The sequence below is a fragment of the Astatotilapia calliptera genome, chromosome 2 (genome assembly GCF_964374335.1).
Source record: "Astatotilapia calliptera chromosome 2, fAstCal68.1, whole genome shotgun sequence".
NCBI lineage: Eukaryota > Metazoa > Chordata > Actinopteri > Cichliformes > Cichlidae > Astatotilapia > Astatotilapia calliptera.
Window position 1 is genome coordinate 11,224,485 of NC_137423.1, and position 72,089 is coordinate 11,296,573.

The window sequence follows — 72,089 nt, forward strand, 5'->3', positions numbered from 1 at the left end:
AGTTTGCTAGCGAGAGACAGAGAGAGGCGTTGAAAGGCTGCTTAATGTTTCGGAGGAAAACACGAACACGATGTACAGTCGAGTCTTAACAGCTTACTTACAGCTGGGCTCGTCAGGCACTCTTTTTGGCTTTAGTGGTTATTATTATATTTACATGCTTCCAGCTCCCGTTTCTGCTCCGTGACAGCTCGTACTTTTCCTTTTTCTCCCTCCCTCGCTCACAGACACATAACGGGTATGGCAGTCCATTCTCCCTGCAGCACAGACTACACTGCCCATGAGGCTACATTGTTTAGGGCGATGCCTGTAACACTCTGCTATTGCCTTCATATTAAATAATTTTTGTATAATAATTTTTAGAGGCTCTTATTGCGTGTTTTGTTTGGGTTTCCACCGGCGTGGAATTACCAAAAATAGAGAGACCATAGCCTAACATATGAAATAGGAAAATACCGCCATGTAATCCATTTATTTCAACAAACTAACTGTATTCTCAATATCACCTATTGAACAGTAACTGTAACGGATACATTTACTCATATTTTGTATTTTAAATACGTAACGCCAGTGCATGTATTATGCTACTGCCCAACACTGCCTGTTGAGATCCTGAGATCCGCTCCTAGAACACCGGCCTCCAACTCCTGAAGAGACGCGGGTGTCCCTAAATCTAGAAAATATTAGCTTCAGGCTAGCTTGCTACGACGAATAGGCTAATACCAGCATTTTACCACAACTTCACCAGATGTAGCTAAAAAAACTAAACTAATGTCCAGTCCAGTGGGACAGCAAGAAAAGATGACAAAAAATGATTACTTACTTGCGGTTTGGAGGTTCAAGCTGAAATTGAAGCAGCCATTGAAAGACGGGAAGATATATATATATATATATATATATATATATATATATAAGCTTAGCTTCAGTGGTAATTCTCATAGGTGCTGCTTCACATTCAGCTGTTCACTACTCCAGTGTGAGCTGGAGGCCACCACCTGATGAAGCCAACAGAATCACATCATCTGCAAAAAGCTGAGATGAAACCACCAAAGTGGAAGCCTCATTTTAGCTTGTTTTTTGATGCTCTGGGAGCAGACACCATCACTAAGCGGGTGAGGTTTTGGGGTGATGGAGAGAGGAGAGAAGATGCAGATAGGTGTGTAAGGCAGCAACTCTGCCTCCTGATCTCAACTCTGGATAGTCACATTTTGGGTGCTTTAATGAATTTGGCCAGATTTCTATGACAGCTGTTCCATCTAAAGTGGGACAGATGGTTTCTCTCATTCTGGTTCCTTGGTGTCCTCATCTCTGCTGACATCTCCTGGACAGAGAACATCTCAGCGGTCGTAAAAGATCATCGGCTGCCCTCTCCCCCCCGATGGACATTTATTCCTCCCGCTGCCTCAGCAGAGCAGCAAACATCATCAATAACAGTTCCCACCCTGGTTTCAACATGTTCAGCCTGCTTCCCTCAGGGAAGCGCTACAGGTGCATCAGCACAAAACCCCACAGACCCAAAAACAGTTTCTTCCCAAAGGCCATAACCACCCTGAACTCACACATGCACCGATAACACAGACCCCCCACCCAGTTTTTCCCATTTTCTCTATGAACCACCACTGTGCAATACCAAATTCTATGTGCAACAACCCAACTGTACATACATAACACTATTTATTACATATTAACTTTTTTACACTGGTTTGTATATTTGTACATTTTATATATTTTTCTCTGTTAATACTGTTCATATGTATGACACTCCCACGGATTAATTGCGATTCAGTAATCTGAAAAAAATAACGCAAAAAATAATAATAACACATTTAATCACTCTTTGCATTCCAAGCAAAGGGGAACTTTTGTCAATACAGCGATCACACTGATGCACACATCAGTGTTACAAAAATGGAAGAATCAGAAGAAAGCACGATGCTAGGTTTGATTGGAGGCAAATTTCATTTCAAAAGACTACCTGACAGAAGCCTTGATAAAAGCGTGGTTTTGTGCAAACTGTACAAAAAGGAGTTTGCATACCACCGAAGCACTTCAACCTTACGGTACCATCTAAATGCAAAACATGTTGCAGCGAGCACAGAAACTGTGGGAGCTGTTAGTGCTAGCAGTCACAGTTTGAGTATCAAAAAAAGGTGTCAGCAGCCCAATCTTGATGGCACGACTGACTTTAGGACCAAAATTAGTAAATCAACATCGGGCAAACTCACAAATTCTCTGGCCAAATGGATTGCTCTGGACTGTAGACCACTATCAGTGGTAGAAGATGGGGGTTAGAAAATGTACTACAGTTAGCGTCAGGTGATCCAACTTTCCTACTGCTGTGCCAAAAGACTATTTCAAGTAAAATTCAACAGCTTTATGACACCGAAAAGAAAGCAAAATTAGATGCATTACAGAAAGCAGACTTTGTGGCTCTTACTGGCAATCATTGGACTCAATTAGTAATTCTAATTACATGGGAGTCACTGCACATATTGTTGATGTCACTGATGGGACATGGAATCTACAGTCCTGACTGTGCAGAAGACAAACACCAGAAACTATGGCGAAAACTGCTCTGACCAGTTTCTCTCTGTGGCAGTGGAATGGAGAATTCAACATAAGGTCACCACAATTGGAACAGACAGTGCACGAACCATGGTGGCTGCAGTAAGACACCTCCCATTTCAACACATGCCTTGTGTTTCTCACATCTTGTAAAGAACCATCACTGTCACTGTTGCTGATAGTGTTTAGTGATGGATTAGCAAAATGTCACAAGATAGTGGGTCAGTTTAAACACAGCCCTGCTAATATGGAGGAACTACACCAGGAGCAAACAAGACTGGGCCAACAGAGCTACTCATACAGGATGTTTCCACACCTTGGAATTCAACGCTGCATATGGTTTCTTTTCTACTGAAGAAGTTTTTGCTGCTTTAGACAAACAAAGGCACAAGCTAGTCATTTTAACTCCATCAGAGCTGATAAAACTCCAAAAGGTGGCGATCGTCCTTCAGCCATGCAGGTACATAAAACAATTTTTTAACTTATTGTTCCTGTTTCTTCAAAAAGCTCTACAGTTGATAGTTATTGTATAGATTAATAATTCCTTTCTTGAACTGTCTACTACAGGTTTGTGACTGAGCTTCTTGGAGGTGAGACATACGTCTCATGTTCAGTGGTTTTACCTGCTTTCTGCCACCTGCATGACACCATGGAGGTGATGACTCAAACTACATGGTGAAATTTAAGACTGTCTTCACAAAGGACCTATCCCAATGTACACTCAACCATCAGTGTTTCAAGATAGATACTGTGCTTGACCCACGCTTTAAGGATATAAAGTGTCTTTTAAGGGGAGAGCAAGAAGAGTTTTGGACCAGCTTTGAGGCCCTGCTGCAGGAACAGTGTAAAGATGCCACCACAAAGGAGCCAGCAAAGACAAAGAGCCTCCTCCTCTCTTCATTGTCTTCAGACTCTGATTCAGACGAGGAAGCCCTGTGTAACAGGGCCCTGAGTTTGTACAGAACAGAATCCACCAACAGCGAGAAAGACTGTCCGCTGCAGTGGTGGTCCAATCGAGCAGGGACCCACCCACAGTTGTCTGTCCTGCAGACATCACATGTCACATAGTAACAAAAAAGAGAGCTGCCTTGAGCTCTGAAAATGTGAACAGGCTAGTTTGTCTAAGTAACTGGCTGAAAGAGAAGGCCAGTTTCTGCCTTATATTTTTAAGAGGAAAAACTGATGTCGAAATTTTTATTATTGTTATTTTATTTAATGTATTAGGAGTTTTAATGTACAGTATTTACTCAGATAAAGGTGGTTTATGTTGAGTATTTTGTAATAATCAATATTTTTAAACTGAGTTAGCATTTATTGACACCAGCTGTTAATGACTGAAATATTTAGTTATCTATGTTGGCTAGAATATAGGTTAAAATTGAAGAGAAGTTCTGTTTTGCTTTGTTGCTTTATATATACTATAACGTGAACTGTCACACTGGCAGGCTACACAAAATTGTACTAAGGGGCATCAGAACCTGAGGGGGGCCCGGGCCACTTTGACATTTTTGTAAACTCAAGTTTCTCAGTCTAAAAATATTATTATTTCAGATAATTAATCTACCTGAAGCTGATTTTATCAGCTGGATGTTAAATTCTCTGTACCCACCTGTCCTGTTGATGAAGAGCAAGTTCATTCAAATGCTGTTTTGGCAACACTCACCACTTCTGTAAGAATGATATGCGTTTTTGAAGTACAAGACAAACTGTGAAATGTTTTCAATTTATTTTTTTTTCTGACTATGTAGCACAGACAACAAAACTGGAACTGACAGAAAAGCATAGTGACAATATCTGTGTATAGACTGCCTGTGTTCCCAAGCACTTTAATTACAGAGAAGCATAGACAGTAGAAATGCATAATCTGTAACAAAAAATGTAGCAATATTTTCTAATTAACTACATATATTATTTAATCCAGTGTGAAATCCTGGGCTACAATCTTGATTGTTCAAGAAATATTAAATCCGATAACAAGTTTAAACAGAGGAGTTGGCCGTCCGACTGGGGTCTGGAATGTGGGGCCTCCTCGGGACGGTCTGCTTCTCTCCACCCCAGGGAAGAGGGTAACACTGCCTGGGTCTGGGTGCAGTTTCCCCCTCCAGGAGCAAGGGTACCTAGACCTGGGGTATAGAGTACGCTTGGGGAGTGTGATTGTGGGTACAGTGTCTATTTATGTCTGTCTCCATGTTGGGTGAGGGCGGAAAAAAAAGTAAAGAAATTCAGGATAAGAACTGTAAGTGCATGGAGCTTCAAGGGTGGCTCCACAGGTATGAGCAACAGGCCTTCTGTTGAGCCCAGTTTCAGCATTAAAGCACACCAAAATTTTGTCAACACAGATGACAGAAGATCCAGTGCAGAAGCGCAGGATTTTTTCAGCTTTTGTTTCATCAGCGTTTTTGACATAACGCTGAAGATGGTTAAAGGTTGTCTGTTCTGCCTGAGACAGCATCAATTTTGCTGTTTTAAATAGCTGCACTACTCTTTTGCCTGTGGCCTTCTTTGTCTCAAACAGAGACAACAAATTTTCCTTGCCAGACAGTTTCAGCTGCAGACGTGCCATGGGTGTGGAGAAGCAATCCATTATATACTTTGGCTCTTGGAGAATGGCCTTATGAACCATTGTTTCAATGGCAGGCTGCATGTTGTTCGTCGGTGGTAGGAAGTGGGACCCCATCCATGCTTGCCATCCTGCCTCACAAAAGTCTGGCCTCAGTTCATTTTCACCTTCACACCTTCCAAAAATTGCTCCCAAAATGCAGTGTAAACCTCCCTTGACACCCCAGCATCATCAACAGGATTTTCATTTACAAAGTTCATCTTTAAAGTCACCTTCATTATGTTACTGTCCATAAATACAGCCAAAAGATCATCAACAACCTTCATCCTGCAAATTCACACATGTCGGGGGTTCTGTGGATTTCCTGAATTTGATGGGGAAAGTTGGTTGCTTGACTCTAAAGGCAAACAAGACAAGACCAAACACGCATATTCCATAAGAAATGTAAATGAATTATATAGATTCCAAAATATCAATGTTCTGAATATGTTTGAAATTTATTGTCTAATTTTAGTTGTCTCTCTGTTCCCAAACCATGGTTGCACTGACAATTTATATATAACATTACCATTTTGGCCTGATGAAGTTCCTCCTACGCCTCACAGATGGACAGCACTGCCTTATCCACCTGCAGACATAAAACATTAGAGAAATGCTATTAATGAAATCGAGTTTCTAGTTTTATTCTAGGAAGCCACACTACCGCACATTTATAAATATATTATTTATTTGTACTCTGCAGCAGGAAGGAATTCATGCTAATGCTTCAGCAAAAGATAGGGTTCGGTCAGTGTTGTGTTGGTAGATTCAAAGTATCTTTAGTTATTTTGGTTATAGATTTAGTATTATTTAAGCCTAGCCAACAATTGGTAATTAAACAGTTTGCAAATGTATTAGAAAGAGAGTTCTTAATCACTGTTCATGATCACTGTCAAAAGCTACTTTGTCAGTTTCTTTCTTATTAATTTACTGTTGCTGTAGTAGTATTAGTATAGTAGTAGTAGTAGATATTTATATACCACGTTACTAAAAACTATTTCGTGAAGTAAGGTATAAGTAAGATAAGTTCCACCAAGTAATTTGTGCCATGGCGTCCATGTTACCATGGTAACGGCACAGCCAGATAACAATATGAAATTTTAAAACATACGTGCCCTTCACGAGTTATGTTTAGTTAACCTGAACATATTTATAAGAGTTAACATTAAAGGCTTGCATATACAACTTCTGTTTTTCAACAAGTCGCTCACCTTCTCAACCCCGGTGTTTTATGCTATCTTGTTCTTTCATTTACTGAATTTTATACGTACTTTGTCTTGTTGCATGTGTATGATGTCCTCTTGTGGGACCTCTCTTGACCGCAGGAAATGTTCTAAATCCTCCTCCATGTCTGCTCTGTACCGGACCGCACCCTTCAACAGAACCACTATCAAAAAGTAGCGGGGTCTTTTGCGAGCGCTCGCAAAACTTTTGCGAAATCTCGCAAAAGTTCATCTTATTTTCTTCTTTTCACGTGTCCCTTGCGGGGCTCCGTAGGGTTGTATTGCACTGGGGGGGGGGGGGGGGGGGGGGGAATTATTTAAGTGACAGGAAACAATTTGCAAACCTGGGTGACTTTTTCTCATCATACTTAGACATTGCACATGTTGCTCCACAAGGCTCTGTACCGGGTCCAGAATTATTTATTATTTATTTAAATGATATTTGTAAGGCTGATATGTTAAAATTAGTATTTGCAGACGACACAAATATTTTTTGTTCTGGGGGTAATCTAAAGGAGCTGCTTGATAAAATTACATCAGAAATGTGCAAAATTAAAAAATGGTTTGACAGGAACACACTATCACTAAATCTAAGTAAAACTAAAATCGTCTTATTTGGGAATTCCCAAAGAAACGCACAAGTGCATATTCATATAGATGTTGTGGAAATTGAAAGAGTTCTTGAACACAAGTTATTTGGTGTGATAATAGATGATAAAATACACTGGGAGTCTCATATAAATCATATACATAACAAAATTTCAAGAAGTATTTCAATTTCGAGTAAAGTAAGACACATTCTGGACCACAAATTGGGGCTTCATATTGTCATGGTCCTGGGTCATTTTGACCCAGCGTTCTTAGTTTTCTCGTGTTTTTGTATTTTGTTCTTTATTTATTCCATGGTTCCTAGGTTGTTCAGTTTAGTTTATAAGATTTCCCCTCGCGATTTTACCCCGTGTCCCCCTCCACGTATCTGTGAGTCCCCATGCCTCGTTTCTCCTCCTTGTGTTTTATTCCATGTTTTCCCCAGCCTGTTATGTCTGCGCCTCTGTGTACTTCCTGTTTTACTTTGACAGTCTCCCATCAGTATGCATCATGCTGTGTTTGCTCCTGCCCTGTCTCGTTAGGATTATCTGTGTCAGCTGTGTGTTCCCAAGTCCCTCGTTATCCTTCTGTGTATTTATGTCCGCGTCTCCCTCCATTCCGTGTCGCGTCCTCCCTCATGGCGGTGTTTCCTCGTGTTTCAGTTAATCATTTCTCAGTTTAGTTTAGTTCTCTGTTTTCCCTGTACTTCTGCAATAAAGCAGTGCTTTTGAGTTTATTCCTCGTGTCTCCGTGAGTTTGCATTTGGGTCCTCACCTGCCTCTGTTACGCAGCCGAATCATGACACATATTGAAAAAAAAAAGGGCCATAAGGATAATCCATAAAACTGGTTACAGAGATCATACAGATCCACTATTCTTTAAATCAAAAATACTAAAATTCACAGGTTCATTTTCTCACTGCACAAATTATCAAATCAAATCAATTTTATTTGGATAGCACTTTTAAAGACAACAACTGTTGACTAAAGTGCTGTACAATAGAATAATCAGATAAAATTTAAAAGGAAAGTAAAATCAAGGATAAGAAAATAATAAGAATAAAAATAATGACAGACTCATACCGACTTAAAAGCCAAGGAGTAAAAATGGGTCTTTAGATGAGTTTTAAAAGTATCCAGTGTTGGAGAGGTCCTGATATATAAAGGCAGTTTATTCCACAGTTTCAGAGCAGCCACAGCAAAAGCCACATCTCCTCTGTGTTTTAATCTAGACTTAGGGACAACTAGAAGCATTTGGTCTGCAGACCTCAAAGATTTCGCCGGAGTATACTGATTTAGAAGATCAGAGAGATATATAGGAGCTAGTCCATGCAATTTTTTAAAAACAAGTGTCAAGATTTTAAAATCAATTTGAAAACCAACTGGCAGCCGGTGTAGCGAGGCAAGTATAGGGGATATGTGCTCTCACTTGCGCATGCAAGTCACAAGCCTTCCTGCAGCATTTTGAACCAGCTGTAGTCGACCAATTGATGACGAAGTTACACCAGAGTAGAGGCTGTTGCAGAAGTCGAGGCGAGATGCAATAATGTCATAGATTGCTTTCTCAAAGTCTCTGAAACAGAGAAATGGCTTCACCTTTGCAAGTAGGCGGAGGTGAAAGAAGCTGGTCTTGATCACATTATTTTTCTGTTTATCGAATGTTAAATTACTATAAAAAATCACACCTAAATTTCTCGCAAATGATTTTTTATAATTTTCTAAGGCGCCAAGGTCGTAATGGTCACTAGGGCCGAAGACAATGATCTCAGTTTTCTGTTTATTTAGATTGAGAAAACTTAAAGCCAAGACAATCGAACAGTTGCTTCAGAGGGTTCATAGATTTGCATTTCAGTGGGAGATAGATCTGTGAATCATCTGCATAAGAGTGAAAGGAGACACCATATTTTTTAAAAATAGGGCCCATAGGAAGCATGTAAATTGAGAAGAGAACCGGGCCAAGAATAGATCCCTGTGGAACCCCACCAAAGAGCGAGGTCCTTGGGGATCGATTAGATAGGTAAGATTTAAACCAACAAATCCAGTGCAGTCTCTTTAATATCAGCATATTGTTCCAGCTGTGAGATAAGAATGCTATGATCCACTGTATCAAAACCAACACTGAGATCTAGTAATATTAAAATGGCGGAATCTCCCGAGTCAGTAAAAGTTAAAAGGTCACTGGAAACTTTTAAAAGAGCAGTTTCAGTGCTATGATGTGTTTTAAAACCAGACTGGAATACTTCACCGATGCTGTGATTATATTTATAATGCCAAATAAAATACGAGGTTTGTGATGATTATTGGACACAATCTTAGAAAAATACTTATGTATAAAGCAAAAAACAACCCACTTCCTGACAATATTCTTAAATTGTTCTCTAAAAGGGAACAGGGATACAATTTGAGGGGGGAATTAAATTTAAAACATCCCTGTATCTGTACAACACTAAAATGTTTTTGCATCTCTTTGTGGAGTGAAGCTGTCGAATAGACTAAGTAAAGAAATTAAGCAATGAGTCAGTTTAAAAAGCGGTACAAAGGTACAGGGAGGAGGTGGGGCTCTGACTGGGTGTTCTCGTCTAATATTTTCATAATGGTGATGTGTGTTTATGTGTGTGCAGGTGCACGGGCATGTTTGTATGGGTATATATATCTGTAGGTTGTGTATCCTTGACATGTTACTGGGGTTATCAAATATAAGTGTATATGTGTATGTATGTAAAATATAGGTAACATGTAATGTAATTGTAATGAGGTATTTCTGATGGACGGCATAAACAGGAAGACACATTGTAGACTATTGATTACTAGGTGGGGAAAAGCGGTGGATTAAATAAGCTTATACACTGTAAAAACTGTGACTAGAGGTTACTTAAAAAAGTTATGGCAACAAAGTGACACTTGAAATAATTAAGTAGATTTTAATTTCAAAAGATTTATGTAAAATGTAGAGAAAATGTTAATTAAATTCAAATAGAAAACAAAAGTAGATATTAATAGAATTAAACTGTAAATATGTGTTGGATTTAGGGTCAAAATCTCAAACTGAAGGTTGAAATTGCCCAACTTTACCAAAAAAAATAATTGATATGAAATAAGTCTCTGAGAAAAATTACTTTGAATTTACTATCTGGCAAATGTTTAGTAAAAACTTCCTAAAATATCCATTACAAAGAAATGAAATCTTCTTGTTTTTTCAGTAAAACTCAAATTGGATTCAATAATTTTCCAAATAAACCTTAAAAATAATGACTGAATAATAAGAGAAAATGAAATGAATTTAACTTATTTTCTGAGTAAAATGAATCAATTTCACAAAGAAAACATCAACACAGTAATTTGTTTTATTGTGGAAAATAAAACACAGTAATTTATAATATAACATTTTTCTGCTCGTATACACTGAATTCTCATCAACAATCTCCTGATCTCCTAAATACATTCCTCTGCTGTAAATTTGTTTTAGTGTCATAAACAGTTTATCACACAGCTTTGTGTACAGAGCAACAGCAACATAAACTGCATGAATGTAAACCAGTTTTGTAAAAAAGAAATTAATCTTTAGATTAGACTGTAATATCAACATGAACCTGAAATTTGAATATCCTTTACCGTTTCCTTTATCTCTGTTACTTATTTATGATTGACTAACAAAAACTTTAGTTAGTCAATCTTTTGTTAAATTGAATCACTCAATATAACTGTAGAACAAAGGTTTTTTAACTCATGTACATGGAATATCAATAATGTAAATCAACCTTTTATCCCAATTTGGATGTTTAACCTGAGAAAATCTAAGACACATGTAAGAGGAAGTAACATTTCTACAGCTACAGGACTGCACTTCTGTTAAATTTTAAAGTTGTTTTAAACTAATGTTTTATAGTAACATACACTATAAACAAAGAAAAGCTTCACTAGTGATTCCTCCAATTTGTTGCCTTTCAAACAGAATATTCCTAAGAAACTTGTAGGTAATAAAAAACAAACATTAAAATGAAGAGCACAAATACAGCCTGACACATTGCAGGTCATTTGGGAAAGACATGAATAAGTTGAAATTATTTTGAAAACTGAAAAGATAGCTGCATCTAACAAAGACAAACCAAAGGTTTTCAGTGAGCTTATTTCCCTTTCATTCTTTCAGAGTCCTCACTTAAGCCAATAACTTGTTCTTGAGGCTGTTCACTTTTGGTGAGAGCTTAGCACAATCCAGTTCAAGGAAAGTTTTCTGGAATACTTCCAAGGTGTATTTTAGCTCTTTGGGATAGGCAAGATTGACTGCATATGTCAATTCAACCAGCATTGTGCATGCTCTTGGAAAATTGCTTTTTCCCTCTTCCCGCTCCACCACAACCCCCCCCCCCCCCCCCCCCCTGTCCCCTTCTGGCTGCCTCTGCCTCAATTTTATCCCACAACTTAGACATTCACATTACTCACACTCTCATTACACATACATATAGGATCTTGGGGGTGGGCACGATACACGGAGTCCAAAGTACCATCAGGGTGTACACCCCACCCCTGGCATCGTTGCCCACCTCTCAATTTTAAATACACGTAGACATTGAGGGCTAGCAGGAGGGACCATGCGCTTACCTGCTGCTCTCTGGCAGGTAGCTCCAAGCCCTCCTGGGTTTTAAATGCACCTTAGAACACACATGCATCAACATTTCAATGAGCGGGTGGAGGGAGGTTTGGAGTCTTCTCTCACCCCCGTTCTCTGCGACCTGCTGGAGCGGGGGGGCTAGGAGGAGGAGTTGGCCGTCCGACTGCGGTCTGGAGTGTGGAGCCTTCCTGCTGCTGCGGAGTCGGGGCGGTCTGCCTCCCCCCACCGCAGGGAAAAGGGAAACACCACCTGGGTCTGGGTGCAGTTCCCCCCTCCAGGGGCGAGGGCACCTAGACCCGGTTTGTAGAGTACGCTTGGGGAGTGTGATCGTGTGTACAACGTCTCTTTATGTCTGTCTCCACGTTGGTTGAGTGTGGAGTAAGTGCATATGAGAGCATGAGGGTGGGAATGGATGTTTGTATCTGTGTGTGCCTGTATGTCTGTGTCTATATGTCAGATTGGGTGTCAGGCGCCACCTCTCTGGGGACATCTCAGGCCCTCCAAGGTTTGGAGGCCTATCTCCCCCTACCACCACTTCCCCTGCCAGTGGTGGACCCCCTCAGACATCGGTGCGTTGGTGGTTCTTTGTGTCCGGGGATGGGCGTCCACACACCGGCTCACTCCTTGGCGGCCGCTTATCGGGGCCTGGAGCCTGGGGCTCGCTCGGGCCACTTCGGAGGTGGGGTGCCCCCGGCCTCTCGGCCTGGGGCTCGGTCACTCAGGCGCAGCTGGCTGCCGGCGGAGCTCACGGGCGCGTCACTGCAACTCCCCCTGGCTTCTGCTCCGCGGCTGCTGAGTGAGCCCTCATCTGGGACTCTCCTCAGCTCTTTCCGGGACAGTGGCGCAGCTGCCCCTCTGTTGGTCTTCCTTGGTCTCTTGTGTTCTGGGGGCCTCTGGATGTCTGGAGTTTTGATCTCCTCCACACCTGCTTCATGCCCTGGAGGACGGGGCTGTGGCCCCCCCACACCCTCTAGCAGATTATTACATGAAGGAACCTTTTAAAAAAAACAAAAAACAAGCGCGTCCATGCTCACAGGTGTACACACGGGTGATCACACCCACAAACTACACCCTTTTTGGCTCCTACCTCAAAGCACACTGTGTTCTGTTGATCTTATGTGCTGCACAATAATGTTTAACATTTAGTATTTACTGTCATATTCCCATATATCATTGTGATGTTGTTTATTCTATTACTCTTGTTCTCTTCTGCTTGCTTTCTTTTTTCTTTCTCAGCAGGTGATCCAGGTGATTGATATATGCATTTTTTTTTCTCTGCCCGTTCGGTTGGTTTTTGTCTTTTGCCCTTCTCCCCCGTCCCTCTTCTCAGCTGTTTCTCTTTCCCTCTTTCTTTCTCCCCTTCTTTCCCCCAGTCAAGTCTGTCCCGTATTCAGTAAGTGAAAATAAAATAAACAATAAAAGGTGAATCAAATGGACCATTACGGCAAGGCTGGGATGGTCAGTTTGGTAAAGTAAATCCGTTGGGCATCTTTCTTTGCCTTTAGACAACAATTCTGATGGCAAAAGAGCCAAACGGGACAGGCAAAAAAAAAAAAAGGAAAATTGCCCAGAGCAGGCATAACTCTCACACCCTCCAGCACAATGCCAATGTCATCCAGATCCAACAGCCTTGATTTTGTAGATTTTCATCCTCTGTTCAGAAAGATCTTGTGACACACCATCCTCATCAGCATCCTGAAACAACAAACACATGAGTTTTCTGACTGTAGTTGCACACATGAAATATTTCCTGGACACATCCTGTAGCTGAATGACAAATAGAACATGATAATGCCTCAAATTATTTGAAACTTGACAAACACATATGAATAACAAAAACAGAATAATGTTTCTACTTCAACACTTACACTGTACTCTTTGATCAGTTGATCAATGGACTCCCCAAGGTACACCATCAAGCACTGAATAACCAGATTTCTGGTTATGTTATTGCTAGGATTGCTTGGTGACTGAAAATGAGCAAGAATTCCAAAAATTACCATCAGATAAGTGACCATTTATTAAGACAAAACTGTGAGAATTGGCAGTATTAAAAAAAACTGTTAAATATCAAATTATCATCACATGGAACATTATGTGCGATAATTAGCTGATGTTAATGCACATGCCTGGGTGCTGACAGTCAACACAAAGGTATTGTCAACATGCTTGTAAGCTTCAATCTTTAAATGTGTCGTTTTAGTAAATTACATTAATTTATTCTTTTAGTTTTTTATCTAATTTAGTTTATGTTCGTCAGAAAGGGTTTTTCCTTCTTGGGACAAAACAAAAACCCAGCGATACCTGTACTTGTGTTTTTTTGTTTGTTTTTTGTTTGTTTGTTTTTACTAAGAATAGACATGTATTTAAAATACAATTAAAACATGAAACCCATAATTGTGTTGTTAATTATATCAGTGACGTCCTGGCGTCCTCTTGCACTGACAAAAACATGCAAACAAATTAGTGGAGCTGTGCACCATGCAAATGAAATTTGACAAAAAAATTCTTTAAATAAAATTCCAAGCTGAAATGTCTGTGGAAAATACCTTGGCTATGATAGCCTGCAACTTCAATCCCATGGCTCCCCCCTTGGAATGGAAAAGGGCCAACAGTTTGGGAGTGTACTCATCCAGCATGGACATGAATTTGGGTTCAAGGTGTACCAGGGTGATCCTGTAGAACTCATCCTGCAGCTGAATGACAAAAAAAAACATGATGCGGCCTCAAATTATTTGAAGTTTGAAAGATTACATTAAAAAAACCCAAAAGCCTACCCAAAATGAATTTGGAACTCACATGAGATGCCTCAAACAAAGCTGGCCATCTGGCTTTGATGTCTTCAATGCTGGGGGACAGGTTGACAATTTCATGTCGTCTATGTGCAAATGTTTTAGCCATTTTTTCTTTTATCACTTTGTTGTTGTCTCTTTTCTTGACTTCAGTAAGCAACTGAATTCTCTCTTCTTCTTGACTGTCCTCATCTTCACCTGCTGGATATGGCGGAAGGTAATTTACCTCTGCTTTCCGAGGCTTTTTCACTTTATTTGCAGACTTCTGGTCACCTGGACTCTTGTGTTTCATGGCATTGCATGTCAACTCAGGAACACCAAACCCTCTAAGTTTTGTACGATAATTGGCCATCTTGTATTTGATGCTTTGTTGCCAACCATAATAACCTGAGAAAGAGCCAGGTTCCTTGAGACAAGGGTATTTTGTCACAAGTGCCTCAGCAACATAACTAACCTGTGCACTTGAAGGATAGGCCGTAAATGTAAATATAGTTTCAGCCAACTTCTCAAGAATATCAGTCTTTACTTTGGAGGTGGGCAGAAGATTTCCATTCTTTTTATACTCCTCAGTGGCTCTTTCCAGGTACATCTCAGTTTCATATGCAAACTGTGGAAAGGGAAACTGTTTCGGCCAGGGCTCACAACGTTCTGTGGTCTTCTGCCTTTTGAGAATAATGGTGTCCTGAGAAGAAGTAGTTGCAGCAGAGTCTGCATTGGATACAACTGACTCAGCATATGAGGAGTCATAGTCAGACAGTTGGCCAGAGGGGCCGCCAAAACTGTCATCAACCGGAGTCAAGCTTAGCATGACTGGGGTGATGCCAACAACCTTCACAGTGTCTTTGTCTTTTATCTGGTCAGCTCTGTGAAGAGTGAAGTAGTCCTGGAATTCTGGGTCAAAATACTGAAGACTGAAGTCATTTGAAATCCCAAAAGTATCCTTCACAACACTCTGCAGCTCCTCCAATGTTGGTGGAAGAACCAACTTCTCGATTTGGTCATCAATAATTACACGAAGCTTTGCCTCCATCTTGTTCAACCTAGAATAAAATGTAAATGGGCAGAGTTAAATTTCCCTTCAATTAAATAAAATTAGTTATTACTTTTCATTTATACAATAGTTGAGATATAAAACTATAAAACAAAAAGCACACTTCAACACACCAAATGTTGCAAATAACAAATACTTGGGAGATGTACATGTTATCAAGTTTTTGTTGTTGTCGTTTTGTTTTTTGTTGTTTGTTTGTTTGTTGAAAAAGATTTGCATATCTTACACTGCCATCCCATTTGCCAGGTCCTAAAGTGATGGAAAAATATATATCTAAGAATCTAAATAGTTTTTCATGACAAATGTAAGAGCATGGGTATCTATACACATTTGATGTTGAGATTATAGAGAAGAAGAAAAAAATCCTACAAATAATAAGCAATTATTTTCTACTTATTGTTTTTACAAAAACAAATAAGTTAGATTAAGTGGGGTCAACTTGGTAATTTTATGCCGCTTCAATTTCAAAACCATTAGTTTAATTTAATATAACATGTTATCACAACTTACTTTATAATGCACAGTCTACATGCTGATCAGGTGAATTTAAGTTGAGGGATCTTCCATTACCTGAAAGGAAAGCAACATTCCTAATGTTGTAAACCTCAACATCTGGCAATAAACCCATTCTGATTCTGATTCTGATTCTGATTATCATTAATAGCAGTCTCCAAAATAAAAAATTTACACAAACACACGCAGTCATTCCAATAGATTAACACATTTCAAAACATATAAGGACGTTTACTGTTATTTTCTAATAATGATTCTACAAATTTTCTGGTGAGATATTTACTCTTAACAGTAAATATAAACTCACTGACACTGACTTAACGCCTCTAAACGAACACAAACCTTTAGAGCACTTTTGCAAATATGCGATGTCTTGATAAACCGAGCAGGTATTTGAAGTTTACACAGCACCTCGCATGAAAATATCTTAAAAGTTTGTCCAAATTCATGGGCTGCATCCTCCTGAGGACCCGGCCTTCGCGGTCTACGTGGGCCGGGTCCCCAGAAGGTCGGGTAGGCTGGAAGTAAACGGCTGGGGAAATTGGACGGTCTAGCCTTCTGATTAGCGTCACCGCTGTCTCGGTGGAGTTTAATAAACTCAGCCGTCTGCTCCTTGCTATCTAAAATATAACAGGACGCTGGAGTAAATTCTCGACCGTCTCACACTTTTGTTTAATCAGTTTTCTGTTTGACGTTTATTCAGCTGTGTGAAAATCCCGGAGGATTAATAAAGTTTTGTTTTATCTAATCTAATCTAATAACTTTAATCTCAGCCAAACCGATTTACTCACGAACAAATAAAACACCGAAAAAACCAAACAATAACATTTTTAGGTTGTCTAAGTGACTTATACATTAGGTTTAAACTGAGTAGCGAAACCCCGCGGTGATCTGAAAATGATGTGCCGGGAATTGTGCCGTTCTCAGCGGCTTCAGTGACCCTTGAGCTCCCGGCTTGCTATCGAGCTGGTGGGTAGCAGATGCTCCGAAAACGTCGAAGCACTTTTGCAAACATGCGATATCTTGATGAACCGAGCAGATATTTGATGTTTACACAGCTACTTTCTCGCCTGAAAATATGTTAAAAGTTTATTTTGTGACCCAGAAAGATTACTAAGAGTAATTTTAAAACTTAGTAGCGGCCGCCATTATTGGAAACTGGAGTTCGAAAAACTGACTGTGGCTGACAAAATCACTCACAACTGAGCGCAAAACATTTTCATGAACTTTTAAACGTGGATGAAAGACGTTAAAACTCATCGGAATATGTCGTTGATGTTTTTTAATACGGTAAAACATGTGGTTAGTTAAAGCTGTTCAGTAACACAGTCGTGAAGGCTTGGAAAGTGACCTTGTGCTAGCAGTCCACTAACTGCCATTTGTGTAAAAATACGATACTATCATTACAGTGATGATTATTAATAAAATTTCGACGTATCATACTGTTTAAAACCTTTACTCAAAACCGATATACGTTATTGTTTAAACCGTGTCTTATATTTGAACAAATTAAGAAGTCTTACCTCTGACAAAATGGAGATGTCCACTCATGAAGCGCGTGTGTTCTGCACGTGGCACAAAGGATTATGGGCGGAAGTGTTCAATGATTAAAATGAAAATGCTTTCATCAGTTAAATCTATTAGATTTCTTAAATTTTTTTAGTACTCAAACATTTTTTTTTTAAATCTACTCAACAAACCATTGCTGAATTTACCCCAAACAAAACTGTGTAAATTTAAATAACTGAACATCTCAAAATTGTTGAATTTTGCTTAGATTTGATTAAAACTACTCATACACGTTTTTACTGAGTAATAATTACTATTACTCTCCTATTAGATTCTAATTAACCCCAATCACAGTTTTTACAGTGTACGTCTTCCTGCTCCTTTTTGAACATGTAAGTTATTTGTAGTTGTAGTTGCTTTGTTTTCGTTTGTTTTGCATTGTTTGTTTGTCTCTTTTTATTTCTCTGTTGTTGTACTTAATTAACATGTTCAACATAAAGATTCAATAGAACTAGAAGTGACCCCAAATATCTTTGTTCTTTAGGAAGCTGACTCAGAACTATACTTCGGCTGTTATGTCCAAATTTTAAGGAACTCTATTAACATAAAAAATTTTTTTAAAAATATATTCTGGCTGTGACTTTCTAGTCTCTGTTTTACCTCTGTTACCTTGCCTGTCACAATTCTTCAAAAGATGATCCCAAAATTTAGGCAAGACAGGAACGTTAAAACAAATAGCTTTAAATAATTTAGATAACAAAAAGCACCACACAATGAAACAACAAAAACACATGACAGCCTGCAGGGGGATTCATTCACATCAGGTGAACTCAGACACTAATCCAGGCGGAAAAAAAATATAGAAAAAAACAAGGAATTAAAAACAAATCAGGAAGTAAACTGTGAGACAAAGAGAAGGAACACATGAGGGAAATTAAATAGCAAATCATGAGGGGAAAAATACGATTACATAAACTTACTCCACATAACAAGTGCCAAGAAAAACTATTGTCGCACTATTACTGACACATTTCCTTATTTCTTAGCATATTTCAAGTACAATAATGCATATTGAGTTTTGTGCTTGTAAATTTTAAGTTTTTCATCCTTTCAGAGTGACTCAGAAACAAAGACTTCTCTGCTAAACAAAATACTCAAAGAGGTTCGAACTATTAAATCCCTGCCTCGCTGCGAATAAATAAAAAATCCTCTGAGAGATGCCCCTGTTTTTCATAATAAGACTTTAAGCCATAAACCTGCAGTGGTAATACGTCCCTTTAAGTCTTAATCAGCGTGGCTGACAAGCAGCAATTTAGCTTTCAGTCAGGGAAACGCCATTTTGACATGTCCAACTGTTAATGTGAGATATCAGTAAAACAGTAATGACATGTTAGATTATATGTTTTCACATTTAGAAATTATATTTCATCCAGTTAAAACTCATTTTCAGAAATCTTTAATTTGACAGGACTCCTTTGTACTACATTTGATACCAGGTTCATCTTCTAGCCCTCATTCATTTTGTGACTAAATGATTTGCTAACAGTCATTTTGTGCACTTGGGTTTAGCCTCTCAACGTGGCCTGAAGCATTGGGCGCCCTTCGGTTGGCAAACTCGGCTGGTGGGTCCTCTTTTTAAGAAGTGGTACTGGAGGGTTTGTCCTCTGCCTTCTCAGGAACATCTACACCAGAGTCCATGCATTAGTCCAACGTCAGATTTAAAAGGTACAATGACGTTTTCATCCTCCTCTCACAGATATTTTACTTTGCATTGGAGTTTGACTAAGCAGACAGTGTTTTGAGAACTCAGAGAAGGCATTCGGTCATGTCCCCCGGGGTATCCACTGGGGTTCTTTTGGGCGTATGGGGTATCTGCAGCTGCAGATGCACCAGCTGAGTCATCCTGACGCCACTCCACAGCTGAAGGCTGGTCTGGTCCATGGTCTCATGATCTCGTCTCTGCATTGTGCTAACAATGTAGTTTTGTTGGCTTTCTCTAGTGATGACCTCCAGCTCACACTGGTGTGATTTGCAGCTGAGGGGGAAGCAGCAGGGGTGATAATTATCACCACCCAGTCTGAGGCCATGGTTCTCAGTCTGGAAAGAGAGTAAATTTTTAAAAATACTTGAAGGTCTGGATCATGTAGGGTCTCTGGACACACACAGCAGTCTACCCAGAATGCACTTTTTGAAGTTTCCCTCAGTGAATTATCATAAAACACCTCAAACATCCAGGGTACCAAGCTTGTTTCTGTTCCTCTATGTCACAAACATTAAAATGGTACTTTTTCTTTCAAACTATATTGATCCTGTGACACCCCCGCTCAAAGATGCTTAAACTGGTTTTCCATCCTTCCATTTTCTTCTGCTTATCACATTCAGGGCCAACAATTAAAAACTGCCTCCAACTCTGAAAATATTGATAGATAACATTTTGTAAGTCTTCATGAAATACCCTAAAGCTGATTCTGAGGCGTTTAGATGGGAGGTGCTGATTGACTCCTGCAACATTGAAGTAATTTGCAGTTAATAACAGCTAGAAAATACTCATGAATAAACATTATTTATTATATTTAAGCAACATCCCATCGCTCTTTTTAAATTAATTACTAGGTTTCCTGCTTTCAGGTGCAGTTTTGCCAGCAAACCAGCAGGTGTCAGTAAACCTCCATCAATAATGCTGCCGTCACCAGTTTCATATTCATATAAGAAGAGGCAACAAAAGTGATGTCAGAATAAAAGAAGAACTTTCTGTCACATCTAGTGTAGCAGCGGCAGGACTAAATCTGAATAGTTTTATGTTTTCCAGCTTGTGATTTAACTCATGGAGAGCAATGAGGTTATATTTTATTTTAACCTACAACAATAAAGTGTGTTCATGATATAAAAATAATGAGAAAGTAAAGTATTTGCCTCTGAACTGCCGTATTAATCATGATTTGATAACTAAAATATGACTGATCACATTCTAAATAAGCAGCCACCAGTTTTTATTACGCAGCAAACTCCCTAATTTTGGACTTTTTCTCCTTAACGATGTCGGGATGTGAGACTGCCAATCAGCAGCCTAACGAGCAGCAGGAGGCGGGGCTTATGGGCCCTGATGGATGCCTCTCGTCTCTGCTGCGTTGACAGAAAGCAGAAAATGATGATTTACTAGGTGAGCTTTTATTCACGCCGTGTTCCCAGATGAATAAAGATCAAATTAGAGGTTTATGAGCGCCGCTGTCTATCCTGACATTTATATGAGCTCTGGGCTCGGCTCGCTGTGATTTATGTTTACAGAGGCGCAGGAGGGAGGAAAATAAATAAAGAAACAAATGAAGTAGCCTGAAATCATATTCTAATGGTCTGTCAGCAGCAGCAGAGAGTAATGATGGGAGAGGAGGATGAGAGGAGAGGAACGTTTACTTAGTCCACCCAGAAAGGCCTCACACAGTCAGCACCATTTTTTTCTTACCTCTGTAGCGCCCCCTGGAGTTCAGACACTAGTATCCACCGCTTATAAACTACAAATGAATAATTTAGACCTTTATATAAGTTTTAAAACAGAAAAAGTACCCTGAACACAGAAAATGCTAATAAAATTTAAAAGATTTCATTTATTATATATTCATGCCAATTAACGCAACTAGTAAATCATATATTAAATCAATTTCAATTTGTGAAAAAAGAAATTAATAAATATGTCATTGTAGGACCAGAAGCAATTTATGTTACAAGTATTAATGGCAAAATTTAAATCTGTAAAATGTAAAAAATCTGTCATATATTAATATGCAAGCAGCTATTCCCAATGAACTGGCTGCTTTGCACAGATGCAGACACCTGACTGCTAACCACGTGATGCTAACATGGACAGCCATGGATGAAGGATGAAGTAAATAAGGCCTAGAGACAGGTCTACAACCATCTGACGACCAACAAGCGGGACTTTGACTGTTCCCCAGCCAGTTGCTGGCAGTCACCAGGAAAATAATTGTTAAAACCTCAGTCACACGAGCCAAGAGTTTGGTTAGCAAACCCCATTTTTCCCTAGTCATCATCCTGTTGCTAGGGAAGAACAAGTATTTCCTGACCAGTTGGCAAAATGCTCCTTGTGAACACTGTGTTCACTGGCTTATTGGTGCAGTCGTAGTTTGAATGGAAGTGACAGGCGTGGCCATAAACAACGGCCGGCTCCACTTTGAGTTCTAATTAAACTGAAAAGTGCAACACAAACAATAAACTGAGAGCATTTCCCTTTAAAGCAAAAGCTGGCACGGCTTTTGAAAGCAAACCTACTTTCTCAGGCTGTGCTACCACTGAAGTAGTAGTAAGTGTGTGCAGACAAACTAAAGGTAACCATGGCAACCTGAAAACAACCAAAGCAAAAGCTAGGAGGTTTTTGGTGCAGCACCTTTTTTCCAACTGATTTCACCCAGCAAGAACCAGCAACCTGCCAACCATTCAGGGAACACTGATTTTCTCCTACCAGCTGATATTTGCCCAACACTGCACACACATCTCAACCTATGTGAGAAAGCTCAGTATACCCTGAAAAGTTCAAATTTAAAATTATGTAAGAACTTTTTTTGTGCTAGCAAACCTACTGATCAAGGAGAAAACGAATTAAAAAAAATACCGGATGGTGATATTTAATATCCCAGCCTAGTTAAACAGAAAAAAATGTGAATATTACAGATAATTACACTGCACTTGGTTAATTTTACTCTTAATATCTTGTTGAATACACATTAAAACTGCAAAAACCAAACATTTAACAAATTATGTTCTTAAATAAAGTGTATTCAGTTTTCTTGTATTCTGAAATTTTTGTATAACTGAAAAGTGCAACACAAAGAGTGCTCTGAGCACTGATTCTTTGTTGTACTTTCATCACTGATTTCTTGGTTATCTACTTCAGGCACACTGCTGAAAGTACAGATTGACACACTGGGTGATGCCCCTCTGCAGGGTTCTGGAAGCTGACCAATCAGAACAAAGTGGACAGGGGGAGGATTGGGGGGCCTTAAAGAGAGAGAGGCCAAAATTAAAAGATATGTGATGGTTTCCCAGTCAGTGAAACACAGTTACTCTAGTAAAGTCCCAGAGTAAAAATACAGTACTTATAGTGAGCAGAAAAGGTTCACTTAGAAGGGAAATTAAAGCTTAAAGATGTTACGAATCTTAATCAGGCGTTATCAGAGAATATATCACAAACTAAACCAACAGTAATATAAAAAGAGCATTGTATTTTATGTTGTGGATACTCTCTAATTCAGCCTGACATATTAGGTATCTCTGGAAATCTGGGGACTGAGCCTGAAGCGTAATATTCCTATCTGTAAATCCAAACGTGAAGCTAAATCACCTTCTTTTACACCACGGAGATGGAGAAGCTGGAGCCACTTGGTGGCAGCGAAGCACCACGATTCAACTGTGGGAGGAAGGCGAGGTTATAAAAATGCATTTGTCATAAAAGGTGGTGAAAGAGGAGGAGGAGGAGAGGCTGGGAGAGCATCCATAATGTATGTGATCAGTCAGAGCGAAACACTGGAGGAAGATGCATATTTACAGGGGTTATGATACTAATGATGACACAGATGCTGATGCCCACATGAGAGAATGCTTCCTGTCCGTCACTCAGACAGGGAAAAAAAACAAAACAAAACGTGGTGGCTGAAAGTCTCCATTTAAACCAGTCGCTCTCACCGAGTCCCAAAATCTGACGGTGCAGTAACACTAGAAGAGGAAACAGTCACGACAGCACACAGGTGAGATTACTTCACCTGCTGTACATACATGACTGTGGGGTTGTTTACAAGTTCTAAAAGGATTAAACAGATTAAACAGACTTTATAAGTGAGGTGCAGAAAGACTCACAAATCCGTTTATCAACACCACCTTTCATCTCAATAATTTCATATAAGTGGATATTAATTCAATTACATAATCATCCAGTTAAACTGTCAGTGTTTAGGTCAGTTTGTTTACACCAATTTGGTTATTTTATATGTGTTTAAGCTTAAACGTATTATATTTTCTGTTACTTTGAGCTTTTAGCAAGTTTTCTGTTACTGGTAATTAGTTATTCTATATTATTTTTAGCTCTATAACCATTTATCCACCATTGTTTTGACAGTTTATTTATGACTTTAGGTTCAGTAGCTCATCTTCTTTTAGCTGGTACTATCTTTTACACAATTTAAAAGATCATTACTGTTTAGCTATAGTTTTAGATTTCTATTAAACCTTTACTCTCATAACATTAAATGATGTGCTCTTGCTCATCCTTATTAGGCTTAAAACTTTTCTTTGTACTAAAGCATGCAGTTAGGGCTGGAACAGGTGACCGTGAATCCTCCCTTAGTTATGCTGCAATAGGTGTAGGCTGCTGGGCGATTCCCCTGATGCACCGAGTATTTCTTCTTCACTCACGATTGACCTCTCTGCACTGAATCATACTTTTTATTAACCTCTTTCTCTCTTCCACAGCATTTCTTTATCCTGTCTTCCTTCTCTCACCTGAACGAGTCGCAGCAGATGGCCCCGCCCCTCCCTGAACCTGGTTCTGCTGGAGGTTTTTTCCTGTTAAAAGGGAGGTTTTCCTTCCCACTGTCTCCAAAGTGCTTGCTCATAGGGGGTCATATGATTGTTGGGTTTTTCTCTGTATGTATTATTGTAGGGTCTACCTTACAATATAAAGCTCCTTGAGGCGACTGTTGTTGTGATTTGGTGCTGAATAAAACAAACTGAAATTAATTAATAGCCCATTACTTTTAGTTAACAGTCTTAACTGTTTACTGTAACTGCTTATAGCCACTAGTGTCATTTGGACAAGTGTCTCATTTTAGTATACTAATTAATCACTTATTTTTCATCCTCCTTTTCGAAGGTCTTAACTATAATCTTCTTATTAATCCATACTTTAAGCTTCCTTTGTTTTTAATAGTTTTTCACTTAATATTTTTATGTGAATTTCAACAAACAGCTCATTACATTAACACATTTTTTTCTTTTGCAGTTTATATTTTTATATTTTATTGTTAAATTTAGCCCATCCATCAACTCCTTCACTTCAGCCATTGGAGGGCCCTGAGGGGCAGCATCATACCCTGTGACCTGCTTTAACAGGTGACAGCCAGGTCACAATATTGTTTACTCAGCTTGTCCGTGTTTGTCACTGTTACAAAATATAAAATATTCATGTGAATACAGTGAGCAGAATACAAGCAATAAGAGTCCACCATTAGCTTAGAAAAAGCAAATGTACACGTGAACTCCATGATGCCATTCGTCTGACAACAGGGAGAATTACACGATTATTAATCTCTGCAAATATTTAGATGTCAGAAACATTCATAGACTGTCTAGAGCATAGGTGTCAAACTCTGGCCCGCGGGCCAAATTTGGCCCGCAGCCTAATTACATTTGGCCCGCGAAGCCATACCAAATTACTATTAGAACTGGCCTACTGGTATTAAACAGCTAATATATATATTGTTTAGTATTAAGCTTTGCTTGTTCCATATTCAGTTTTCCAGCAAAACTTATTTGAGTCCATAAGAAAAGATTCATTCCTATATCTGGAGGAAGATTTTTTTTTTAATAACTATTAATGTTAGCCCGCGACTTTGTTCCAGTTTTGAATTTTGGCCCACTGTGTATTTGAGTTTGATACCCCTGGTCTAGAGTCACGTCAACATGTACAATATTTCTGTAAATCTTAGGAATTTTTCATTGTTTAGTCAAAAATCATTTGGATTATTTTGAACTTGAGCACATGCTATGCTGGATGGAAACAAACTGAACCATCAGCATGTGTGAGTGTGACCTGCTGCAGAGGAAAAAACAGCACAGAAAGCCAAAGGGGGACTCGGTTTATATGCAACATCCAGACTAGTTTGGATAACTTGTGACTGCTGGATCAAACATGTTTCTACTAGCGCTTTTCTACTCTATTTGAACACTCAAAGCACTTTAAACAACTTGTTCATTCACCCAATCACACCCATTCACCAAACCACTTTTCTACATTTTCAGTGCTACCTAGCTAACATTCATATTCACACTCCAATGAATGCATCAGAGAGCAACCTGGGGTTAGTATCTTGCCCAGGGACATTTGGCATGCATACTGGAGCAGACTGCGATCGAACCAGCAACCTTCCAGTTACCTGAGCTACAGCCACCCCATGACTTGTGATTGCTAACATTTTGAGGGTTAGATCACCACCTGCTGCTTTGTGTGCTGGCTTGAGATCATTTGTTGTATTTTCATGTGGATGGAGATGTTTTTCAAAATGAATGAACTTGGAATTATGTACATGTGGACATAGTTCAAGGTTCATCACCAAATCATTTGCCCACATCATTGAATTTGGGCTTTTCTGTTATTATTTCCACCCCTGTTCAGATTGACACGCTGGTCTAATCCATTACCTTTAATCAACAGTCATTTCCAATCATTAGTCTCCTGCTTTCAGTTTATCCATGACTTACAGGTAATAATTTAAATGTTTGATTTTTTTCCTTTAACTAAAATTATTTTTTGTTGTTTTATACATTTACACTCACTTTAAGCCCCCTGCAAACTCCAATACACCAACAGTTATTTTAAGATTTTATATTCTACAGCAAAACAATTTTGATTTGCAAAATTGTTCTAGCAAATCTTGGGAATCAGGCAGCAAAACAAATATTTAAATTCACAAACAACAAAGATTACTTAAAATATTTCCAAGATATATTGTGTTTTGCATAGATTTAGGGGCTGGGGGTTCTTGTTAGTGCACTTCTTATCAGTAAGAAATTAGACTGAACAGGGTTGAACTATTAAACTGTACAGAGGTGAAAATCAATAGCCAATGAATCAATCTGGCAATTGACAGAATATTAATTAGCTAATTAAAGAGCCGAGAAGATGTGAGAAGGTGAAGTCAAGTCTGCAAAGTGTGAGTGTTTTCTGGTGGCAGCACATTTGTCTAAAAGTGGAAAAGTATCATTTGTTAATTCTTAAAGTCATTACCCACGACTTTAATAATAAAGGCAGGAGTCAGCATTATACAGATTGCTTAGTAAAAATTAATCAAAGCGTTGTACCTCGGTATCTGAAATGAATCTGTGACATCATTTCCACTCGTCGTGCATTAAAATAAAATTAATTATTAACTGTGCTGAGTCAAAGTTGGCGAAAACACGATACAGGACAATCTGTTGCTCAACACTAAAGCAATTTGTGCTCGTCTGGAAAGTCAAACCTACCTCCACAACCGGCTGAATGTGTCACAACATGATATCACTTCCACTTGATCTGTGATAAAAAGAAATATGGACTCAAAGCAGCTTAATGAAGGTATCCTCCACTGACCCCGATTCCCTTCACATATTCCCTGACTGAACTTTCTGGGGTTTGTGGATCTTATGCACATTTAAAGTGCGTTTATATAAAGTGAAGCGAAAAACTCAGAAATGTGTTGTGTCAGTTAAAAGGTCTGAAAAAGGACGACACACCATCACTAATTGCTAATTATTGCACTCACTTGTTTCCTTAATTCACAAACGTGTGTCCATTAACTACGCAATTTATTATCTCAAATGAATAATGAATAAATTGTGCCCTTACTTTGTCTGTTGGTAGAGATTCAGCTCAATTTTATGAAGTACAAAATATAATCCAAGTATTAATGAAGGGGAAGGAAGCAATCCGGTCTCACCAAAGAAAGGGTTAGGAAGAGATTGAGCTGATAGCAAAGGAAGTAGAGATTAATTACACATCCCAGGTGTAATGAAGACCACAATACTGAGAAAAAGCAGATAAAAACAGGTATACGGTTATTGAGGCACTAATGGGCCAATGTGCTTGATTTTGCCAGGTAATTATCATCAAATCCTCCAAATGAATGAGAGCTTTTCTCCATGCTCTTTTAAATGACGGAGAGTTGTCTAATCAGGTAATCTTTCATAGTTGTGTGGGAATGGAAAATACCTCCCAACTAACAACATTCGAAGCTTTGGGCTTTAAGCCACATTTTTTAACACTGAGAAATGACCAACTAAACATGGATCTTTTTCTGTGCAAAACCAAGTGTTGCTATTTGTGACACAACTTGTAGCTTGCACCTTTATATTGACCTTTTTTGTATTACTGTCTATTGGCAAAGAAATGACTTCTTTTGGAAAAGCCAATCCATCCATCCATCCACCCTGACCTCCTCCCTCTGTGGATTTTCTCTAATGATGCCAGACTTCTTGCAGGACTTTGATATAAACAGATGGGATTAACAACACTGCTTACTTACCCAAATGTGGCCCATATTTGCAGTTTAGTTTGGGGCCACATCTGGCCTACACATTTGCCAATTCAAGTATGCCTGATGACCTTTGGGCCACATTTGGCCTTGACTCGGCTGCCTCAACACAGCCACATCAGATCTGGGCCATGCCAGATTCACCTTATGACTTCTGGGTCATGTCTGGCCCACACGGCATTAGCCATAACATAATTCAGGCCCACATCATGAATGCCAGTGCTGTAACTGAGGCTCAAGTGCCATAAGTCACCTAAATGTGTCTGCTGTACGGTTTGTGTGGTTTGAAATATCTTACTGGTCTATTTGTCTGACAACCTCCAAAGACAGAAGGATTTTACTGAAAAAAAAAATGTCAAGCTGTCAGGGCGGGGTGCGCCGGTGTGTGTGTGGAAACAGGACCCAAAAGCAGATGACGAAGAGGAGTAGTAAGGTTTTAACAGAAGGTGAAGCTTTATTGCGATGCCGGCAGGAAAATAAACCAAGGGACCAAAAACACTAAACTGGCAAGACACTAAGAAACAAAACACTAAAGGTACTAAGACCAAAAAACTATAACTATGACTGAGGTGAGATTAAACAGACGAAAACTATAACCATGACTGCGGTGATGTAAACAGACGACCCGACAATGACATGCAGAAAACAGAGGGCTTAAATACATACATGAGGTGATCAGGGGAAGTGGAGACACATGGGGGAAACAGCTGACTGACATAAACCTAAATGACAGGACCAGGAGGAGGAAAGCTAAATGCAATGAACAAAGAACACATGACACTGTCAGAATAAAACAGGAAATACTAAAACTAGACATGACAACACAACTAAACAGACCTAATACGTGAAGAATAATACAAGAACCCAAAACATAGAAAACCAAGGGAACAATAATAAATAACAGCTTAAACTAAAGCTAGATAGGAAATGACACAAAAACTAATCACATATCAAAATGAAAAAAATACAAACATGAACTCAGAGCGCTGGGTCAGAGACCCAGCCTGTGACAGAGCCCCCCCCTCAAGGGCGGATTCCAGACGCCCGAAACCAACAAGAAAACAAACACAAAACAACCCACCCGGGGCGGGCGGAGGGGGACCAGGCCGGAGGGCCGGAAACAAAACCAAAAACAAAGCACCAGAAGCACACAGGCCAAAAACAACAAGGGCACAAAAGTCCGAGACCCAGCTTCAGGAGGGCGACCATGAACCCGGCAGAACAGGAGCGAATGGCGAAGCGGTTCAGGTGGCCGCCCCGGAGGCCGACAGCAAAACAAGAGAAAGTTCAAAAGTTCAGGAGGCCGACCAGGAGGCCAACGGTCCAGCAGTCCAAAATCCATGAGCTCAGGGGGCCGGCCGTGCGGAAGGCGACGGCGGCGACTCAGGCGATGGCGATCAGGGGGCCGGCCGTGCGGAAGGCGACGGCGGCGACTCAGGCGATCAGGGGGCCGGCCGCGCGGAAGGCGAAGGCGGCGCCCAAGTGTCAGGCGTACCGGCCGAGGCTCGGAGGGCACAGGACCAGGCGACGCTGAAGCAGAGGCAGGCCCAGGCGTAGCAGAAGCACAGGCAGAGGCCGGCCCGGGCGTAGCAGAAGCACAGGCGGATGCAGCCGGCCCGGGCGTAGCAGAAGCACAGGCGGATGCAGCCGGACCGGGCGTAGCAGAAGCACAGGCGGATGCAGCCGGACCAGGCGACGACGAAGACTCGGATGCAGCCGGACCAGGCGACGACGAGGTGGTCGCAGGTGGCGGCTGGACAGGCTCCTCGGGCCCTCCAGCTGATGCGGCGTGAGGCTGAACAGGCTCCTCGGGCCCTCCAGCGGAGACAGGAGGCTGAACGGGCCCCTCGGACCCTCCAGCGGAGACAGGAGGCTGAACGGGCTCCTCGGGCCCTCCAGCTGACGTGGCAGGAGGCTGGACGGGCTCCTCGGGCCCTCCAGCTGACGTGGCAGGTTGCTTTTCAAGTTGCAGCAACACACAGCCTATAGTGGGGGAAATGAGTTTGTTTGAGTCCTCAGATAAGGCTGCTGCGGACGGCTGAGATGGCTCCCCCGAGCTCTCAGCAGGTGAAGGTGGTGGCTGAGGAGGGGACCGTGAGGATATCAGAACTGGAGACTGGAAAACTGCAGTCCGAGCTGGCGACTGAACAGAAACAGTCTGAGGCACAATTTTACACTCGTTGAGGGCGGGGGGAAGGCAGTCCTCTGTGCCCACCTCTTTACCACAAGTGTCCATGAACTGAGTGGGATTAATGTCTACAGACCTTGAATCAGCAGTCATAGTGCTAGATTTCTCAGAATGACTGGGTGTCAAGCTGGCCACCTGAATGACGTTCAGGGTGCCGCCTGTGGAAACATCACTTAGCAGTTCTTTATTGGTCTCCACGGTTGAGTCACACACCCTGTTATTTTTAACCTTCACGTCACAGGAACCTACAGTACATAGGACACGAGTTTCCACCTCAGGAACGTTGGCTCCATGAGGTCCAGCAACGGAAGCAACACCTGAAACAGTACTTTGTTTTATCAAGTTATTACCATAGCTTCCGTTATCAGTGGTTGTCTTCTCAGTGGAGCTAAACACAGTGTTCTCTGACTCATAACATGGCTTTGACTGCGTTTCATTCATGGGAGAAGTCATGTCAGCCAACACAGTTTGCTTAACACTTAAAGACTCAGAAATGCAGCCCGAGTTATTCGTTGCTCCTTTAGTGCGATTCATGACCATCTCTAGGTGAGCATATTTAGACGCACAAGACACCGACTTGACCATGAATTCACAGTTCACCGGATCACTAACAGATCTTAAATCCCGAGCAGGATCATTACTGGTCTTCAGAAAAACAGTTTGTAAAGATGGGTTGCAGTTATTAACCATGGGATCCAGAATATTGATTTCTCGCAACACAGTTACAGGAGCTAAAACAGAGTCAGTCTTTGATTTAACAGCATCATGGACAAGATCCAAGTTCTCTTTGGCTTCTCTCTCAGCTCTATTCAACCTGGTGCTTTGCACAGTACAGCACGATTCAGACAGAATCTCAGACTCTGAGTTGTTAAGCTGCTTTTCTTGAAAAATACTCACATAACTTTGATTCTTAACAGATAAATTTAAACAAGGGCTGGTCACAATGTTACAGTCTCTGGACACTGCGCCAGGGGGTTCGTGATTTGCATTGTGCACTGGTGAAGTTTCGTTAATAAACTCTATGGAACAACAGTTCTCAATAGGGTCTATACATGGAGAAGTTAAATTAACACCGTCCGTGGAGGTCTTCCCTTGTGAGTTGACATTGGCTGTCATGCTAGTAGGGCTGCTGCTAGCAGCCTCACTTGCAGTCACATGAACCCCGAACGCTGTGGCAGAAATAATTTCAGTCTCAGAGCTTGGCTTGGCATGGCTCATTAGTTTACAGCCGGGCCCCTCAACCGGCAACACAGTCTTAATCACAGAACCCTCCTTAGCGGAGACGTGAGGGGCAAAAACAGAGTCGCTCACCTCCGTTTGTAGTGCGGCGCGTCGGTGGCGCGCACGCCGCTTTCTCTTGACAGTGGGAGACGGCGGAGCGATGGGTGGAAGTCCCTGGCAGCTCCGGGGACCCCCGAGAGCCAGTCGAGTTCCCCGGAAGGAGTGCTCGTGCTCCGGAATGAGCCATGGCTTCCACCGGAGCTCCTCCTCCAATAGAGCGCTGAGTATAGTCTGACGTTCGTCGTGGTCCAAATCTATGGTGTCCAGCGCTTCCTCGCGTTGGACCGTGGCAAGAGTGTGACAAGACTGTGACGAGGGTGTGGAAACTGATGAGCTGAGAGGTGGTACCGCTGCGGCGAGTCTCAGCGAACCGACCCGAACCGTCTCAGGCTCGCAAGGCAGCAGCAGTGATTCCTGTTCGTGGTTTTGATGCTGCTGCGGTGGCAAAACCGTGCGAACAAAATCCTGCACATCCTCCGGCAATCCCGCCGCGTAAGCAGGATATGCAGACAAAATCTGTTTTAGCTGGACTCTGGTTGACTCCTTCTCATTCTCCTGTCTGCACGCGGAGTAGCAAATCCACTGTCCGCGGAGAATGGTCACCTGAGTGCTGAACTCAAAAAAATCCTCGCAGACATCCGCTGGGTCCATACTGGTCGGGTCGTTCTGTCAGGGCGGGGTGCGCCGGTGTGTGTGTGGAAACAGGACCCAAAAGCAGATGACGAAGAGGAGTAGTAAGGTTTTAACAGAAGGTGAAGCTTTATTGCGATGCCGGCAGGAAAATAAACCAAGGGACCAAAAACACTAAACTGGCAAGACACTAAGAAACAAAACACTAAAGGTACTAAGACCAAAAAACTATAACTATGACTGAGGTGAGATTAAACAGACGAAAACTATAACCATGACTGCGGTGATGTAAACAGACGACCCGACAATGACATGCAGAAAACAGAGGGCTTAAATACATACATGAGGTGATCAGGGGAAGTGGAGACACATGGGGGAAACAGCTGACTGACATAAACCTAAATGACAGGACCAGGAGGAGGAAAGCTAAATGCAATGAACAAAGAACACATGACACTGTCAGAATAAAACAGGAAATACTAAAACTAGACATGACAACACAACTAAACAGACCTAATACGTGAAGAATAATACAAGAACCCAAAACATAGAAAACCAAGGGAACAATAATAAATAACAGCTTAAACTAAAGCTAGATAGGAAATGACACAAAAACTAATCACATATCAAAATGAAAAAAATACAAACATGAACTCAGAGCGCTGGGTCAGAGACCCAGCCTGTGACACAAGCTGCTTATCTGCTTTCTAATTCACCTCTAAATCCTGAATATTACAGACACAAAGCAGGTGACTCCTAAATACAGCCAGACTACTGGGCTGTGAAAAAGCTGGGCAGCGATATATGTTTAACATAAAGAGTGGCTTTTACGGACCTGCTTCTATTTTTTTCACTTTTCATATCTTCATACCTTCTCATACCATCGACCACCCTCAGGAAAGAATAACTACCCTAATGGCAGAGGGAGGCTGTGGACTCAGTTTGAGGCATTTTCTTCTTCCAGCGAGGTGCATTTTTTCTGGCTTAAGCTTCACACTGAGCCTTCGGAGAGAGATGGACGTCTGTGCATCAGTCTCTGTGGAGATACTGTACTCTTAATACTCAGCCTTATTAGACCGGACACTGCTCATAATTCTCCGTCTCACACCGATGTTTAATTCATGCTCTCTCAGGCTGACACACTCAGCTTCATTTCAGCTCCAACAAAGAGCAGCTGCTAATGGTCTTTTCAGAGAGGAGGATTAAAATAAAACACACCGCTGGACGGCACGAGGATGGAGGACAAACGGCAGGAAGAAACTACGCTGTCAGAAATGTATTAACTATATATAAAGCTTGACATTTTAGCCAAGGAGGTCTATATCAGAGATAATGGACTGAAAACACGGCTCTGCTAATTAGTCTGCTGGTACTTTTATATTTATCCTTTCTACCACAGGGTCCATTGTTAATTCGGTTAATAGCAAGCCAATTAAAAGTGAGAAGTTCTGCACTGCATGTTGTCTGATTTGTTTCTGCTCATACTGACACTAATATTTGTGTGGCCTTATACATCAGAGAATCTGTTGGGTTGATGAAAGACATTTATTATAACTGTGGCATACAAACTCTGATAAGCAATTCAGGAAAGTCACAATATCCTATTTTAGCTTGATTAAATCACCTCAAGTTTGCAATGAAAATGCAAACTGACTACGTATTAAAAGAAAAGTGAAACACCGCTCTCCAGTTTTTTATCAGCGCTGATCATGCTTGTCACCATCGGCATCCTGGACACCAAATGTTGTAGTGATTGGTCGTTCGCGAACGAAATGGCTCTTAGAGCCGGCTCTTTGACGTGAACGACGCGAGCCGGCTCCTTATCGCGAGCCGTCACGTGGGTTTTTTTTTTTTTCTTTCTCTCAGCCTCTCTCTCGCACTTTTTTCCCGCTTCACTCTGCACGCGGTCCTTGTGCTTTACGCTGGGCAGAGGGGGGAGGGGCGGTAGTTACACTCAGTAGCACAGGAACAGAGCCAGAGAGAGAGAGAAAGAGAGGCAGGGACAGCAACATTAGAAAGGTATAGTAATCATCCACAACTATTTTCGGTTGCAGATGATAAAGGATTGAGAAAGTTTATTCATGCAGGTCCATATGACAGAGAATATGCATGTTCTTTTAGTTTTCATATTATAATTTATATTTAATTGTGTTGTGGTTTGCAGTGTTTTGTGTTCTTTTCACTTTAAATTTGTGAAAGGAAAAAGCTGAAAATTTAAATAGTTAAAACTTGAAATGTGAATAGTTGATTTTTGTATTATATGATTTATTTATTACATTTTATGTGGAGTGAATAAATAAAAGTATATTTACGGTGGCCCCTAGAGACAAAGCACGAACTCTGAAGCATGTACAAACTCCAAAACACGTAAAAACACGTACAAACTCCAAAACACGTAAAAACTCCAAAACATGTAAAAACACGTACAAACTCCGAAGCACGTAAAAACTCAGAAGCACATAAAAACTCAAAACACGTACAAAAGACAACAGAAGTGCTCCAGGATGCTGGGCGCAGTGTTGAGCCTTTGTTATCTTGTGGCTACACAAGCCAGCAAGTACCAACGACCGGATTTGGTGTGTGGTAATAAGAGGTAAATGAACTTTTTTTTTAAATTATTTGAATATATATATGAGTGCCTGTGTATAAATACACAAACAATACACACATGCTTTCAATTGTGTAATTTAAGTGATCTAGTAGCTCTGCTTTGGAAGTTCAGTTCATGCTAGAAATGTGTTTTGGAGTTTGTACGTGTTTTGTCTCTAGGGGCCACCGCATATATTTATATATAAACATATATAAATAAAACCACTTGTTTTTACGTTAGTAATTCCTTTTGTGCATAATTTTATATTATTGTTAATAATAAATTAATTAAAGCAACAAAACAACCTGAAGAGCCGGTTCGGAGCCGAAAGAGCCGGCTCTTTTTAGTGAGCTGAACCGAAAGAGCCGGATCTCTAAAAAGAGCCGGAAATCCCATCACTAAAATGTTGGAACGCTTCAAAAAAGATTTACTCGGGTTAAGTGAGATGTCAGTGTGGATCTTAAGGCTCGGATCAGGAATAATCCACTCAGGAAAAAATATAAAAAGGGGGCAGTTAGGGTCAGGGTTCGGGGTTAGTATGTGATTGTGGTTAGGGTTACAGGACTAGCGTTTGGTTTGTGATGTGATGATGTGTCCACGTTACAGAACAATGTGATTGGTCACTTGCAGTGTTGAACCTAGGCCAATATTAGGTTTGAAGATGCAGGGACAACACCAACACAAGATATCAGATTGTGCACCAGGCAGAAGAGAAAAGACCAATGAGGCTCACTACAGAGGGCATACTGACTGAACAACATGTGCTTGTATGACTAACTCAAGGACCAGGCGGCCCATTTAAAAACTCATGGGAACACACAAAAGCATGAGTTTAAGATTAACGAGAACCACGACAAATCCAATAAATGATCCGCACAGACCAGCAATACCATAATTCCAACAATTTGAAGTTTTCACATGACGACATTTCCTTGAAGGGCTGCCCAACCTGGAGGGCAAAACATGACCGTCCTCTGCTACCTGACAGATGTTTTTAGAAGGTGTGTTAGGCAATGTGCAGGTAAGTTGCTAAACTATATGGACTAACAACTACGTGGTCAATCAGTCACCCTTGGGTTAAACTGACAGCTAACAGCGTTCCAGTATGTTCGTCCAGGGTTTTGTGCTCTGCTGCTTTGTGTTAATCACATTACTGAAAACTACTTTGAAGACAGGCTCCAAATCAAGACCAAGACTCCATGAATAATGACATTCGTCAAAAACATAGCCATGAAATTTGTATTCTGTGTCTCCTCTTTCACCTCTGTAGGAATTAAAGAATAAAAGGAGAAAAGATGAATTTCAGAGCTTTGAGGAGCTGGATGTGTGATTCTGATTTCTTTCATCCAGAATCAGCGAGCCAGAAGAATACTAAAGAGGAAGCACAGAGCTGCAGACAGGCTGAACCAGACTACACGTACAACAAAAACTACTGAACAAGCACAAAACATCTGCCACTTGTTTTCTCATGTTTTTACTTTTGAATTACATGTAAAAGAAAGTTGATTAATTAACTAAATTCTGGATAAACTCAGCAGTCAAAAATTCCCAGCAACTTATAAACTGCATGTATGGAAAACTATAATGAAATTCTTGGAAAGAAATGAAAAATGTGCATTATCTGCTTGTCACACTTCAAGAGCTACAAGTATAGACACAGATGTAGCTTCTGAATTGAAAAAATTAAGATAATGAAAAGTGCCTTAAACCTGCATTCTGTCTGAAGGCCACCAGCAAAAAGACTTCTGGTCCTATAGCAGTCTATGGGAAAACGGCTTTCTAATGTGACCTCTGTAAACATATCCCTGCTGAGATTATGGACTCAGTCACTCATTTTGGGTCATATTGAATAAAAAAAAGATGTTTATTTTGTAAATCTTGAATAAAGATGTATCAAAATAGGATTATCTGTCGTATGAAATCGCATGATCATTGGTTAACGATCTGTCAATCACAATAAATTAGCTAATGAGCCTTCCTCGTTTGACAATGGGAGAAATGCTCAGAGATTAAGTACAGGACGGGAGAATCCCGAATTTCAGTGCACCTCCTGAAAATCTCCCGGAGTCACCATCCTCTCGAATTTCTCCCGATTTTCCAACAAAATTGAAAAACCATATCCCAGATTGGCCCAACCAATTGCAGTTTCCAACAATGGCAACTATTACTGCAGCTACTTAGTTTTAATATTACACTTATTACTCTTTCTGGGTCGCAAAATAAACTTTTGACATACTTTCAGGCGAGAATATAGCTGTGTAAACTTCAAATATCTGAGCCGACGAAAGCAAACTCCCGGCACATTGTTTTCAAACCCCCGCGGTCTTTCGCTACTCAGGTTAAACATCATATATAAGTAACTTAAATAACTTAAAAATGTTATTGTTTGGCTTTTTTCAGTGTTTTATTTGTTTGTGAGTAAATCGGTTTGGCTGAGATTAAAGTTATTATATTATATTATATTATATTATATTATATTATATTATATTATATTATATAAAACTTTATTAATCCCTCAGGAGGATTCCACCGGGGGTTTCACACAACTGAATAAACATCAAACAGAAAACTGATTAAACAGAAGTGTGAGATGGTCGAGAATTTATGCCAGTGTCCAGTTATATTTTAGATAGCAAGGAGCAGACGGCAAAGTTTCACTCCACCGAGAGAGCTTGTGACGTAATTCTGAAGGCTAGACCATCCAATTTCACAGTCGCTCATTTCCAGTCTACCCGGCATTTGGATGACCCGGCCCACAGACCGCGAAGGCCAGGTCCTCAGGTGGACGCAGCCTCTGAATTTGGACACCCCCACTGTTTTGGGCCGGACAATAATAACGGTGTCAAATACAAGTTTTTTTGTATATATATATATGTATATGTATACCACTGCCCCCCCGGAGTGCTTTTGAATATCTCCCTAATTCTAAGGTCTCAAGGTTGGCAAGTATGACAGGACTTCAGAAACAAATGGGTGACATCGCAGTAGCTCTGTCCATTATTTATACAGTCTATCGCAGCGAATCCAAACTCATGCTTTGTGAAGACCTAAAAGTCTGAAATTAAGCTAAACTTGTCTAATACTAGTCCCAGTTATTACAGTAAGTCTAAATTGAAAAAGCAACTCTGCTACTAACTCAGTTATAGACACTAACTGTGCTATTGATCAGTTTTATGCCCTGGAAGTTACAGCTAGCTGGCCAACTCATCAACTGTTGAAAGTAAAAGTTGCCACAGCTTTGCTTTGCTTTAGAGCTTTGACTGATGCATGAAATCTTTATGGTTTGAAATTTTTAGTTAGTGTCACTGATCACATTAGCTGGTATTTTGGCAGTTTAGCTAGCTAGCATTTGTACTCTGATATGATTTTTGCTAGTAACATAGGCGGTAAAAACATGAATGTAGCCTCTGGATCAGAAAAAGGAGATCAATGCAGAAATTAAGTCATGCTCATTCTCAACAACTGACAATGAGAAGCCAGTTACTTAAGATATCACCGATGACGATAAGCTAGTTTTGACCTAGTTATGCTACAAGAATCTTTTGATGGTTTGTTTATACGTGAGATGAATAAGATAATCTTGTCCACTCCATTATCAAAGAGTTTTCTAGTTGAGATAGATAGATAGCAATTTGACGTCTGGAAATGGTTAACAGGGAAGCTAGCTTTAGCTAATGTTAGCCAGAAGAAAGACAGTTCGGGCCAGTGGTTCCCTAACTTCTTTTGCTGGGCCTCCCTTTGTTTTACAAGAAAAATGTTTGCGCGCGCCCCCCTGTGCGCGCACACGCACAAACGCATCCTCCAACCACACACACCCATATTTTGCTCCATTGCGGTTTATTTCACACCTCAAACATTTAGTAAACAATTAAGCAAATACAAGTAATCTGCAATAAATAACAGGTAGTAAGGAAATAAACTACTAACTCTTTTACGCTACGTCCGCACGGGTATTTTTGAAAATGCAGCTGTTTCGTCCACATGTAAACGGCGTTTCGAATCACCGAAAACTGAGATTTTTTAAAACTCCGTTTACGTGTGGACGAGGAATACAGAGTTCGTCACACAACGTCAAAGGTACGTGCCTTTTCAAGCAATAACGTCACGCTGTGCACCACGTTATTGCTTACATGAGATGAATTGCAGAATGGCAGATAGTCAGATTAACAGTATTTTGTCTCTATCTTCAGTTTTTACACGCTTACATATACACATGCAGTTACTGTCCCTCTATTTAGAAAGGCAGAGATGTCATGGTGTATTTTACATGTAGTTATTTTTTTCCTGTGTAATAATATTCAACATAGCTATCAATACATTTTTCAAAAGATGCCACTCTGTGCAAAATGGGTTCAAAAACATAAACAACTGTGGGATACTGTCTGTCCGTGATTTGAACCGAGGGAACAAACTGTGGCAGGATCAGTCTGATATTATTTGTATCCCACTGTAACTTTACTGTATAAAGAGCTAACATCTCCAAAATGTCAGGAGTAGTTAATCATTACAACAACTGTTTGTGAACTAAAAATCAAGAATGTGGGATACTGTTTGTCCGTGATTTGAACCGAGGGAACAAACTGTGGCAGGATCAGTCTGATATTATTTGTATCCCACTGTAACTTTACTGTATAAAGAGCTAACATCTCCAAAATGTCAGGAGTAGTTAATCATTACAACAACTGTTTGTGAACTAAAAATCAAGAATGTGGGATACTGTTTGTCCGTGATTTGAAGAGCCCAACATGTGCTCCCGACGAAGGGAAAACCAATTCTGCAGGGGAGTCCTACCTTGGCACTTGTGCAGGTGAAACCAAAGGGAAGATATGCTTCACCATATTTTCTAGTCTTTGGCTTAGAATGAAGTTGGTTTGGAAACATGTTCAGCGATGCTTCATCTCCTGCTTTGCGTTTGTGTGGGCGCCCCGTGCTAGCAGTATTCAAGCGTTGTTTTTTTTCCCCCTTTCATCCCGCGCCCCACCCCCCATGCAATGGCTCTGCGCCACCCCTAGGGGGCGGGCCCCACACTTTGGGAAGGTCTGGTTTGGGCTAAGATTTAATCCCTGTAACACAGTGCTGTCCCTGAACTGAAAACCATGTTAATTAGTTGCATTTGCCAACAAAGACTTTATTAAATCATACTGGTTTTCCTTTGGTTAATGTTAGCCAATGTTAGCTTGTCGGTCTCACATCCTTCAGACAGCAATCAGCTAACATCCTCTTAGCCATTATTTAAGTTGCATGTGAGCATCTGTTCAGATATGGAACGCCAGGACTGCCATAATGAATTAATTAAATAATTAATTAAATGTGGCAATAATTAATTAAAATTGGAATTAATTAATTAAATAAATAGTTATGACACATGTAATTAATTAATTATTGACACATTTAATTAATTAATTATTGACACATTTAATTAATTATTTATGTATTTCACATTTTTATTAATTATTGACACATTTAATTAATTATTGACACATTTAATTAATTATTTAATGGTGTATTTAATTAATTCATTATGGCAGTCCTGGCGTTCCATATTCAGATACCAACATTAAAGAATTTGTAGTAATTATCAGTGGCGTGTCCAGCGGGGTGGCTTGGGGGGGCACAGGCCAGCCCCCCAACCAGACTGGCCACCCCAGGTGCCACCCCAAAGGCAAAACAATAAATTTCAATCAAATATCAAATGTCCGATTATGTTTTCACGGTGAAACTCAGATATCCGAGTGTAAGTGAATGCAGCATCGGCTTCTGCTGTGCATCACGTTAGCAAAGGTAGGAGAGCCAAGCACGAAAGACGGCACTACAGGAAACAATTTTTCGGTGAAAGAAAATGAGGACAGAATAAATGTCCCGGTAAGTAATATTAAGTTTGTTGAGTTTAGTAAACTTCGGTGAAATTAGAATACCAAGGAAAAAATAACACTTAAAGAATTATTGCAGCCGTCGAATATTTCAGACAGTATGCTACTGAGGGCAGCTAACATAAGAGTTATGAGTTATAAGATATAATCTAAGTCGTAACATTGCTGTATGGAGCTGCAGATTTGGTTGCAGGTTAACATAGCTGGACTGGCCATCGGGCATACCGGGCATATGCCTGGTGACTTATTTTTTATTTTTTTTGTAATGGCATGAACAATGAGAGGTGGTGGATTGGCCAGATGCAGGTCCACAGAGGCCAGCAGGTGGATGAGGGAAGGGGAGGCAGGAGGAGAGACCCGAAGCAGCCGCCGGTCCGAGTATCAGGTGAACTGAACTTCAGGTAAGAAGTTATGACCTGCAGTCTCTCTGGGTCAGATATAAACCAAGTTTAGGTGTAGTTTATTTTCATTGTGCTGACTTTTTACCCTCAGTTGCAATAACTCGTACTGCGTGCTAGCCAGCTTGACGGAGTTTTTATACAGCTGGGTGGGTGCTATGATGTTACTGATAGTGAACTTTATTTTATTCATAAGGTTAGTTAGCAGAGTTGCCAACGGCTCCTTAAAAAATGGAATGGTCCCTCATTCAGAGAAAATATTACACATTTCGTATTGAGCTGAGAAGAGACGCAGTTTGTCCCGGACTTTCGCTATAATGAAAAAAGACACAAAGCTGGATTTATTCTGTCTTTGCTGCACAGCTGCCTCTTCTTCTCTCATCCTCTCACCCTCCCTCTCCTGTTTCTACTTCAATCATGAAATTGATCAATGATCAGCTGATCGGCTTTTCTCTCTTGTTTATTTATCGCCCACTTTGCGCCAGAAAGAGGAAACCAGCAGATGTCGCACTAAACAACAGCTGCACGTTTAAGCCTGATCAGCTGTTGTTAGAATTTATTTAATATTAATTTCTAGTATCAGCTGATGTTTGCTGGAGCCACAGCTGTAAATCTGATATGTGGTGAGAGGGAAACATGAGGATGAAACCAGGAGATGTCCTTACTGAATCATCAGAGCTGAACAGGTGATGGAGAAACAGGTTTACCTTTTAGGTGACATGAATGAGTTGAAGGGAAGTTATGAACTGTTTCTGAGAGACAAACAACACCAGGATCCTTTTTCTACGTAGCTGACAGCTGGTAACTGTGCAGGGGCGGGTCTAGGAAAGTTTTGCCAGGGGGGCAGGTAGGGCATTAACAGGGAGAGGGGGGCACAAAGAAATACTTTTCTTTCTTATTCTCATTTAAAATATCTAGCTTTTATTAAATAATTATCTAAATCTTACAACCAAAGTTTTTATCTGACGTAAAATGTATAGAAATCATACATATACCAACAAGACAGTGTACATATGGAAAAGATATATATAAATTTTATAAAGTTTGTATCTGTCTTGTGTGAAACGTGTATGAAAAGCATACAAGAGTAAAAACAGATATAAGATCCCTTGAAAAATTATATAATGAAACTTGTATGTTTTGGATACTTACTAAAACAATATATGAAAGTAATGAGAAAGTGGCCACTTTCATGAGTAAATCATGTAAGTTTTTACTATTTCTTTTCCATATGGGACTGTCACAACAGCATTTGTTTTCATTCAAAGTCTTTATGGCTTTAATACCTGGGGGGCCGGTCTGTAGTCAAAATGCCCGATTTTCTGTCCCGGTCCAGCCCTGCAGGTTAATACTGGCAGTGTCACCATGCCAGCTGACTGTATTTCATCATCAGCCAGTGTTGTTCTTTATCAATATTACCAAAGTTTACCATAAGGCAGCATATAAAGTATTTACTTGCTTTCAGGTTTTATTCAAATGTTAGTCTTTTCAGTTGTTTCCCCACTTTTTTCCTGTTTCAAAATCAAACACCAGTTTGTGAGAAGATTATCTTCTTTTTTTAACAGGCAGATAAAGTTTTGCATTGGCATTGGCTAATTTGTCAATTGTTTGTTACAAATGTTCGTATTTTAATATTCAAAAATGTTTTTGCCCAAAACATATGTGCACTATATGTCAGTAAAAATACTATGTAAATATTGCTGTCCTTGAATGCTGAGTAAACACTGACAAAGCACTGATTGTATCTCTTGTACTTTATCAACGCAGTATCTAAAAACTTTGCACCGTAGTGGTTAAAATCTCATTCTAATAAGAGTTAAAAGCGCATTCGGTTATTAGGTTTACAGGGTTATTGAATTATGGTTAACGGTTGGTAGAATTGTTTTTAACATTATCTGCCAATTACATCTGCCACCCTTCTCCAAATCTGTGCCCCTACCTGGCCCCCCCAACAAAAATTTTCTAGACAGGCCACTGGTAATTATGTAGCTCCCAAGTGACTTAGAGAATCATACTAAACATCAAAAAATCATTATAACCTTACAAAGGAGCCCCCGCCATGACAGATAACTGTTGGTTCTTGTTGTTTCTCTTGGTTTTCACATGTCGCTCACTTTAAGTTGAGCTGAATTTGCTTTCTCAGCTGCTAACGTTGTTTTATTTCTATTTTAATCTTTGCTTTTAAATGTTTGTGTTGTTGTATTCAAGGACTCACTCCTTCAGGCACTTGCAGACCGGCCTTCGAGTACCACTCGATATTCACATAATTTTTTCTTATTATTTGGCATGTGGATGGGATTTTCTGTAGAGGCTTTAATATGGCACAGTTGATGTCACACCTCCAAAGAAATCTGAAAGGAGAAATAATGCTGATTGTGGCCGGTTATCGATTTGTAGCGCATTTCATTGATTGGTACAGAATAGTGTTGCAGTGGGGCTCTGACTTTACTACTATTTTACTGTTTTAACTAATGTGTTTTTTTTTTTTTTAAAAAGGGGGGGGAGAGAAGAATGTGTATTTTTCTAACAGTGAATGAAATTTTTCTGTCTCAGAGGCATTCGAGGTTGTTTTTTCTCTGCTTCAGTTTGTTCATTGTTTGTCTCCCGAGTTTGATTTTCAGAGGAAAAACAGAGCACTTCATTGTCAGTTCTTGACATGTCCTTGAATGCACCACGATAGAGAGTCTGAGAAAGAGAGGTGAGTGATTGTTGGCTGATCTGCCTAACCCAGCTCTAAATATGCTTTATAAAACCATCTGCACCTAAAGCAGCATCATGCTCCTTTAAGACTCATCTGCATTGGTAATGTTCACATGTGACAGGCAGCGTCTTCAGGAACAAATGTTTCCCAGAGAGCACACACACCCGTCTCTGTCAGTAAGTGACATTTTCCATCACAGACGTCTTTTTAACATTAAATCCTAAAATTCAGAAGATGAATCTGAGCCTCAAAGCGGGGCTCCTCTCGCTCAAGTGTTCGCTGACGTCTCACTGAGAGTCTCTGGGTTTAAAGTTTAAACACAGACGTGTGCCTGCCTCGCTTCACTTTCTGCATACTTTAAAGAGAAACTTCACAGGAGACGGATGAAGGTGAGAGGCTGCTGCCACCCAGATTAAACAGAAAGCATTAAAACCAAGTTAAACCAACTCTCTACTCGGGTGTGATGGTTTTAATCTGAGGGTCGGATTTCCAGATAGCTCTGTCTTTGTCAGTTCACCATGCAGGCTTTACACATGCACACACCTGTAGGCTGAAAGAAAGTTTTAATTAGGCCCAAACTTCTAACTTTTTTCAAAAACGGAAACAGGAAGAGAGTTGAGAGTCTTTTTCCAAAGACAATAAGATAAAAAGGCTGCCGCCTTCAAAGAGGAATTGGTTTGATTGAGTGCGTACAACGTGGCCACGAGGGATTTTTACCTTTGTCACCTCCGCCAATACTGAACGGGACCGCCAGACAAACGGTCTATTTGCACAACAGCTCAGTTTACTCCTCCCCGAATGTTTGTGACACGAGCGGGCAGCTCATTAGATCGAGTCTTATTGTTCTCGTGGTGCCGTGTTCCCCACAGAAACCATCTCTCAAACAACTCAGGCTCCTAATAAATCTGTCTGTTACTGCGCGGCCCCCTCCTTAAACTACACATCGGATAATATGAGCAGCAACGGCCCCGTCCCCTTCACAGAAACACGTCACATGACGTCTCTGCAGTGTACCACCACAGATGGTATTTAATTGACTTTGCTTCTAAATCCAAAACATGGAGCCTGCAGTTTCTTGGATGTCCAGTAGGGGTTGGAACCTCAGCTCCACAGATCCATGTCCGTTTGACAAAGTGAAGATTTTCCACTTTTAAACTGTAAAAGAGTTTCACGGATTATGGTTTGGGTAAAATAAAATGGTAGCTGTTTTTCCTGCTTTTCTTTTCCACCTCATTCGGGTTCAGGGTTTAAAAAAACAGAGGCCTGTTCCTTTAAATCTGCAGTTTGAATACAGGCCTGGGTGCTCGCATGGCCCGCTCTCCTCTCACTCATGAATAATAAAAATCTGGGCTGAATTATTAATGCAGATTTTTACACACAATCTGCAGGGGCCATTATCCAGATCTGTGATGGATCTCGTCTAACTCTGACAGATTAGATGGATCCACACTCCGCCTCACAGCGGACCTGCCGCTGTGATTACAAAGAGATAATCTGGTGTCATCCTGATTAGCGCCCAGCAGAAAGGTTAGGATAAGATTTTCCATATGAATGAAACCGACGTTTGTTTTCTTGCACGCTGAGCGGTGGAAATGTCAGCTCCCCCAACGGACAGATCATCTCCGAGGAGGCGTGGGTGGGGTGGGGGTGTCCGATGTGAGGCCCCACCCCCCTCCATTTGGGAAAGGTCGGGGTTCAGACGCTGCAGCCGAATGAGCACAGAGATATCCACTTATCTTTTGAAAGCCCACAAACGAGGTAATCCTCTTATTTGACACCTGGACCAGACGCTCATTACTTGCAGCACTTTCCGCAGCCGGCCGCTCGGAAATTTGACGTCAGGACGAGTTTCCTTCTGTTTCATTTATACAAAATATGAAGTGGGACGAAGAAAAAGGCTCCGGGGCAGGAGCGCCAAACACCTCCTTCACCCGAATAAACTCACATTTAATCTGCACCACATGCTCCTAACATCGGTGGATCATGCTTTAAATATCGCTGTCATCCTAATAAATATAAAAATGCTCTTTCTGAAGTGCTGCTTTGCTAAATTATAACACAAAAGTTCAACAAATCTCTCGCTAAAACTACATCATTAATCAGAAAAACATTTATTTCATGTTCTAAGACCAAACGACACAAACGAATGCTCTTAGTCATAAATCAGATGGTTTTGATTTCTTAGCTCTTCATCAGTTACTTTTTACTATTTTCTAATGTTCTGTGTTTATATAAAATAATAGTAACAATTAAGATTAGCTGAAATCAGTCTGAGACCAAGCTTTGCTCTACAGCAGGCATCATCCGAGTCCCAGCAGGAGATCTGCATTAGTTTGTTAGATATTTTCTTGAAAACACGTCGAGTTCAACATTTTTCCTTATTTCAGTCTGCATGTGTGGAGATATCAAGTAGTATGTCTTATTTACTGTCAAAATAACTTTGCCTAACGATGCACAAAAGAAAAGAAATGCAAAAGAACATCAGACACATGAAAAACTCAACAGACATCGTTGCAAGGTTTGTTCTGATTTGTGGTGGAGTCAAAACTTTGAACACACCTTCTCATTTAGTCAGTCCGGAAAATTGTTCAGAGGAGACTGTGCGAATCAGGTCTTTATGGTCAAATAGCTGCTAAGAAACCACGACTAAGGAAAAGCAACAAGGAGCAGAGATTCGTTTGGGTCAAGAAACACAAGGAATGGACATTAGACCAGTGGACAGCTGTGCTTTGGTCTGATGAGTCCAAATTTGAGATCTTTGGTTCCACCCACTGTGTGATGCAGAAGATGGTAAATGGCCTGTATTTGTATAGCGCTTTTCTAGTCCCTAAGGACCCCAAAGTGCTTTACACAACCTGTCATCCACACATTCACACACTGGTGATGGCAAGCTACATTGTAGCCACAGCCACCCTGGGGCGCACTGACAGAGGCAAGGCTGCCAGACACTGGCGCCACCAGGCCCTCTGACCACCACCAGTAGGCAACGGGTGAAGTGTCTTGCCCAAAGACACAACGACCGAGACTGTCCAAGCCGGGGCTCGAACCGGCAACCTTCCAATTACAAGGCGAACTCCCAACTCTTGAGCCACGATCGCCCCATGACTGACCATCGGATCGGACTGATTGCCCGTGACCAGAAAAGGTGACTGGATGGTCTACATGCATGGTTCCCACTGTGAAGCACAGAGGAGGAGGTGTGACGCTTTGCTGGTGACACTGTTGGGGTTTTATTCAAAATTGAAGGCACACTGAACCAGCATGGCTACCACAACAACCTGCAGCGACACACCATCACGTCCGGTTTGTGGTTTTCACCCGGACAATGACCCCAAACACACCTCCAGGCTGTGTAAGGGCTATTTGACAAAGGAGAGTGATGGAGTGCTGTACCAGATGGCCTAGCCTCCACAGTTGCCTGACCTAAACCCAGTGGAGATGGTTTGGGATGAGATGGACCGCAGAGTGAAGGCACAAGGGCCACCAAGTGCTCAGCATCTTTGGGAACTCCTTTAAGACTGATGGAAAACCATTTCAGGTGACGACCTCATGAAGCTCAGAGAGAGAATGCCAAGAGTGTGCAAACCAGTAATCAAAGCAAAGGGTGGATATGTTGAAGAATATAAAATATAAAACATAAACATGTTTGTGAAATTTGAATTAAAAAACTAGTGGTGCAACGGATCAAAAATCTCACGGTTTGGATCAGATCACGGTTTTAAGTCACGGATCGGATCAATTTTCGGATCAGCAAAGAAGGAAAGAGACAAAAATTGAACATATAATTATTACTTATTGAAGTATTTTTTGACTGTTAAAAAGATTCAACTCTAGACTCATTCCACGCAATTATTAAAAAAATAATAAAGGGTACAATAAAGGGCAGCATAGGGCTTTGTATCTACCACTCAATTCAATTTTATTTATAAAGCGCCAAATCACAACAACAGCGCTGGCCATAACTATCGCTTGACAGACCCACCACGTGCACCATACACATACTTTTTTTCTTCTTTTTCGAATCTTCGGATCACGTGCGTACCGAACCGTGGAGTGGGATCGATTCGGATTACGGATCAACCGTGATCCATTGCACCACTAGAATCTACAATGTCAATAGTCACGAAAATAGAGAAAAACCATTAAATGAAATGGTATGTCCAAACTTTTGACCGGTAGTGTACAGCGGTCCCTCGTTTATCGCGGGAGTTACATTGTAAAACTACCGTATTTTCACGACCATAAGGCGCACTTAAAAGTCTTAGATTTTCTTCAAAAAGTACGGCGCGCCCTATAGCGCAGTGCACCCTGTGTGTTGTAAGGAGGACGTAGTAGAGAACACCATGAGAACGCTAAAGGGTGAAGTGTGGGCATTGATCGTATATACCGGACAATCGCACATACCTGTATAAAAGGACAGGTATGTGCATTATGTGGAACATCGTTGTTTTAACAACCCTGAAAATGGCAAAGAGACACGCTTAAGAAGCACAGTTTAAACTGAAGGCCATCAGCTATGCGGAGGAACATGGAAATCGAGCAGCGGCGAGAGAATTTAAGATTAAAGAATCGATGGTTCGCAAATGGAGGAAGCCAGAAAACAAGCTCCGGCAGGTTAAGAAGACGCAGCTGAGTTTCCGTGGACATAAGGCGAGGTGGCCCGAGTTGGAGGAAAGACTCGAGTGGTGGATCATCGAGCAAAGAACGAGCGGGAGAAGCGTTTCAACGGTCACCATTCGGCTAAAAGCGGTTTCACTAGCTGAAGAGATGAACATTTCCAAGGAGGTCCGTCTTGGTGCTTTCGTTTTATGAAACGGTGCCATTTTTCCATCCAGATCAGGACTACGGTAGCGCAGCAACTTCCAGCGGATTATAAGGAAAAGCTGGCCATCTTCCGCTCCTACTGCAGCAAACACATCGGCGACAAAAACATCCAGCCCAGCCACATCACAAACATGGACGAGGTCCCGCTCACTTTTGACATCCCGGTGAGTCACACTGTGGAGAAGAAGGGGACCAGCACGGTAGCGATATGCACAACGGGGTATGAAAAGTCTTCTTTTACTGTTGTGCTTGGCTGCCATGCTAATGGACAGAAACTGCCGCCTATGGTGATTTTTAAGCGAAAGACTTTGCCTAAAGAGAAGTTTCCAGCAGAAATCATCATTAAGGCAAATGAAAAGGGCTGGATGGATGAGGAAATGATGAAAGAGTGGCTGAGGGAGGTGTATGTAAGGAGACCAGGTGGTTTTTTCCACGCATCACCATCGCTCTTAATCTGTGACTCTATGCGTGCCCATCTCACAGCCGATGTGAAAAAACTAATGAAACAAATGAACTGTGAGCTTGCTGTCATTCCGGGAGGCCTGACAAAGGAACTCCAACCGCTGGGCATCGGTGTGAACCGCCCGTTCAAAGTAAACAACAACAACAACAACAACCTTTATTTATAGAGCACATTAAAAGCCTAGGCATACCAAAGTGCTTTACATAAAAGAAAAAAATTTAAAAAATAAAAAATAAAATAATACAGTTAAGAGCATTAATATCAAATTAATAAGAACAACAGACAATGTTCACAGATAAGAGCCACTAATAGAATAGACTGCAGCACATAGGTTAAACAGACTCTATGCCGCCATGATAGAGAACAACAAGAAAGAAAGAAATAATAAAAATAAATGCAATGAATCGCAGCTAACAAGTCAACATTTAACAAGTAGTGAAGGCAAGTTTAAAGAGATAAGTTTTAAGCCGTGCTTTAAAGGAGTAAATGGAATCAGACTCCCGGATGCCAATCGGGAGGCTGTTCCATAACACAGGTGCAGCAACAGCAAACGATCGATCGCCTCTAGATTTCAATCGAGATCTAGACTGAACTAACAATGACTGCGAGGATGACCTTAAAGTCCTAGCAGGGGCATAGGGGGTTAAAAGTTCCTTAAGATAAATTGGTGCTGTATTATTGATAATTTTAAAAGTAAACAGCAGAATTTTAAATTGAATACGGTATTTGATAGGTAACCAATGCAGTTCAGCAAGAACAGGAGTAATATGGTCAAACTTCTTGGTTTTAGTTAGAATACGTGCCGCAGCATTCTGAACTATCTGTAGTCTAAGTAAGGCTGCGAGCGGCCTGGGAGCGATGGATGACCGATGGAGACCACAGTTTCACCAAGAGTGGAAGGCAGCGCCGGGCGAGTTACGCCACAATTTGCCAGTGGATTGTAGATGCTTGGGCTAACATGTCTGCTCGAGCTTTCGCAAAAGCCGGCATCATTTCCGAGGAGCCGCACGGCACGGAAAGTGACTCTGACAGTGAAGAAAGTGAACTTGGCATGTTTGATGGAGATTTAGCGCAGCTGTTCAATTCAGACACAGAGGATGAGGACTTCGATGGGTTTGATTGATGATAAAAATGTGAGTACCAAACTTTGTTTTGCTCCTGCTTTATTTTTAAATACGCACACTTGTATGCTTGTGTGTTGTTGATGATGACGATTACTGGTAATAGAAATGTGAGTAAGGTACCGAACTCAGGTTTGCTCCCGCTTTATTTTTAAATACGCATACGGTACTTGTATGCGCCCTATAATCCAGTGCGCCTTATGTGTGTGTTAAATACAGTAATGGCACACATAACTGAGACTGCACCTTTTAGTACAGTGCGTCTTATGGTCGTGAAAATACGGTAACCCGCGATAGGTGAAATCCATGAAGTAGCCAACTGTATTTTTTTACAATTATTATAGATGTTGTAAAACCCCTCACTACACACTTAATACACTTTTCTCAGGCATGAACATTTTCACACTTTTCTCTCATGTTTAAACACTTTCAAAATTCTAACCTTGGTAGAAAAATAAATCCAGTATTATAGAATCAAAGGCACCTGCGGTTGCCTTTGATGGTGCAAAACCTTTCGTCGACATTGTTGTGTTTGTTGGGGAGAAAACTTAAAAAATACAGTGCAGCACTTCAGTCACACTGCTAGCGATCAAAGATTTATGTAAATTTGACAAGCTGAACACATTCTGTGATGTACAAGAGACGTGGCACAAGATTGATTGACAATGGTCTACAGCCAATCAGGACGCAGAACAAAATGTGCTAAACCCCCCCCCCCCCCCTTCCCCCCCCTCCAAAAGAAACCATGCAAAATTGCACACAATTCTCTTACAGACCTGCCATGTCATTTCCTAATGCTATATATTACACCTGGGTGTTTTCAGTAGTAATAACAAGCTGTAACTAGGCTAACACAAGCCCAAAACAGATTAAACCTCATCAAAGTAATATAAAGATAACTGTAATGTCTGCAAGCATGAAACAAAGAGATAAAACCATTACCCATGGGTCCCACTAGAATACTTTGGTATTCAGAGGAGTTTATAAAAAGCCCAAATAATGATTCCTCCACGACCGTGCTAACAGTTCATTTGCTGTATTTGGTTTTGCCCAAATCTGGTTTTGTGGATTATGGTCAAACATCTCCGCTTTGGTCTTGTCTTTCTCTTGGTTTGTTTGGATGGGGCTTTGCAAACTTTGTCTGTGCTGCCATGTTCTTTTTAGAGAGAAGAGGCTTTCTCCTGGAAACCCTTCTAAACATGTTCAGTCTTTTTCTAATTGTATCATCATGAACTTTAACCTTTAACAGGCTAACTGAAGCCTGTACTGTCTGAGATGTAGAGCTTGGGGTTTTTGTAGTTTCTCAGATCATTGCATCATTGCAAAGTTCTGGGTAGACGGAACTTTGCATTTTAAACTATGTCATTATTTATTTAACAAAGTATCAGATTACTTTTATGGTGTTTTGATTCATAAAACCTTAGAACTGAGATCATAAGTCTCACTTCAAACATCAAAAATGTCACTTTCCATATTTGGTGCAATATTTACACATTTTTAAAAGAATAAAAACATGCTTCACAATCCTGACAACGTAAAGTGGGGTCTTCGTGTCCACAAGCTGATGGGATTAAGTTTACCAGTAAATCCTGACATCAGAGCTGCAGCAGCGAGGAAACGGCAGGTGTTTATCCAGCATTTGCTTAATAATTTTGACTAATCGTTTCACTGCTGGAATCTCCAGGAATTAATGTATCACTCATGGTTGTTTTAGTGGATAAATTAAGAGCATTTAAGGATGCTTTGGTTTGTGGAGAAGAAGAGGAGATGATCTCCTCTCCACCTGGGTGTCTCTGCTGCACATAATCTCCCCGCTGAGCCCCTTCACCTCTACGAGTCTTTAACTGGGGGAGGAAAAAAAGGCTTTGACAAATCAGCCAACACCCCGCAAGCCTGATTGTTGTGTGTGCGCTCTCTCGTCTTATCTGATCACAGCCGCTGTTAAACTCCCACGGCAAATCACAGAAAGGAGGCAACTCCCCAGAGAGAGCCGAGAACAGGAAAAGCATCAATTAACATGTCAGAGGAGACACGGGAAGTGTTCTTCTCCAAAACACTCTGAGATCCCCTGTGGAAATAAGGAGGGAAAAACTCTCAAACCCTCGCTGGGTTTTCTCAGAATAGGTGACATCAGTCATTGTGAGGAATCCTTTAAAACACAACACATCAGGTAAAAGGTAAAGACATCTTAGACAGGTGAGCACAGAGCAGGTTAGAAGGTTTCACTCAATAGGTCCTTGTCACAGTCCCAATCCCGGTCTTATCATTCGTGTGGCGTGAAGGTTTTATTTGGTGAGTCAGTCTCCACATGATTTACGAGAGAACCGGGCTGAATCAAACCAAATGACTGCTGGTTTTAGGAAGTTCAGTCGAAGTCCTGTTCTGCCCATCCATTCATCATGGGGATGAATCTCATGGTCATTTTGAGCTTTTAATGACTTCTTTGTTTTCTTTTTCCAGGGTGAAATGATTGTGCAGCGTACATCTTCAAGAATTTGATGCACAAGTTTACAATTACTTTGGATTTTTTCGAATCCACACAGCATCAAACATATACATACACACACACTCTCTAATAACCGGTTAAATGTCTTCAAGTTTCAGACCCTTTTGGTAGCCATCAACAGGTTTCTGGCACAATTCTAACTGGATATTTGACCACTCTTCTTCAGTTCATTTCAACTCAAGTTCATCTGAGTTCATTTTAAACCAGTTTTCGAGCACTGAAAGGCTTTCGAGCATCTGCCACAAATTTTCAATAGGTTTGAGGTTGGTGCTTTAGAAACGCTATTCCAGAAGCTTAATGGGCCATTTTTACCAACTGCAGACTCCAGGAGCTTCAGTTCAAACAACTGTATTTGAGTAGAAGTTTTTTGGATGCGTCAAAGACCCAAGCTGTCACCCTCAGAGGGGAAGGAATTGGTTGTTCGGGAACCATAAATTGGAAGTTGTTTGGAAGAGCCCAAGAAGATGACGGGAGGTCGGCCAGATTTCAAATGTTTTTCATGTACTTGTTTGCTATCATTCTATGTAGAGAGCTTTCTTACTTTTTGTTTGGTCTGTGTTAAATCTCCATCAGGGGGTCATAACCACACACACCTCCAAAGCCCTACTAGGTAATTCATGGTGTAATCTAATGTCCACTCCCTGGTAAGTAAATGCTACTTTTAGTGTAACTGACACTTGCACATAGTTTTCATTAGTGTCTTTAATGCCTGTAACTATGATATCTTTATTGTGTTTTGTAAAGGACAATAACAATAAGTTATTACAAACCATGATATCGTCAGCAGCGGTGACTCCTCTGGCTGGAAAAACACCTGTGATTGTACGGAAGTCTGTGGTAACACAATCCTAATTAATCTGTGACACTGTCAACACCTGTCTGATGATTTTATGGTTTCAGTCACTCAATTAAATGTTATATATGTAGCACTAAATCACAACAAAAGCCGCCTCAAAACACCCAACAATCAGATCGCTAATGTAAAGACCCAACAATCAGATCGCTCCCTCATGAGTATGAGCACTTTGGCGACAGTGGAAAGGAAAAACTTGCTTTTAACAGGAAGAAACCTCCGGCACAGCCAAACATGAAGTTCATGTTGTAAATTTTGATTTTGGTCATTATTAGAGCTTTGTAACAGGACTTCACTGACCGGTGGATGGCATTATGGTGGCTACATCCATATTTTATACTGTTGTGGGTGGTGTGCACAGTGGTCGCCCCCCCCCCCCCCCCCCAAAAAAAAAGCTGCTAGTTTGCATCCTTAGAGAGCAACATGCCCTGCAGTAGTAGTTGTCATTGCTTTGTTTTTCTTCCAATGGTTGCAGTCTTCTGCCACATAAACCACAAAGGAGTCACAGTGTTTGTCTCTGTAAAGGTCTGCTCCGCATTACAGCTCGTAATGTCCCTGTGCAGTTCCAGGAAATAAAAGCAAAAGCGGAGACACTTAATCAGATTACCTGCAGCAGAAAAGAGACAGCAAATGTAAGTCTGGACGCATTTGTGTGTCGTGACTGTTTTCAAGGATCCACGCTGGATTAAAACACTGCTCCAAAGGTTAAATAAAAGTGTGAGCCCGAGCCGCCGTGCAAGATGTTTCCTCTTGACACCAACGTTGTGTCGTGTGATCCTGTCAGAAGATCAGTCAGAAAAGCAAACCTGACGCCTGTTCGGCTTTATCAGAGGAAATCATCAGCCTTTAATAGTTTTTTAATGAGTTTGTGGAATGCACTCTGGCGACAGTCTAATAAAGGACAAGCTCCGTACAGAGACTCGGGCTGAATAATGTATAAGGGCAGAGGTAGCATTAATGAAAAGATGATGAGAGGCATTCCTGAGAGACAGAGAGAGGAAAGGTGCGAGGAAAAGTTAAAAGAGAGGCCCAATTAATCTTCATGTGCTTACAGAGGAAATTAAACAAAGGTGGGAAAAAGGATGAGGCCGAGAATGGCAGTTTGAGAGGGAAAAAAAGCAGCGAGACGCGTCAAAGTGAACAAAGAGACTCTGCGATCGGTTTTAATGATTTCATTTTCACTTTCGACACAGGAGGCGAAGAAAATAACCAAAAAAGGAAAGTTATGTCAACTTTAGGAGCTGGGAAATTACATCTGGGTTGTGTGTTTGGCTAAGGATGTAGGAACGGAGGAGGTAATACAAGTGATACTGTGGGGAAGGTGATTAGGAGGTAGGGCGAATTAAGAAACAAAAGGAAGGAGGTGAGGAAGCAAAGATTAAAGAGAGGATAAAGAAAGAAATAGCAAGAGGAAAATTGGGGAAAGAAATGATTAAAGAGGTAGAAACAGAGGAAAAGGTAAAAAAGACAGAGGTATGTAGGAAAAATACAGAAAGGTTGTAGGAGGCAAGAATAAATAGTGAAAGCTCAGAAAATTAGAGGACAGGGAAAAGGAAAGAGAAGGTGATCTACAGATGAGGAGTGAGGAGGGGAAAATAGGTATTTAAGGAACGACTGAGGCAAAGACAGAAGGATTTAAAGTGAAAAGAAATTAAAGAGAGGAACGAAAAAAGACAGAAGACAAGGGAAGGCTAAGGAGTAAAGAAAAGTGTGAAGGTTAATGATCCTTATCAGTAACAAAAAAGACTCAAACATTAACCGAGTCACAAACCAGCCAACAGACAAAAATCACGGTCGTCCGCCGACGAATGAGCGCCACGAAGTGGGCGTGTTCGACTTCTAACACCAAACCAGAGCTTTATAGCAGAAACCAATGAAAAGGTTTGGTTTGATTTCGTCTCCACTACCTTTTTTTAAGAATCCTTAAAAGCCAGAATATTAAAGTCAAAAGAATGAAGATGCCCAAAACATCTCATCTGTCACACAGGACAGACTCAACCTGCTGTGGACAAGCAGTTCTGTCTACCAAGACCTCCACCCATCTGTACCACCCACTGCAGAGTGGCATTTAAACTGTGTTCTCACTCTCAGTCATCTCACAGAGTTTCTTGTCCCTGTACTGAATAAAAGCTCTTGAAGATCATCGGTCAAACTAATTAACAGAAACAGATGCCAGATATCTAAAGACACGAGAAATAAAACAAGCAAGGACCTCCACTGAAAATGTTTGACAGGTTAAATGCAGACTCGTGTTTTTAGTGCAGTTTTCTTCCTTTTGGTGGGGAGTGGTGATTAAACTCTAATAAAAGTGTTGAACAGGAGGGCGGCGGGAGGGCGGGAAGCGAGGATTAACGCTGGGGTTATCACGTCCGGGTGGAAAGATCACCTCTCATTTCCATAAACTGCCACTTACTGCAGGGTCCGCTGTGTTTGGCCCTCTAATTCCTGCTCATTTATTCCTCCACATTCAGCCGCCAGGGGTCGGGGGTCACAGGCCGATAAGTCGCCGTGACCTCACAGATGGCGTTTGTTCTTACTTCGCCATCCAGTGAACTAAAATTATTAAGAAGGAGATGGAAGACACAGGATGTGCTTTCACTGGGTCTGACAGTGAAGCGCTTCATTAAAGTTAACGGTCTGCTCCTTACCTGTAGTCAGGTGTTAGAGTATGAGAGGTCGCCTGCTTGCTGGACGCCTGCGGGAAAAGCTTCAAGATCAGAAGCCAGGACCACCTGAACTTCTTTCCTTTGGAGTAGCAGCTTCAAGCCAAGCTCCGCGAGGCTCTACAGCTGTGATCCTTCGTCAAATTTATCCAGGCAGCTCTAACAGATGAGCTCCAGAATCTCCGAATCAACCCCAGTTGTTGTTTGTCAAATGATTTGATTTTAAACTCATTGTTAATTAACAATCAAATGGTAATAAATATCATTATGAAGAAAGACCTGGTGCCATAAATATGTTTGGACTAACTGCATCTATATTCAGGGGCTAACATGGGCTGGAAAGATCTGGAATGGCGTTCCACCACCTTCAGTTAATTAATAAATCTGACCAATAAATCTGATCAATGCATATTACTGTTGAAAGAGTTTATTTTTCATGCCCTGCAGCCTGGCACTTCTTCCAGTGACTGTGAAAATGCACTGTAAACCTTTCCTGTCACTACTCAAAAAAATGATGCAAACTTGTTGCCTTTGATAAACTAAGTAAAGCTTAAGATGGTTACTTTATGGGCGCTCAGAATAACTGCTCACTAAATTAATATAGTAACAATTAAGACTTATCTTACCCCCCTAAAACTAAAAAAATTCAAATATACATATATACAACTATACCGAAATAAGATAAACAAAGAATAAGTCCAATGGCATTGTACTTGGATAGAAATAGAAAAGAATCAGAATAAATAAATACAGTATTACACAGACAGAGTCAAACAGTACAATACAGAATAGTGCAAGTATTGGAAGTGAGAGGAGAGTGTTGTCCAAGGAGTGTGTGGCAAAGGCAACAGTGGTCTCGGTGGAAATCAGAGTGCAGTGACCCCAAGCTAGGTGAGTTGCTCCAGCAGATCCCAGGAACAACATCCGAGATCTCTGTCAAAGAAGAGCGCGCACCAAGGAACAGCAAAGATGATGTGGGCAGGGCGAGAGGGGAAATACATGCATTTCTGCCATTGTCATTGAATTTACTGAATGGTGAAATTCTTAGGCGCATGCATTTGTAATATTTTATATTATGCTTTTTTCCCATGTAGTGTTGAGAGCAAATTTTGATTTAGTTTCAGTCAAACATATATATATATGTATATAAACATATAATTTTGTATATAAACATATATATATATGTATATAAACATATATTTATATAAAGTGTCTTATTTTCTCTGACATCCAAAGGTGAACAAGAAACAGGGAGCGCAGCTGCTAGTTGTACCATTTCCAAAATAATTAAATTAGATTAGGTTATATTAAGATGGGTTAGATTCAATGTGCATGTCTAAAGCTTACCAGGAGAATGAGTGGATAACTTCCAAACTCATCCCGCCTTTCTAAACAACTTAATCAGTTTTGATTGGATCTCTGGAATCTTTTAGTCTAGTTTTTATTTGTTGATTAAAGTGTCGACAGTCCATCACAGTTTTTGTCCTCGTGCATTAGTTGTAATTATTGTCACTAACAAAAACTTGAAACTGATATTGATTTATTGAACCATGATTGAGAAAATCACACAATAGGACACATTTTAGATTTGACAAAAGTTTGTCAACATTTACCATTTACAGCATTTTAAATGAGGACAGTACTAACAAAACTAAAGATAATTGAGTACGGCCTGAGGTAAAGGCTGAGGTAAATCAGAAGGTTGTAAGAGCATGTAACATTAAATAAGGAAAAGAAGCAAAGAAAAAAAATGTGTGTGATGGCTTAAAAAAGTAAAATCAATAAATTAATTCTTACCAAACAGTATATCACACTGAAATCCACACTTTTCATTTTGGTGCCAAAACGTTAAGGGTAAATACGAAGCCAGCTTTACTGAATCTGGTCTTTCAGACACAGGATGATGCTTTTATGAATACATCATTTTCTAAAGAGGTCAAATGAACTCCCTCACACAAAATCATGCCAGGATTTCTCGCTTTATCTGTGGCTAATGGAAAAAACAGACTAAACATAGGTAGCCATCAGACTGCTGACAAAGCTATGTCCATCTCCGCTGGATGGCCAGACCTCCACCAGCATCGCTGGCGTTATCATACATTTAGCTTAAAATGAAACTGTTTGATTATTCCTCAGATGGGAATTGTTGAAATAAGATTTCCAGACAGATTTTATAGATATAGCCATGATAAACTTCAGCAGATGTTGTTGTTGTTGTTTCTGCTTTCTTTGTTTAATGAGGGCGTTACAAATAAATCAGACAACGAACAACTACAATCACAAACAATCAAAGCATTGCTAGCATATTGAGACGTAAGGGTGCTAACCTCGCTAAGTTTGCATACGTTATATTGATAATTAATAATAATATAAATTGTAAATAAAACAAGTATATTTACAATTACCTTTATTTACCTCACATTATTCAGTAATCCAAACCGTCTACGTGCTCGCCTCACCTCCACTTTCTTCTGCAGCCTCATGTCTTCTCTAATTAAATCCAGTCCTTCATCCTCTCACCCTCCTGCTCTTCCTCATCCTCCTCTCACTTACCCACTGCTGAACTTGGCCCTGGAGATTCTTCATGGGTGGAGGCAATTACAGCAGGAGGCCTGGTGGATTGCCTCTGTCCCAACATTTCATCCATGAGGCCAAAACAGAGCCAAGTAGACACCGGGCCCTTTCAATCCTAACAGCAGAGTAACAAAGCAACACAGAAGAGTTTAACACAAATAAATAATTAATAATTAATTACAAAAAAATCATAATATTTGAATAAAATGTACATATTAGTATTTTCTCTTGTAGGCCCATCATCCCTTGTCCTAATGACAGACAGAAAATAGAGAACATGTTAATCCCTGGACAGCAGGACACACATCCAGAACACCACAGGAAGTAACTATGCAGATCACATGCAAATCACCCAAAAACTAACAAATACAGAAGTGAAGATAATGAAATGGAACCCGTGTACATGAAAACTTATAGCTGACACTAGCTTCATGTGTTTTTAGCCTTTAACATCTCTCCTCGTTTATTCCTTCTTCTCGCTCTGCTCATCACGTGTCCGTGATCATCATCATGTACACCAATGCAAACAGGCGTGAAGGCTGCTGTACGCTGCACCTCAGCCAGCCTCTGACGGACTCTGGTAAGACGTTGCGTTTGATCGAGTGCAGTGAAGTGACGAGGAGTCGTACGTAAAGGAAGGGAAAAGTAATGGACATGGTGAATGCGTGTCCAACCTGACACCTTCAGAGTCAGCTGCTTTTTATTCACAATTTTACGTTCGCTTTGTGTCTGAGGCTCTCAAAGTACACAGGACTTAAAATTTGGTGCTTTTTATCTTCCTTTCTTTTAGGAGCCTTCATTACTTTTAATTATATGAAAATTATTTATGGTTGAAAATCACATTATGCTCTTTTAAAAACTACAACCAAATCAGATTTACATCCACTCCAAGGGTCTCGAGTCGACTTCATGACTTGCTGCTTCATTTCCTGTTTGATTTTGATATATGACAGCATGTTCCTTTTATTCTTTTTATAGGTGGACAGTGAATTTCCTAAACTCTTACCTTTCCAAGCAGTTTTTACAACCTAAACCTAACCACCAAGATTAAAAAAGATTGTAAAAAAAGAAGAAATTCTCCAACCTGCTGAAGATAAAAACTATACCTCTCCAGCCCTCCAACATCTGAATTCATACTTTTTAGGTTTTAGAATTTTGTAAATCTGCAGCTTGTGTGTCGTAGTGAGATGCAGGGAGTGTCTCACAAATGGCATCGTGTGTTGGCTCGCAATGAGCTCGCTTACCTGAACAGAAGCATGCTCCCGCGCCTACAGATTCTCCATATTCATATGTAAATCAGTTTATATTAATCTGTTTTGTGAGACGTGGAAAAGGTGGTGTCCACGTGCAGCGTGCAGAACAAGCTGCGCTGGTGTGTGGAAGCTTTTCTGGTAAAACTGTGCATTCATGTGGCCACAAAAGAATAAATCACGCTAATTCCATCCATCCAGCCTACCCCGGTTTACCCTGCACAGGCTGCCAGTCCATCACTGAATCACGGATAATATGGATATCTGAGTTCATGAGTGAACTCAAAGTGAGAGTGGGCTAAACTCTAACAGTCGTTCTTCTCTCAGGTAGCAGGTCAGCAGCAGTTTAAATACAGAGATTATTAGACAGATTAGCTTCATGCTAATTTCTCGTGCCAACCCGAGCTGCAGGCTGGAAATTAAACCAGCCTGCAGCTCAGGCTGATTTAATTTCAACCGGCCCCTTCCTCAGGTGGACTGTTAGCAGAGTTTGGATAAATCCAGCTGGCTTTGTGTTAATATTGTTCTCTGCATTATCCTCCATCATTTCTCCTCGCTGTGGAAGAAGCAGCGGTCCCCTCACCCAGGGGCCCTCGCTGCCATCTTTTATTATTTATGAATCTGATTAATAATCTGCCGCCCTGCTGGAGCAGAAGCTGAGATCTATAAAAGCACCCAGAAGAAAAGCAGCACCGGGATGTAATTCCACTTCAGCGTGCTGCAGAGAAGAAAAGGAGAGAGCTCATCATCTCGCATATGCTTAATGAGAATAAAAGCCGACACAATGCTGCTGGAAATCCCACACTCAGCCTGTTTAACCCAACTTTTTATTGAGGTTCAAGCAGGGGGGTGGCGGAGGGGGTTAAACGCTGCAGGGGGTCTTGGAGGGGGAGACTAATGTGGCGTTGCCGAGTGTGGCGTAGAAACAACAGCAAGTTCAGTCATTGATAGCAACAAGCTCTGAATCTGCAGCAGCAGCACAGGCATAACCCAGGGACCATTTTATTAGGCCTACCCGCTCAAGTGCGCATCACTGCAAATGTTTAATCAGCCAATCACATAGCAGCAAATCAGTGTATTTAGGCATGTAGACACAGTAAAAATGACCTGCTGAAGTTGAGGAAGAAAAGTGACCTTTACTTTAAGTGACTTTGGACATGGCATAGTTGGTCTGAGTGTTTCAGAAACTGCTGATCTGCTCATGTTTTTTCCCCACACAACCATCTCAGAGTTCAGACAGAGACAGACAGAACAGTCTGAAAAAGATCAAATATCCAGTGAGTGGCAGTTCTCTGGGAGAAAACCTTGTTGATGTCAAAGGTCAGAGGAGAATGAACACACTGCTTTGGCACTGATAGGCAGGCAGCAGGAACTCAAATAACCACTCACTAAAACAAAGGTCTGCAGAAGAGCATCACTAAAGCATAAAGCAGATGGGCTACAGCAACAGAAGATCACACTGGGTGCCACTCCTGTCAGTAAGAACAGGAAACGGATTCATACATGGAAAAATATTTCCCGGTCTAACGAGTCTCGATTTCTGCTGCGGCTTTCAGAATTTCACAGCCTAACTGAGCGTTGTTGCTGACCTGCCCATCCCTTTATGACCTCAGCGTACCATCTAATGTCAAATCATCAAATCATCTCAGTCTGGCTTCCTGAACATCACGATGCGTTCGCTGTGCTCACATGGCATCCGCAGACACGGATCTCAATCTCTTTTGGGTTGTGGTGGAACAGGAGAGTCACATCATGGATGTGGTTGACAAGTTTGCAGCAACTGTGTGATGCTGTCATGGCAACATGGACCACAATCACAGGAATGTTTCCAGCACCTTGTTTAATCTGTGCTGTGAAGAATTAAAACAGCTCTGATGGCAACACGGGGTTCAACTCAATACTAGCAAGGTGTACCTAATGAACTGTCCAGTGAGTATATATTTAACCAGAGTTTGCAAGGTCCAACAACTGTAAACTGAAGAGAGATGAGTGGGGTGAGGATTTACATGAATACAGACAGCTTTAACCTTTAAACACTCATAACAGATCAACAACAATACTGAGCGATTATCAGTCCAACCTGTCTCATCGATTTATTAATCATTTCTTAAAAAACAATGAAACATTATTAACTTCAGCAATATAAAACATCTAAATGTTTCCTTGGTTATCAGGCTAATCGTTGCCATTTAGCAGAAAAATAGTATTTTTTTGTCCAAGGAATTGAGTTGCTTCACTTTCCAAGGTTTGGTTTAAAAGGAGGAAATCTGGGACAGCGACAGCTCTTTCTCATCATATCATTAAGCAAACTACAAGCTCATTTTCATTTGAGTGACAGTAAAGTGTGAAGAAATGTTACACATCGATACTGCTAATAAAAGCTGTTGACCAAAAAATAAAAACACACAAAGCCTCGACCTAGACTAAGACTCCTAGACCAGAAACACAGGTCAAAGGTCAACACTACGACCAAATTATACCCGCAGAGCCCATGTGATTCAAAGTTTAGCATCACAGATAGAAAATACCAGCAAACACGTGAACGTGTGTGTACGTGCAGAATCCCTGACGGGGCCCTCATCACGCCACGAAGACGAGATCGGTTTTATCTGCTTCAGTCCAAATCCCCCCGTCAGGGCTGCGAGCGTTTATTAGAGAGAAGCTAAAGAAGGAGAAACAGAAATAGTACTTTTCACAGTTTTTTAATTTCCTCTCTGTGATTCATCCGTTATGTCTTCATCACTCTGTGAATAATGATTCAACTGGATTTATGATTCAGTGCCTTTCACCTTTTTTAATTTAATTTTTTAAAATGTGTTTGCTGAACATTTTGCTGGATGTTCTGGGCGGTAAAGCGTGGACGTTTTCCCTAATCGCTTTTTAACAGCCTTCACTTCACATGCAGCAGGAAAACAGATTCTCAGTTTGAGTGTAATTATTAAAGTTAATGACGGCTGAAGCTGCGGCGTGGACTACACCGTTTAACTCCACTACAGGTCAGCGTCTCAGCGTGGAAGTGAACCCCGCTTTGCTTCGCTTCTCTGATAAAATATATTCAGTATTAACTCAATATTGAAATTATTATTTTGTTCAGCTGGAAATGAGCTTTTTTAAAAAGCAGTACAAAGTTGGAGTTTAGTGCTCTGACATGTTTTATGGGTCTCACAGAGACATAGCAGACTGAAATAAAGCAGAATTATTCTTCAAATTAAATTTACAGTGGACTCAGGAAAATTCATTGGCATGGTATTTTGTATTTACAAATGAATCAGAATCAGAAAGGGTTTTATTGCCAAATGTCGAGCAGGTTTACAATATTAGGAAATTGCTGCGGTGCTTAGTGCAAACATACTGTCATATAACGCTTAAATAGACATGAAAATAAAAATAAGAATAAGAATTAAAAGTGCTAAGTAGATAGATATATACATGAGTGCAGGTGGTGATCAGTGCCAAACATGGAATGATGCAGTGAACACAGCGTAGGGTCATGTGTTAGTGGTGGGAACAGTCATACGGTTATTGTTCATGTGTCCAACAGCAGAGGGGAAGAAACTGTTCTTATGGCGAGAGGTTCTGGTGCGAATGGACCGGAGCCTCCTGCCTGAGGGGAGCAGGTCAAACAGACTGTGTCCAGGGTGTGAAGGGTCAGCTGTGATCCGAGCTGCACGCCCCAGTGTCCTGGAGGTGTACAGGTCCTGCAGAGATGGGAGTCTGCAGCCAATCACCTTCTCAGCAGAGCGCACAACACGCTGCAGTCTCTGTTTGTCCCTGATAGTGGCTCCAGCGTACCACACGGTGATGGAGGAGGTGAGGATGGACTCGATGATTGCAGTGTAGAATTGCATCATCGTCCGTGTTGACAGGTTGAATTTCTTCAGCTGCCTCAGGAAGTACATCCTCTGCTGGGCTTTCTTTATGACGGACGTGATGGTGGGCTCCCACTTCAGGTCCTGGGTGATGGTGGTACCCAGGAAGCGGAATGAGTCCACAGAGGTGATGAGGGTGTCAGTCAGGATGATGGGGGGGAGTGGGGCTGTGTGCTTCCTGAAGTCCACAATAATCTCCACTGTCTTCTGGGCATTCAGCACCAGGTTTTTGTGGCTGCACCAGGACACCAGACGTTCAACCTCCCTCCTGTAGGTAGACTCATCCCCGTCCGAGATGAGTCCAATAACGGTGGTGTCGTCTGCAAACTTGATTAGCTTGACAGACTGGTGGGTGGAGGTGCAGCAGTTGATGTACAGGGAGAAGAGCAGAGGAGAAAGAACACAGCCCTGAGGGGAGCCGGTGCTGATGGTCCGGGAGTCCGAGACATTCTTTCCCAGCCTCACATGCTGCTTCCTGTCCGTCAGGAAGTCAGTGATCCACCGGCAGATGGGATCAGGCACATTCATCTGGGAAAGCTTGCCTCGGAGATGGTCTGGAAGGATGGTGTTGAAGGCAGAGCTGAAGTCCACAAACAGGATCCTGGCGTAGGTTCCTGGAGAGTCCAGATGCTGCAGGATGAAGTGTAGGGCCATGTTGATGGCGTCATCTACAGACCTGTTGGCTCTGTATGCAAACTGCAGGGGGTCCAGGAGGGGGGCCGTGAGGGTCTTGAGATAGGAGAGAACCAGGCGCTCAAATGACTTCATGACCACAGATGTCAGAGCCACAGGTCTGTAGTCATTTAGTCCAGTGATCCTAGGTTTCTTGGGGACAGGGATTATGGTAGAGGACTTGAAGCAGGCAGGCACATAACATGCCTGCAGTGAGGAGTTGAAAATGCCAGAAAACACTGGGGCCAGCACGTTTGCACAGTGTCTGAGGGTGGCAGGAGACACACCGTCTGGGCCGGGAGCTTTTCGAGCATTCAGACTCTTAGACTGCTTCCTCACATCTGCTTCATGAATATGAAGAGTTGTGGTGGGAGGAGGTGGTGTGAAATACTCCTTTGTGTGGGGTGAGGAGGGAGGTGTTGTAGGTGAAGTGTTTGATGGTGGTGATGGCTCTATGGAGGGGGGAGAGGTGGGGGAATGAGTGTCCAAAGTGTCTCTTTTGTTGGGGCCATTGGAGGTGTGAAGGCTGCCTGATGGCTCGTTAAAACGGCAGTAAAAGTCGTTAAGGGTGTTGGCCAAGAGTAAGTCATCAGTGGAGTGGGGGGTTTTAGGCTTGTAGTTGGTGATATTCCTGAAACCTTTCCACACAGAGGCCGAGTCATTCTCTGAGATCTGCTGCTGCATCTTCTCAGAGTGCTGATGTTTAGCAACGTCCACTTCTTTAGTGAACCTGTACTTGGCCTCTCTGTACCAGTCCCTGTCTCCACTTCTGAATGCCTTTCTTTTTTCCAGCCACAGCTTTTTGAGTTTAGGAGTAAACCAGGGTTTGTCATTGTTATAACTCACCCTGGTGCGTGATGGCACAATGCTGTCCTCACAGAAGTGGATATAGGAGGTGACAGTGTCCGTAAACTCGTCCAAGCTGTTAGAAGCAGCCTTCATTGTGTCCCAGTCTGTAGACTCCAAACACGTGCGAAGCTCCTTCACAGCCTCGTTGCTCCACAGTTTTTTAGTCCTCACGACAGGTTTGGAGAGCTTCAGCCTCTGTCTGTACGCGGGGATCAGGTGGATCATGACGTGGTCAGAAAGTCCGAGTGAAGCGCGGGGCACCGTACGATAGGCCCCGCTGATCGTACTGTAACAGTGGTCTAATGTCCTCTCCTCTCTGGTCGGGCATTAGATATACTGCTTGTATTTGGGAAGCTCATGGCTCAGATTGGCTTTGTTAAAGTCCCCAAGAGCAATAATGAGAGAGTCCGGGAATGTCCGCTCCATGTGCAGTATCTGCTCCGTGAGTGCGCACTGAGCTGCCTGCACATCCGCAGGCGGGATGTAAACAGCGGCCAAGATGAATGAAGCAAACTCCCGCGGAGAATAAAATGGTTTGCAGTGAATAAAAAGGTATTCCAGAGAGGAAGAGCAGTGCTGAGCAATCACTGTTACATCTGTGCACCAGCCACTATTAATGTAGAAGCAGACACCTCCACCTGTGGTCTTACCAGAGAGAGAGGCCTGCCGGTCCGCGCGCAGCAGATGAAAACCCTCCAGCTTGAGCGCGCTGTCCGGGATGTCCTCACTGAGCCACGACTCCGTAAAACATAAGACACAGGAGGAGGCAAAGTCTCTGTTCATGCTTCTCATCAGGGCCAGCTCGTCCATCTTATTCCTCAGTGAGCGTACGTTGGAAAGGAAGATCCCAGGAAGAGCAGAAAATGAATAATCTTAATCTGACCTGTGCAAATTTCTTCATGAAGTCAGCATTTTTGTTGATAGATGTTATAGATTGTAATATAACTTAACCTAAAAAAATGAAACCTTCCCTAACTATCTGTGACCCTAACACTAGCTAACATTAGCTTAGAAATTGAGCTCCAAAATGACCAGCTCTATACACAACACAAACTCCCCAAAAGAACAAAACTAACACTGATGTGGCTTCACTGTGGACATTATTACTTTCAGTGTTAGCAAGCAAACAGGTTAAAATTAGCCAACTAGCTTCTACATTTCCTATCAAGCAAATTTTCTGTGTTAGCAGAGAAGCTAAATTTAGCTAACAAAAACAGTTTAATTAAACCCTTAGCTTATCTGGTTAAAGTCATAAAGAAGTAAAATATTTGTGAGCAATGAATGAGGTCAGCTAATTCACCAAACCTCCTGGGGCTGATCCTTTAACATAGCCCTTATAGCTTTCCTATTGCTCTGTTAGCTAACATTACTAACCATCACCAGACAAAGCTAGCTCGCTAGCTGGCTAACTTTAAAGGATTACAGTTTTACACAAAAAAAAAACGACAGGAATTTTTCAAATGCAAATTTATTATGCAACGTACACTGAAAGCGTTGTGATTTTGTTAAAAACTCATCCTCAAAATATGCACTGTGAAAAAAAATGACAACGAGCAATGACGAGCTGGTTTAAAAACAAGAAAAGGTATAAAATGAAATTCTGGGTTTATCCGATTCTCAGGAGAAGGCAGCAGCAGGGAGAATTTCATGGAGTCTAGCTGTATATCTGAGGTAAAAAGGTATTATTTTCACATTTCCATATCATTGGATAGATATTCAGCACCAGTTTTGAGTTACAAGCCACAGTTATGGTAAATGGCCTGTATTTGTATAGCGCTTTTCTAGTCCCTAAGGACCCCAAAGCCCATTCATGGCAGCTACATTGTAGCCACAGCCACCCTGGGGCGCACTGACAGAGGCGAGGCTGCTGGACACTGGCGCCACCAGGCCTTCTGACCACCACCAGTAGGCAACGGGTGAAGTGTCTTGCCCAAGGATTGTCAGAGCCGGGGCTCGAACCGGCATCCTTCCGATTACAAGGCGAACTCCCAACTCTTGAGCCACGAGCGGATTGTTAGGCCAAGTTTCTTAAGCAGCTGATGTGCTCCATGACACCAACGATAGTTATACGAAGATGTATAACTGACATTTACTTCCTCACAGCCAACCCATGGTGGTTGGGCTGGTGGCCACCTCACACCGCATCCATTCCTGCTCTCCAAGGGCACTTCCAGACACTTTAGCTATCCTGTGTTCAGATAATAAGGTATACAGGCAACATACAGAGATACAGAACATACAGTGGCATAACACGACAGAGCAGGGTGGTCTGTGGATGACTCATTGCTAGCTCGTGCAGTGTGTTTTCTTGGAACGTTTGTTGGTGCTTTGTCCTGAGCAGAATCAGCCAGATTTAAACAAGTCTGAATATTTGTGAGATGATTGTTGGTGTTTTTAGGTTCTGGTTCTGTTTTAAGAAGAGTACATCCATCAGCAGCAGCCTGAGGTTAATCTGTTTCATGCTGCTCTGCGTTAAATGTGATGGTCAGCTGCTGCATTAAAAACCATCACAAATACATTTTACATTTTGACTCTATGACTTTGTTAAAGAGGAGAACGAGGAGCTGCGAATCTTACTGAATCAAATCAAATAAATTATGCATTTCAAACTCCTTTTGTTCTGTATTTGATTAGATAAAAGGAAATGATGGACCGCCAACGCTGCAACCACTAGAACTTTTTCCACCCCCTCTTCTCTTGCTCCCTAACTTTCCTCCCCTCTTACACCTGCGTCGGGTCATTCGTCATGCGTGTCATCTGCAGGATGTCACACCTGAGCAGCGTCTCTCTCTCTCTCTGCTGAAGATCTATGAGCCATGGATTTCATATTTTCAGCTTATTTACCTCGTCGTTTGTTTTCATTTTTTTTTTTTTCCATTGATGCGGGTCATTTCACAGTTCGGAGTCGTTTCCAAATCTCCGCCTCACAAACACTCATACATTATAACTTTGCGCCTCTCCCCCTCGCAGGCTGCAGGTAGAGGAGGAAATATGTTTCCGCCACATGCTGATTTACAGCGAGCTGCTGGTGGAGGCTGATAGATATTTGTTTCAGCGCGGCCGCTGGGAGTCAGATGGCGACTGTTGCTACGTCTTCATATCCTCAACACCGCCTGATGTGCTCTCACATCCTCCTATAGAAAATTTCTGAGATAGGGTTTATCAAAACAGGGAAAAAACAAGGTGCTGGCATCGGCGGCGACATGAATCATGATAGAAGGGATGAGGCTGCTGGCTGCTAACATTAAAGAGGTGTACCATCCCATATGGAAAAGATATATATAAATCTTATAAAGTTTGTATCTGTCTTGTGTGAAACTTGTATGAAAAGCATACAAGTGTGAAAACAGATATAAGATCCCTGGAAAATGTATATAAATGAAACTTGTATGTTTTGGATACTTACTAAAACAATATATGAAAGTAATGAGAAAGTGGCCACTTTCATGAGTAAATCATATAAGCCTTATGTGATTCACTATATGAAGTAGGCCACATCTTATGCAAGTCTTTTATAAGTTTTTACTATTTCTTTTCCATATGGGATCACAAACCAACTGCTGTGGCACTAAGATTTGTGTGTTTTAGGAAGAATAAAACCAGTGTGCTTGTTTTTATGAGCCTTTCAGTTTGCATATAAAACTAGAGAAATGGCATAAACTGTAACCTTCCTCAAATTAAACATGAAATTAACAAAAATACATATTTAATCATGTTCTCTACAGCTAGCAGCTACAGCTGCCTAGCTGCCACCATCCACCCATCAGTCAGAGAGGCTCCTAATAACGCAAACTTTAAGCCTTTATACAATTTGAACAGATAAGTTATAAAAACATTCACACCTGCGCAGCTGCTATGAAAGTTTAACTTATCTTAGAGACCAAAACTGTTTCTGTATCAGGCTGTAAACATGTTTATTTCTGCTGTAAGGTTTTAACATGGGTATCTCTGTGGACTGACTCACCCACTGATGGAGTCCCTGGTGGACATCAGAGGAACTGCAGGAATCTACAGCATTAACTCTACAGCATTAACATCTTGGAGGTTGCTGCTTGGTGCTCTGACTGAAAACCCCCCAAATCAGAAGACCCCCTATGAGCAAGCAGTGTAGCAACAGTGGGAAGGAAAAACTCCTAAAGAGGAAGAAACCTCCAGCGGAACCAGGCTCAGGGAGGGGCGACCATCTGCTGCCACCGGTTGGAGGTGAAAGGAGAAAGACAGGCCAAAAGACACTACTGAGAACTTACCTAAAACATGCCTAATTTGGTATTTTAGCCAAACATAAGTGAATCTAGATAGCGCTACATAAGCGTAATCTGATTTATGGCCAGTTTGAGCCTCAAAGGGTCCATAGTTTACAAAATGAGCCTCATTATGTTTTAATAAGACTTGAAACTAGTGACTAAGACGGCGTAATTATTGGGAACGTGTTAATTCTTCAGTTTGTGACTTTGATAGTCATTTCTCACAAAGGAGTCGCCCCCTGCTGGCCACTAGAAAGCATGCAGGTTTCAGTCACTTCTGTATTGGCCTGCCTGTTCAGCTCATCTTTGATATAATATCTACGGTTTCAATAGACAATTTCACACTCTTCTTTTTTATTCTCTTTTATCTGATGCCTGGTGTTGACTTTGGTGAATTTCCTCTTCATGTCTGTCTGTGTGAGATGAATTTCTGATGCTCTGTAGTGATTCTGCAGCTACACGACTTCCCAGCACAATACTGCTCCAGAACAAATAGGCCCTTAATTTACTTTTTGATAGCAGAGCAGTGAAATGTACTTCATAGTGAGTTATGGGTGTTAGAAAATAAGCTGCCCTGATCTTTATGCTCCATTATCTGTAATCCTTTTACACACTCAGCCTCCACTGGTGTGGGCCGGCTTTCTTTACGATGCACACAGAAAGAAGTCCGGTGGTTTGGGAAGCCTTTTCTCCTGGAAGTCGGCAGTAAAAGGTTAACAGTCTACCGTGATAAATGGAAGCAGTAAGAATGTGATGAGGTTCACTGTGATATTCCCTCTGCTAACAGCTTCACATCAGCATTTACGACCAGAGGTTAGCAGCACCGTCAGCTAAAAGCTGTGGTCAAACAGTGAATGAGGTCAGAGGACCACAAGAAACATCAATACAGTCCCGGTGTTCTGACAAACCATCCTACTTTGGCAAAACGTCCTATCGTAAGTAGTTTATGCACAATTCTGCTGTCACAGAGCAATTCCAGCACAAATTTAAGTAGGTATGACGGTTTGCCACTTAACTTTGGCCATCAGAGTATGTGTGTAGCTCATATTCATAAAGCCAGGAAGGTTTGTCACTTCATTTTACCTGTTAAAGTATGCTTGTAGGTCACATTCACAAAAGTAGCATGGTTTGGCACTTAATTTTACCCGTCAGAGTATGTTTCTAGCTCTTATTAACAAAGGTAAGATGATTTGCCACTTAGTTTTAATTGTTAAAGTGTTCTTGTAGGTCACATTCACAAAAGTAGCATGGTTTTGCACTGAATTTCGTGTTGTGCGCATGCGTAGAAACAACGGGTAGGATGGTTTGTCAGGTAAGATGGATTCCCAGAACACCGGCATCCAGAACTCTCTCATCCAAGTGAATCAGTGTTTTCTTTTAACTATTACAAAAAACTGCTGGTAGGGATTAAATTAGCTGACTGGAATAACTCTTTAGGATCTGAAACAGCCCTCAGCATCAACTGAAGGTCCAAAACCTGCAGTTCCTCCAACGTCCACTAGAGGCTCCAAAGTTGAGCCAGTCACCACAGACTCTCATGTTAAAATGTCCAACTTTACAGCAGAAATAAACATGTTTACAGCCTGATACAGAAACTGCAGATAATGTTCCCACTTTAGAACAACTGTATTAAGCCTTAAAGCTTGTGTAACCGCTGTGATTCTGCGTTGTGTCTGATAAAAAAGGTAAAAGAAAGAAAGACCTCCAAGTAAATAATTTGCCCACTCCAGCTCCTCTCCCACAGGGGAATTGTAGAAAAGGGCTGGCATTTATTTTTACATTAAACATAAAGTATGCATTTACACGTAACATATTTGACATAAGATAAAACAAAAACAACAACATGAAATCCGACATACCTGATGAAAAAGGTAAAAGAAAGAAAGACCTCCAAGTAAATAATTTGCCCACTCCAGCTCCTACGACCAAATACAAACAGTGGGGAAGAGGGTTAGCTCAACCCACCACAACTTCCAAGCTAGCAAGGAGTATATATTCATGCTAGCATTTATGGCGCCTAAAACACATTTATGATACACACATACTACACACTTATAACATCTAACAAAAACAGGCTTAATAATGACAATAATTGAACTAAAATCGCAATCAGAAACATCCAGGTGGCTAAATATGCATTATATGTGTTTTAATGTGTTGGAAAGAAATGACACCCACCTCTCCCACAGGGGAATTGTAGAAAAGGGGAGAGGCAAAAGCGGTACACTGTATTTATAGGATTGCACCAAAGAAGAAGAAGAAAAGGATGAGGAGGGGCTCTAACTGATAATGAACACAACTACAGGCTTGGAGGTCCTAAAAGTCAGGTATAAAAGGAGCAGTTTGGGGGTTTAGAACACATTTTGTGTAATTATAACAATGAGATTTATGACCCTGTTACAATTGGTCTCTTTGACTGACAGGTGGCAGCACAGGTGGCTGTAGCTGCTAGCTCACATCTGCTAATTGGAGTCCCTGAACTGGACCTGTGGAGGATGTTTGTGCTGCTGGAGTCTTTTGAAGCGTTTTCAATGTGATTCTTTGACCAATAATGTGAATGCTTTAATGCTGTCCGTGAAGTCTGTGCGCTAGTTTTTCTGAAATTGTAGGATTTTATATGGACGATGCCCCCATACAGTCTGTGGATACAGCTTGTTTTTGTTAAAAAAAAAAAATCTCTATGTAAATCCAGAGCAAATCGTCTGCAACTTTTACCATATGCAGAAAAACCTTAAATGTTTATCTTTAGCAGTCACAGATTGTGGTTTTCTTTACTTGTGTTTTTGTATTTACACGCTGTAAGTAA

General features: G+C 41.2%; 1 protein-coding gene across 1 annotated transcript; it reads right to left on the minus strand.

Annotated features, from left to right (window-relative positions):
• Nucleotides 1–12,797: 12,797 nt before the first annotated feature.
• Nucleotides 12,798–14,972, minus strand: LOC113028879 (uncharacterized). The gene is made up of 4 exons (XM_026179316.2): nucleotides 14,380–14,972; nucleotides 14,130–14,276; nucleotides 13,449–13,550; nucleotides 12,798–13,275 (listed from the first exon to the last, which is right to left on the minus strand). Exons 1-4 carry the CDS (start codon nucleotides 14,959–14,961, stop codon nucleotides 13,192–13,194), a joined length of 915 nt encoding a protein of 304 aa, XP_026035101.1. The 5' UTR covers nucleotides 14,962–14,972; the 3' UTR covers nucleotides 12,798–13,191.
• Between the last annotated feature and the right edge of the window lie 57,117 nt (nucleotides 14,973–72,089).

Bases quoted from the DNA above. Each gene is read 5' to 3' on its own strand.
- LOC113028879 (XM_026179316.2), bottom strand. From the start codon at position 14,961: ATGTACCTGGAAAGAGCCACTGAGGAGTATAAAAAGAATGGAAATCTT. The intron at 14,277-14,379 runs GTGAGTTCCAAA...TTTGTCATTCAG, and splicing joins CTTTGTTTGAGGCATCTCAT to CTGCAGGATGAGTTCTACAG. The intron at 13,276-13,448 runs GTAAGTGTTGAA...TTGTTGTTTCAG, and splicing joins AACTGATCAAAGAGTACAGT to GATGCTGATGAGGATGGTGT.